Genomic DNA, 63,176 nt, shown 5'->3' with positions numbered 1-63,176 from the left:
CATGGGGTTGAAACATAAACGCTAGCTTTGGGGGGGGGGGGTTGATAATCAGATATTTGTAAGGTATTGTTTTATCCTTGATAAATAAAAGTTTTGTTTCCAAAGTTCTGATTAGTTTGGCGACCTGGACAATCAATTATATTTAGGATAACAAACATAAATATACAGGGTTACCCACATAACATGATCTTCGTTCATTTATAATCTTTCTTCTTTTATAAATAAATATACAGGGTTACCCACATTACATGATCTTCGTTCTTTTATAATCAATCTTCTATTCGTTCTTTGCAAGGGTCGGTACAAACGTCAAATGTAATAAAACGCCAAATTGCAAACACCCAATGCACAAAAATATTTTTTTGGCAAATTTTTTTGCCTCTGACCGTGGTGGTTGTTAAAAAACTGTGTTATTGATAGAGTAAAAGGTAAAGGTGAAAAAAATAAAAAATTTTATTTCCAGCAATGCAAATTCATGCAAAAATTGTAAAGGAAATGAGTTATAAACACAAATTTTATATTTTCTAATCCTTATATCTTTGTAACTTGAAGGTGTAAACCTTAGATAATTCTAAACTTGCTCTGGAAAGTCAAGCCAAGCATCTTCTCGTGGTTCATACCGAGTTCCCAAATCCAAATTTTAGGTAAATCGGTCATGGGGTCCATGAGATTTGATTGGACCTACAGCCAGATACAAACATCTATTCTTTACATCCACCATTCAATAATCTTTGTGAAAAAACTTTTAAACTGTTGGACTGTAAGTTCCGGTTCATTTTAAGTGCCGAACCGAATCTTAACAATATAATTATTTTTTTATTCTTAATTATTGGTTTACGTACACTATGATAAATATTGACCCCGAGAGAGAAGATATATGCAAAAATTGAACTAAAAGGCTTGTTTTGATTGTCTAAATTTTGCCCGTCCATTTTCTAACAGGAGAATTTCTTTGCTTAATTTACAATAATTTTGTAATGCCTCTAGTTCTAGAAATACGAACCAAGATATTGCATATAACTAAAAGTGTCACGTGATTTGAATATTTCAAAACATTAAATTCCTGAGACGGCGCCTCTTCAGTTTGCTATCTGACTTTCTCCCGTCTACAGGACACTATTCATATATTCGCCTGCAGGACAACATTCATATATCCGTCTACAGGACAGCATTCATATATCCGTGTACAGGACACCATTCATATATCCGTGTACAGGACACCATTCATGTATCTGTGTACAGGACACCATTCATATATCCGTCTACAGGACACCATTCATAGATCCGTCTACAGGACACCATTCATATATCCGTCTACAGGACACCATTCATATATCCGTCTACAGGACACTATTCATAATTTCGTCTACAGGACACTATTCATATAATCGTCTGCAGGACAGCTTTCATATGTCCGTCTACAGAACAGCATTCATATATTCGTCTACAGGACACCATTCATATATCCGTCTACAGGTCACTATTCATTCATTCGTCTACAGGACACTATTCATATATTCGTCTGCAGGACAGAATTCATATATTCGTCTACAGGACAGCATTAATATATCCGTCTACAGGACAGCATTCAAATATCCGTCTACAGGACATCATTCATACATTTGTCTACAGGACACCATTCATATATCCGTCTACAGGACACCATTCATATATTTGTGTACAGGACAGCATTTATATATCCGTGTACAGGACACCATTCATGTATCCGTCTACAGGACATCATTCATATAACCGTCTACAGGACACCATTCATACATTCGTCTACAGGACACTATTCATACATTCGTGTAAGGACACCATTCATATATCCGTGTACACTATTCATACATTTGTCTACAGGACACCATTCATATATCCGTCTACAGGACACCATTAATATTAAAACAGAGAGTGCAAAGGAATAAACAAAAAGTGGAATAAAGACTTCTGTATACAATGTGTTCTGTATAATAAAGCTTTTCGCCCTTATATATATATATATATATATATATATATATATAATATATATATATATTTATATATGTGTGTTAGTTATACCTGGCACAATGGCTGGAACAAATTGGCTGAAATTATTTGAGGGAACCCATGTGTAGTCAGAGGCTTAAAAAATTAGATTTTTGTTTTAATTTTAATTTCTTTAAATATTTTAAATTCCACTTTTGTATGAGTCCTACTACAGGTTATGAAGGTCTACGTTAGTTAAAATAAAGCCTGTTTTAACAGAGTTCAAGAGAATTAATAGAAAATACTTTACATTAGGTTTTGCTTTGTTTTATTTGTAAAACTTAAAAAAAACAAGAATACATAATTTTTAGATCTTTTCTATATTAAAGCTGACGTCACCAGGTTTACTGGGTAAAGCTAACGCTTCATGGAGGAACGATTAATTCGAAGGTTCAGTTGGGTTGATAGGCTTGTTGTTTGCAAGGTAAAACATTACATTGAATGTCCCATACGCATCCTTAAAACTTAAAAGTTGTTGAAGCAAAAAAAAACTGTAAATTTATCTTAAAACTGTCAGTCTGAGAAAATAATTTTAACGTTAAATGGTTGCCTAATGCTTAAAGACCAACTCTAGAAAAATCTTTGACTTAAGCAAAATTCATCCATTTTCAACAATTTTCCAGAAAACAAACCCTTTTAAAGAACCTAAAAAGTCTTTTGGAACAGCCACTTCAGCCTATTTAGTGTGTGACGCAAAATGGCGCCAATGTTTGTCAAGAATTCAAAATGGCGGAAATTTGTTAGGATTGCCGTCACGTGGCTCAGGACTTGGATCGACATCGCAGCCATTTTGTAGAAGCACGACATGTCAACTGGATAAGAAACATGGCATACAAGTAAGATTTTTCACCTTTACTTGACCAACATTAAAGAAGATATTCTCGATTTTCTATCTTAAAACATATTGAGTTCTATAAATTTCATTCTTTTTTCTGTGGTGATTAAATCCGCACTTTTGTACAGGGTGTCCCAAAAAACATGGGAATTCAGTGACGAATTCGATATCGTCTTTTAAAATAATTCTTTGAATTATTATAGTGATACCTAATGCGAAAGCTGTAATCTGTAAGAGTTTCGTCTGCTATGTTTACAATTTGTTTGTTTATGTTTTGACTGCATACGGTTGTACTTGGTATAACAAGAAAATTGCAGTATACAAACAGAGTAAACTTGTCCGTCTTCACTGTTCATCGTGCGGAGACATTATAGACACATCTTTACAGTCATTTACCGTTTTCATAAAATAAACTCTAGCAGACATAAATAATATTATTGCTTTTCAAATTAGGTATTACAATGCTATTCATAACAAAGACGATATTGAATTCGTCACTGAATTCCCATGTTTTTTGGGACACCCTGTATAACAGAGGGAGAAAATAATAATTATGATTGCGAAATTCTTTATTTACAATTTTCTGAGGAAATATGTTCAATCCTTGAACATTGGAATGCTAAAAAGCTGTCGTAATAATGTTATTTTCTGTAACATCAATGTTATTTTTAGAAAAACTGAGGATATTTATCTTGAATCTCTAAATGTTAGCCCCGTAGCCCAATTAATAAAAAAGTTATTAGCCATTTATGTTTTTTTTTGTAACAATGACCCGCCGTTTGAATGTCCTCCACCCTAAACAGACACTATGCATAACAAAATAATTTTTTTGCAAAGTAAAAAAGTTTTAGCGTTTTAATGTCAGCCGCTTTTAAGTTATTTAGAAAAACGGAGGGTAGTTGAATACACTCCCCCCCCCCACACACAATCGTGGAAGGGCCGGTTAATAAGAATATTATATAATATTTGGAATAAGACATTGTTAATCCAAGAATCAAAATAATTTCAAGGAATAGTTTCAAGGACTGAAAATTCAAATGTTTGAAATGAAAACGCTTTTTGAAAAATTTGCTTGAAGTGTGTGTTTTCAGCAGAATATTATGCACATTGCACACCTGCTAAAATCCTGTCAAAATATAATCTTTTAAACCCAGCACAGTGAGCCAATAGAGTTACAAGTTAGATTAAATGCACCTTCGCACAGCGGGATTGTATTAGATAATATTTTAATTAGAAATTTTGTGATTAAAACTCAAAAGATATTGGACTTAAAAGTAAAATAATGAGCCCCTGGAATATTGTAACAAATATATATTTTTAAATGTTGTTTATCGAGCCGCCATTTTTTTCAATGTTCTCCGAAAAACAATGATTTTTGCGGATATTTCTGTTTTATTATTTTCCAGACACAGAAAACCTTAAGAATATTTTTTTGTGTTTTTAGCAAAATCCTTGGGCCCTGGCATTTGATGAAACAGAAGAATCCCAAGGAACTTAGAAGAACATATTGCTCAATGATCCAGGGCCTAGCTATTATCGTCGAAAGAGTACATTTAAGAGTTTTCAATGTTTTCGGAGCTCATAACTCTCATGAATTTAAGATTTAGAGCCTATCAAAACACTAGAGTTAAATGAAAAAGGAGAGATTACTAAATGTAAAAAAGTTTACGAGTGTTAAAATTTATGTTGATTATAATGTAAAAAGAATTTCCCCCAAGTGACATATTTTCCCAAGTGATATATTTTTCCCAAGTGATATATTTTTCCCAAGTGATATATTTTCCCCAAGTGACATATTTTCCCCAAGTGACATATTTTCCCAAGTGATATATTTTTCCCAAGTGATATATTTTCCCAAGTGATATATTTTTCCCAAGTGATATATTTTCCCCAAGTGACATATTTTCCCCAAGTGAAATATTTCCCCAAGTGATAGACTGTGTAAACGCTGTATCAGTGTTGATTCCGTACAATCATGTCTGCTGTCTGATCCTATGAGAGTAACTCTAGTTTAATCTGTACTTGAACTGTGTAAACGCTGTATCAGTGTTGATTCCGTACAATCATGTCTGCTGTCTAATCCTATGAGAGGGTAACTCTGTATAGTGTGGTTCAGAAACCAGTGGAATAGAGAGATGTTCAAGTTATGCAATCTTATTTAGTCCAATATGGACATAAAAATCAAGCTACTGGTTTGTACAACATAAAAAAACATAATATTGATGAAATGTCGTCTTCCTATTCAACAATCACCAGGTTTATGGGTATCGGATTTTGTTGTCATCTTTTATTTCATCAAAATTCTCAGAATTCTCAAAACATAATCTTTTTTGTTTGTTTAAACTATTCTATATGTAGTATGAACACTGTACAAGTAAAGATATTTTTTTTTAACAAAATTTTAAAAACATGCAGTTTATTTTTTCTCTGACTTTTTATCTTCTTTTTAGCTGATCATACATTTGTCTTCTGCTCCTCTCTTTTAGATCTACGCATTCTAATCCCAGTTGTAGACAAGGAATTAAAATATAAATTTGTTGTTGCGCAAGAGAATTGACTGTTTTGTGGAAACCCTACCAATATTACGCATGTTATTATTTGTTTTCCATGCAGAGGTGTCAACTTTCTCTGACAAGTTATATTGAGGAATGATGATGCAGATGCTATTGTTCATATCTATTTATTCTTAGGTTGGAAAAATAAAAATTACTGCTAAGCGTGTAATGAATATCGTTGTAATGCTATATCTATAAACCAGAACTATGCTGTACATTATTCATTATCTACGTTTGTAAATAACTATGTAAAATTTGTATCATGATGTATCTTAACTACGCTGTAAACAACTATGTAAAACCTGTATAGCTTAATTGCGTTTGTAAATAACTACGTAAACCTTGAAATTATGTTGATTAACTTAACTTGTATTATATAACCCAAATACACTTTAGTTGGAATAACACTCCGCTTTGATTATGGTGTGAAAATATGCTGTTTCCTCGTTCTTAGCAAAAATGAGAGACCTTTGATTCAAGATTAAGTTATATCTTGCAAAATAGATTCCTAAGAATACAGATAGAGTCATATCCTGATTGATATTGCCTAGTGTATTATTGCGAAACCTTGAGTTTGAGATAGAGTTGTATCTTGTGAAACAGATACCTGAGATTACAGATAGTCATATCCAGATTGATAATTGACTAAGGTATTATTGAGGAACCTTGAGTTTCAGATCTAGTTGTATCTTGTGAAACAGATACCTGAGAATACAGATAGTCATATCCAGATTGATAATTGACTAAGGTATTATTGAGGAACCTTGAGTTTGAGATTGAGTTACATCTTGTAAAACAGATATCTGAGACACTGGAAGGCTATACCTGGATTGGTACAGATCTAAAGCTATTTAGTGGAGTAGGGCATTTACTACAATAGAGGTTTGAAAAATCTGAGAATATAGATTTGTCAGAATTCTGCCTTAATAATGACAAATGGGATAAGAAAAGTTAGGAAAGTAGTGGACATTTTCGATAAAAAGAATTCTTGATTCTTGTAAGTTCATCTCAGATAGTGCTTCAGAATATGGCCTCTTCTACAGCAATCTTTTCCTTGCAGCCAGCAGAGTTTAAACCAGTATCATAGTGCATGGTGCACCAGGATTCTACTTTATATGTCTTCATTTTCCTTATTTCTGGCAAGAGGTAGGGGGAAGAGAAGCAAAGAAAACCCCCTACTTCTCTGCACTATTATTTTCTTTTTTTACCAAGTAGGGTGTTTCCACACAGGGTTCAGTTCAGCTGCAAGAAACTTGAGAGAACCTGACTGTTCTGAGCTTCCTTGATGCTTACACATAGAACCAGATTCAATAGAAGGAATTTATGTTCAGGTAATAACAGCAAACCGGGCTTAAAATTGAGGAGTATATTTACAGCTGTCAGTACCAAAATCTGGATCCAGCTAGCTAGCTAGCTAGGTCAATTTGAATTTCAACAGCCTCAGACTTTTTGAGTTATGTAAAAAAAAACTACAGGGGGGGTCAAATTGACCCCCCACAGCAGGAATAGGGTTAAGAAACGCTTATCAAGCCCTAGCTGATGTTACTTCTCTGAAAGCTGAATGTACACTGACAGGATTAGGTACAGTGTACACTGTAAGGATGGTTTATTACATCAGAAAAAGCTTAAATCAGCAATTAAGGATCATCTAAGACATCAGTGAAATGATTATCAATTATTTTCTTGTAAAATATAGCAAGATTCCAACTAATCTATAGATATATTTAAATAGATTCTAGTACAATAGATGGCAACATAGAATTTTTTGACTATTAGTATAGCTGTATTCTGACGTCACAAGTGTCAACTCAGTTTTTGTGTCTGACAAAATTATTAATAGTAGTGATAATTTTAGAATATAGTACTTATCTTACAGTAACATAAGTGCAATCTTACGAAGTTCTTTATTTTCTATTTTTACACTTTTTGATTTAATCTTGGAAAGCATGTCAACTAATGTGAGACAATTTCGTTTTTGATACTTGTGACGTCGTGTATAATTGATTTATTTCTCTGTTGCCACCTGATGTACTTGATAATCTATTTGGATATGAGTTTCCCCGAGCATGGTTTCAAAATCACAAAATTACAAAATCTTGAGAAATGTTACAATTAAAAGAAGAACCGAACCGAAGGCACCAAACTATTAATGGTTCTCAATATAGGTTTCTATTCATGTCAGTTTACTTATAAAAGACTGTAGATCAAGGTTACAATGCAAGGAGAGTTAATTGCAGTTGCGTATACTCTGTGTACAAATTGAAACCAGTTCTCTCTAAGCGGAATTTCTAAACAAGAATAGATGCATCAGTGTTCGTTCAGTATCTGAGGTGGTTAAAAGCATTAAATTTTGATAATTCACAGAACAGTTTCCTATGACCAAAATATTTCATTGATTTTTAAAGTGAAAGATGGATCCCATGTCAGGCTTCGATATCCGTCTTATGTTTTTACATTACCAACCAGAGACAGTACACTGCAATACAAAAGATGTGCATACCTATGAAATAACTTTCCTTGCATTTTAACCTTGCAGTAGACGACGTAATTTCTAGTGACCCTTTTTTTAAAGAGAGGCATTCACAAAGACCCATTGATAACCAAAAAAGGATGGATTTATCATTGTGTTTCACACTGAAAATGCATTACTTTAAATTGTAGTCTACAGTAGTCTATAATTACATAACTATGCTGGTTAGAAAATTTAATTGTTAATCCAATTTAGGTCAAATGATACCGTGAATAAGCTGGCATGAAAACTTTTAAAATTAAGTTAAGCTGGCATGACAACTTTTAAAATTAAGTTACGTTGGCATGAAAACCTTTAAAATTCAGGATCACTTAAACTTTTGTCTTGGGTTCCTGTTCAAAGTTTGAGATATAGAACAGAACCTCTTTAAATTTATAAAATGGTTGAATTTAATATCTCGGAAATAAATGCAAAAATCTTAGATTTATTGAAATAAACTTGATGTAATTTTTTACAGTTTATTTTGCAGCTTTTCTCCATTCAAATAGGGCTCATTAAATGCAGCTCCATACTTACAGCTGAAAGAAATGTTCAGGAATTTCCTTGCTTCAATACACGTTCAAAGCTAGATGTTTATAAACGACTCCATTCTTAGAAATGTTCACAACCGTCTGAATGTTTAATAATGCCCAACTTTCTTAAGAAACTGTCCAATATCCCTTATGTATTACTTCCTAAAGAAAATGTTTATAAATCTCCTGTTTATAAAGTACGTATAATGGAGATGTTCAATGTTCATAACTTCTCCATTTCTCTGAAGGATTTGTGCGTCAATAAAATTCATTTCTCAGGAAAATATATCATTCCTAATTCAAAACCATCCAACAATGTAATTGTTCTTTTAATTTAATAGGATAGATCATGATTTCCAAAAAGTGGATTTGCATTACATTTTTTCTGCTATCTAGTCATATATATATATATGTATATATAGAGGCTATATATAGAGTGATAAATGTACGCTTTAATTTACTAATTTAAAGATACAAAACCGCCCCATACACTTGTCCTCTTAACATCCTTTATCAGTAAACTATCCCAAGTGTACACTCAGGCCAATGCACACGGAGAGGTAGCTAAGATCCAGCCCCCCTGTCTCTAGTCCACAATTTAATCTTATAAACTTTATAGAAGTATTAAGTAGATCGCACTAATTAACGAACTAACGGTAATTACACTCAAAATTAATTTCATTAAAAATATCAAATCTATTTTATGCCTACCAAAATTTACAGAAACGTAAATAAGAATCAAAAAACATTTACAGAATTTAAATACGGATAGTTTAAACTCATTTAGCATATAGTGAATATTGAATTACTTCCTGAAAAGTTAACAGCCTGCCTGATCAAGAATACATGAAATCTAATGAATAATAAATCTGTAATAAAGAAACTATATTCAGTATTAGTTTAGCTTTTATTTGATACTTCAGCTTTTTAACAAAATGATAATATCTACATTAAATTTTACCTATAGAATATGTTATTTACACTGAATTTTATCTAAAGATGTTATCTACATTAAATTTTACCTATAGAAGATCTTATCTACACTAAATTTTACCTATAGAATATGTTATCTACACTAAATTTTACCTATAGAATATGTTATTTACACTAAATTTTATCTATAGATGTTATCTACATTAAATTTTACCTATAGAATATGTTATCTACATTAAATTTTATCTATAGAATATGTTATTTACACTAAATTTTACCTATAGAATATGTTATCTACATTAAATTTTACCTATAGAATATGTTATTTACACTAAATTTTATCTATAGATGTTATCTACATTAAATTTTACCTATAGAAGATGTTATCTACACTAAATTTTACCTATAGAATATGTTATCTACACTAAATTTTATCTTATAGAATATGTTATCTACACTAAATTTTATCTATAGTAGATGTTATCTACAGGGTGTCCCAAAAACATAGGAATTCAGTGACAAATTGGATTTAGTCTTTGTTATGAATTAGTATTGTAATACCTAATTTCAAAAGCCATAATATCATTGTCTACTAGTTTTTTTTTTATGAAAATGGTAAAAGATGTGTCTATAACATGTCCGAAAGATGAACAGTGATGACTGACAAGTTTACTCTGTTTGTTTACTGGAATTTTCTTGTTTTACTTAGTACAACCATATGCAGTCAAAACAAAAATAAACAAAATGTGAACATAGCAGCAAACGAAACTCTTACAGATTACAGCTTTCTCAGCAGGTATCACTATACTGAATCAAAGAATTATTTAAAAATTCATTTATTTATTTATCGGGACACCCTGTATACTAAATTTTACCTATAGTAGATGTTATCTACACTAAATTTTACCTATGAAATATGTTATCTACAAAAAATTTTACCTTTAGATGTGATATACACTAAATTTTACCTGAAGAATATGTTATCTCTACTAAATTTTACCTATAGAAGTTGTTATCTACACTAAATTTTACCTATAGAATATGTTATCTACACTAAATTTTACCTTTAAAATATGTTATTTACAATAAATTTTACCTATAGAAGATGTTATATACACTAAATTTTACCTGAAGAATATATTATCTGTACTAAATTTTACCTATATAAGATGTTATCTACACTAAATTTTACCTATAGAAGATGCTATCTTCACAAAATGTCACCTAGAAAAAATGTTACCTGTACACAGTATACTAAACGAAAATTAACCTAAACAATATATTTACTATACAGTATACATAACGTTACTGATCCATACAAAACCTAAATCATAACTTGTGCTGAAGAATTTTTATTCATATTTAACAATTTATTTATTCCTTTTTTGAAATTTTACAAATTTACAGTGAAAACATTTAACTATGTTTACATAAAATACAACAAAAAGACAATTTGCTTTCTTGTACAAAAAAGGGTAAAACAATAACAACAGAGTAAAGGTACAGTTACACTAAGCATAGTAAATACAGTGTATGTACACTGTATCATTGTTGTGCATAAGTAAGATGTTAGGTTCTTTACTGGCCGCCTAAGTGACAACTTCCCCGCAGCGCTCGGCCCATAGCCAATATTAGTTGCAGCGCTCGGCCCCCTAGCCCATCCCAGCTACAGCGCTCGGGCCTCCCCCCTCATTGCAGACTACGGCGCCTCAGAAGTGTGACTTGGAAGTTGCATATTTAGGGAAATTGATTTTGGGAAACTACCGAACACCCATAAGTAATATAATAATAGTATGTTGGTCTACGCAATAGATGTGACCAAACATCTATTATTATTATAAATATTATCATTTTCATCATAATTATTACTATCATTATCATCATTATTATATTTTTATCATTATTATCATTATTATCATGCCACAATTGTGCACAACATTGGTATTTTGACAACAGAGTTGGCTAACGTGTTAAGACCTTAGGCCAGTGATGTATATTTGCTTCCTTATATCCCAGTTTTTGGTATTAAGTGTCCCAAATAATCAAAACTTATCTTTCTTGTAACTGATGAATCCCAATGATATCATAATTCCTCTAATGTTTCAAATATCTTGTAGCTGATGTGTCCCGATGTTATTCTCTAATGTCCCAGTATCTAGTATCTCATGTATCCCAAACTATTTAACTCCTCTAATGTCCCAGTATCTGGTATCTGATTTGTCTCAAACTACCAAAACTTATCTAATGTCCAAGTATCTGGTATCTGATGTGTCCAAATGATATCAAAACTCCTATATTGTCCAAGTATCTGGTATCTGATGTGTCCAAATGATATTAAAACTCCTCTAATGTCCCAGTACCTGGTATCTAATGTATCTCAATGAATCAAAACTCCTCTAATGTTCCAGTATCTGGTATCTGATGTGTCCCAATGATATCAAAACTCCTCTAATGGTCCAGTATCTGGTATCTGATGTGTCCCTATGATAACATAATTCATCTCTTGTCCCAATATCTGGTTGCTGATGTGCCACAATGGTATCAAAACTCCTCTAATGTCCCAGTATCTAGTATCTCATATGTCCCAAACTATCAAAACTCCTCTAATGTCCCAGTATCTGGTATTGGAAGTATCCCAGAGATATCAGAACTTCTCTAATGCCCCAGTATCTAGTATCTAATGTGTCCCTATGATATCTTAATTCCTCTTTTGTCCCATAACTGGTTGCTGTTGTGTCCCAAACTATCAAAACTCATCAATGTCCCAGTAGCATATGTGTCCCAAACTATCAAAACTCCTCTTTTGTCTCAGTATCTGGTATCTCTTGTGTTTCAAACTATCAAAACTCCTCTAACGTCACAGTACCTGGTATCTGATGTGTCCCAATGATATCAAAACTACTCTAATGTCCCAATGTCTAGCATTTAATGTGTCCCAATGATATCAAAATTAATCTAATGTCCCAGTAGCTGGTATCTGAAGTATCCCAATGATATCAAAACTCCTCCAATGTCCCAATATCTGGTATCTCAAGTATCCCAATGATATCAATACTCCTCTAATGTCCCAGTAATTGTTATCTGACGTGTCCAAATGATATCAAAACTCCTCTAATGTCCCGGTATCTGGAAGCTGATGTGTCCCAAAAATAATATATTCTTCTCTTGACATCCAGAAAGGAGTACCCGGAGTGTGAAGCTGAAGAATATCTTCATATGGCGGGGGAACCTAAATGTAAAACAAAATAGAAATATTTTTTTTTAATTTTAACTCAACCGTAAATGATTTTTGGTTTCAGATTCTAAATAAAAATACATGCGAAATAACTTTGGTTGGTTTCGCTACTCTTTGGTTGACAAAACCTTTTCTATTTATTGTAAAGCAAATAAATAAAAAATAATAACACAATCGACCATCGTCCCATAGAAGTAGATATATAAAAATTTGAAAACTTAAAAGCGGGGAAAAGGTTGGATGAAAGTTAAAAATTAAAAATATCATTTAAACGCATGCACATTCGACGCAACAAATAGAATTATCTATATATACTTTCTCAAAATTCTCATTAAAGAATGAATTAAAAGTTTATGCCAACAAATAATCCAACTGCATAGATTTAAACTTTTAAATGCTTTACTCAGACAAAACTATACCTTAATCATATGAGCTCCCATTCCAGTATTCCAGGAGTGGTTTCCTGAACAGGGATCAATAATAATAGTTACTCCCGCCGTTTACCCGCGCTTGGTATAAACTATGATTCAAGCTTTGACCGTGAAATTTTAAAAATTTCAAAAAAAATGTTATCCTTTGTCACCACTTTGGCCCTGGGTTCCCTTTAAAAAGTGTCAGCCAATTTGGTCCAGCCGTTTAGCCAGCTATAACGAACATTGTTCTGCAGAAACATTGTGGGATAAAAGGTATACTTTCTGTGTAATGTGTTTTCACAGAGGTTTATTTATTTTACGACGAAAGTGGTTGGGGGTTCCGGGGGAACACAAAATTGTTTATTTTCACCGTATAATGATAATTTTTACCCAATTTTTTGCCTAAAAATCATTTATTTTTGCAAATCACAAAATAAAACCCAAAAGCAATGATGTTCCAAAATATGTTTTAGAAAAATTATATTACCTTGCCTATGTTATTGTAAGTTTATTCTGTACGAGTACAACATGCAATGAAATGTGTAATCCATCTATTAATAACTGATAATCTTGGATACACAGAAACAGGAAACAGTAAGGACAAGATCACGTGGCACTAGCACAGGGGTTTATCTTGAGATTGTGTATCCAGTGTTGACTTCAGTTTGTGGATTTGGATACTAATGTGGCAGATTTTATGGAGTAAGACCAAGGAGTATGAAATAGAAGGGAGATACAACTGCCGTGGCCCGCCCTACCATATGATTATACATGCTTTGCAGACGGGTACTCCATTTGTATAAGAAATATTCAGAATAGGTTATTGTATACGCAGTAATTGTACATCAGACAAATATTTCTTATATAAATTGAGTATTATCTGCAAAGCATGTAATAATCATATGGTCGGGCGGGCCGTGTCAGTTATATCTTCTTTACATTCCATACTCTTTGAGAAAGACAGTTTGTATGGGCTTCAGACAGGTTTTATGGACCTATGATACAATGTATGGCAGATACCAGTGCTTAGGATCCATTTAATTTTGATGCAGATCCGGACCCGGATCCTGGATCCGCACTGAAAAAAAATTTGATCCGGATCCAGGTCACTTTCTTAAGATTTACTGATTTTTTTTAACAAAAAAAGTTTTTCAAATTTTGTTTTATTTTTTTCCGGATATTTTTATACCAACACTTTATGAACCATGAAATTTTTATAATCTCTCTTTTTTCAAAAGTTCAGATTTTGGTTTTAGGAGTAAAAAAGTTTTTTTCTGCAGTTTTTGGTTGAAATTTTACCCCTTGGATCCGAATCAGTGGATCCGCATATATTTGCGGATCCGGATCCAGGAAGCCAAAATCTTGCGGATCCAACGGATCCGGATCCTAAGCACTGGCAGATACACAATTATGCTAAACAAGTTCAATTCCTTTACCAGCTGGAAATGTTGAAACATTGATGAGCGCTGAATGTTCCGGAATTCTCTCTCTAAGATCACTGGACAGTCGGGGGAGGAATCCCTGCAAATCACTATTCCCACCTGGGAGTAGTAAATAAATTAAAGAGACTGTGGACGTACTTTCAAGAAACGCTTCAGTTAAAGAGTTGCGCATTTTATTAAAAACAGTAGTGCTCTTTGGCCTTTAAAGGGAGTGCTTGCGAAAAATGAAAGTGGGTACAGGCTTACGTCTAAAATATTCGATGGTGATTGCTACAAATCTTACTTCTATCTGTTGCATCTATAAGGAGAAATTTAAAAAAATGACTTATACTAAAGAACGCAACAGATAGAAGTACGATTAGTAGCCACCAACATCGATTACCTTTGACGTAAGCTTAAACCCCTTTCTCATTTTTCGCGAACACTCCCTTTAAATCAAAGAAGATTCTTGTATTTCTTTCTGAAATCTAACTTTATTCAATGGATTCTTAAATTTTTCCTCCTGTTTTTTTTTGGTTAAACAAGCTTCTAAATTTATCCGTTGATTTTTCAGCCAAAGAATAATAAAGACTGTATTTCATTAAACGTTTACTATTTTTATTCTTTTGTTAGGCTAACCTTACACCTTTTTTAATGTATATGGTATCTTACGCTATTCTTGGCGGATTTTAAATGAGATTTTAAAGTATGTCTGCAAATAATCCGAAAGACAGAATTCTCTTCGTTCATGTAGTTAGTTTTACGTGATGTAGAGGAATGTAGTTAGTTTTACGTGATATAGAGGAATGTAGTTAGTTTTACGTGATGTAGAGGGATGTAGTTAGTTTTACGTGATGTAGAGGAATATAGTTAAATTTACGTGATGTAGAGGAATGTAGTTAATTTACGTGATGTAGAGGAGTGTAGTTAGTTTACGTGATGTAGAGGAATGTAGTTAGTTTACGTGATGTAGAGGAATGTAGTTAGTTTGCGTGATGTAGAGGAATGTAGTTAGTTTACGGGATGTAGAGGAATGCAGTAAGTTTCACGTGATGTAGAGGAACCTAGTTAGTTTTACTTGATGTAGAGGAATGTATTTAGTTTTACGTGATGTAGAGGAATGTAGTTAGTTTACGTGATGTAGAGGAATGTAGTTAGTTTCACGTGATGTAGAGGAATGTAGTTAGTTTCACGTGATGTAGAAGAATGTAGTTGGTTAACGTTATGTAGAGAGATGTATAGTTAGTTTCACATGATGTAGAGGAATGTAGTTAGTTTTACGTGATGTATAGGAATGTAGTTAGTTTAGGTGATGTACACAAATGCAGTTAGTTTACATGATGTAGAGGAATGCTTATTGATTTACCTGTTATCAGTATATTAGAGAAACAATCCTTGATGAATTTTTGTGGAAGATCTCTTGTTGCCTCCACAACCATGTTTGGAAGATCTAAATACATGGGTATTAAAGGGAATGTATGAAGATCTAAATAGATGAGTAATACAGGGAATGTTGGAAGATCTAAATAAATGAGTATTAGAGGGAATGTTGGAAGATCTAAATAGATGAGTAGTAAAGGGAATGTTGGAAGATCTAAATAGACGAGTATTAAAGGGAATGTTGGAAGATCTAAATAGATGAGTATTAAAGCCCGAAAGGTTTCAGAAGAAATTCACTGGCAGTACAAACTTCGGATCGTACATTGAATTAACATGTAGATTTCTTTCAACAATAAACATTATTTTGTTCTTGAGAGATTTAAATCTTAAGTTTAATTGTTCTGCAATTTAGAACAATGTCATTAATTATTGATAATAAACCCCAAATGCGGACAGAAAGAAGTACTCGAAACATTTAGTAGGAAAACGAAACATCCCAGGAAACACAACTGGATGATACAACTAGATGATAACTAGTTGTCCTAAACTCCACTTCAAAACTCCACTTCAACTCGACTTAAACTCCACTTTTGAATTCCAGTCACCAACTGGATGAAATCTGGGTGAAAAAGCTCGACTTAAACTAGACTTTTTGAATCCCAATTTTAACCAAGTCAGGGTAAAAACCTGAATTTCAAAACTAAACTTCAACTCGACTTTAACTCTACTTTTGAACTTCAGTCACCAACTTTTATGTGACGAATATGAAATTTCTTATGTTAAGAATTAGCACTGTATTACCTAATATAATGGTCATAATAAAGTTGCGTCTGCTAGAGCAGACTTAATGTAAACGGTAAAAGGTTCTGTAACATTTCTGAACAACTGTACTATGTTAGCACACGGGAGTTTCTCAAAATATAAACAATTAACTCTAGCAGACGAAACATCTACGGATTACAGGATTCCTAACAGGAATCACCATACTAAATAAAAACTCATGGGCTTGGACAATTTACCCCAATACTTCAAATTTCATTTTTCCAAGTTTGTGTGGTGGAAATCAAGCGATATCTTATATAAAAGTTTCGCGATTTTTAAGATTTAAGGATACTTAAAAACCATGGGTATGTAAATTCAAAATGTTCAATATTCCATAATTGACTCTCAGGGGTGTATATTTTCTCAACCAATAATTACCCCCCCCCCATTTTAAAAATGATTTTTTTACCCCCTGAAAGTTAAGTATGATATTGCTTAACTTCTATTTTTTTAGGGTTTTATTCGCTGCATTGTGGGGAAAAAATGATATTTAGAGGAACATCAATGAATTTTTGGGGTAGAGTATAAGAAGGAAAAAAAGAGTTGTCTTTTGATGTTCAATTTTTCCTCCCCTCCCCCCGCCCAAAATCATCAAAAATGATTTTCCCCCCCCAAGAAGGGGTGAAAAATCCTTGTGAATATGCGCGTATAGGCAGGCTCTCTGCTGTTCCAGTCGGATCCCTTAGCGTACAAGGATGCAAGAGCGTCGGGAAACCTGTCAGTCGCGGGGTGCAATTTAAAGTGACTCTTCGTTTTGAAGAATAAAACGCCATCTTAAAAAGGATAAATTCCTTTCTATTTCTTTTCTTGTTTCTGTTAAATAAATCATCTATTAGTCACAGAGAAAATCGCTTTAAATCACATATATATGTATGATAGATATGGATTCAATAGCAAAAATTAAAGTTTTAACTGGTTTTTATGATACCATAAAACCTGTTTTAATGCATTACAACACAATTGGATTACAATGCTTTAGCATCCTATAATGGTCGTAAAAATAAAATACACAATAATATAAAATAGAATTGTTCATACATTATAATTTTTGATTTCTCACAGATCTTTACTTTATAATTATAAACAAATTTAATCAACTCAAATTTTTTAATTAAAAATAAACATTTCCTCCTTTTTTAGTGGCCAAAAATTGTTTTAATAAGATTTGATAAATCTTTAACATCATTGTAATCTGAAATGACTATTTTTTTTAGAAAGGGGCCTTGTTTACAACAGTAACCTTTCAACCTTTAGATGGTCAATATGGTAGTTTTTATAGATTTAGTGTTTTATTCTTACAACTTCCTCCATTGTTTTGAAGCAGAATTCACTCTTACAGAAAAATCATAATTGATAATAATCAATTTTCCAAGTTAAAACAATGGATAATCTCATTTATTCTTGACCTGACATAAGGTTGAGGGTGAACATGTGAAAAGGAAATGAATATTTATATTATGTCTGCAGTCCCTTCATATTTACCTAGAGACGCATACATCATCTCTGGAGCCATATACAGCTCAGAGGTCAGAGTTATTTCAGAGAATTCACCTCGACTACAAGCCTAGATTTATATACTGTAATAATGATTCATGATATGTCCTATATGGACTACCAGCCTGGATTTATATACTGTGATAATGATACATGATATGTCCTATATGGACTACCAGCCTAGATTTATATACTGTAATAATGATACATGATATGTCCTACATGGACTACCAGCCTAGATGTATATACTGTAATAATCATTTATGATATGTCCTACATGGACTACCAGCCTAGATTTATATACTGTGATAATGATACATGATATGTCCTATATATACTTCTAACCTAGATTTATATACTGTAATAATTTTACATGTAATGNTAGATTTTTATACTGTAATAATGATACATGACATGTCCTTAATCAACTTGAGCTATGTGATATGAATCAAGTGCTATGTGATTGGTGCTATGTGCTATGTGTAATCAATTGTTTGCCATGCACTATGTGAAATGTGCTTCACATAGTTTGCAAAAAATGTACTAAGAATTCAATACTTGCTTTTTTCTGTATTTTAAGTATTTGAACTATGCAGATTGAAAATGTCTATGTCTATGTCCATTGTCCAAGGTCATAGTCATTCTATGTTATGCAGATCTAAAATTGGTTTAATAAAAAGACAAAATGGATATAATGTGTCCGCACAATAAAAAATTTAACTACAAATCTGGTAAATAAGTTCGAAAAAGCTTACTGCTGGTATATGATGATGGGCTCCGCCCCCTCTCAAGCCACGCCCCTGGGACCTGATACTTAGGGTTTCTGTTCTGTAGGCGTTCCTTTGTTCCTCTCTGCATAGATTCAGGGATAACCGACATTTTTCCTTCACATCTAAAGAATAAGAATTAAAAAATAGCAAAACCAACTTGGCATATTATTTTAGCAGGGTTTCCAATTTAATGATCTTATTGTTAGGTTTTTTATTATATTTACTTGTTGTGTCTAGACTCGATACAGTTGCCGTTCCAGATTCAGTTGTTTCCTGCCAGGACATTGCTTGCTTTAGATATTCAGATACATTCCATCCTCCCACCCCGATACTCCGGGTCCTAGGGAGCATACTATATAGATACATTCCATTCTTCCACCCCGATACTCCGGGTCCTAGAGAGTATACTATATTGTTACATTCCATTCTTCCACCCCAATACTCCGGGTCCTAGGGAGTATACTATATAGATACATTCCATTCTTACACCCCGATACTCCGGGTTCTAAGGAGTATACTATACAGATACATTCCATCCTCCCACCCCGATCCTCCAGGTCCTAGTGGTATATTATACAGTAGTTTTGCTAGCTCACGCTGCGAGTCAAGTCTATGAAGCACCCATGTTAAACCAGTATTCATCTCTGAACTTTAGTTGTATGTTTCCGAGGGAAAGAATTTGAATGCAGAACCAGTTTTACCGACATATAGTTTTACTATCTGCTCATGCACAGAAAACCATGTGTTTACTTAGTATATCGGTATTTATAGTGATAGACGGATCTATATTATCGTTTATCTTTTTGATTAGCGTGCAAGTGTCGGAGGACTAATGTGGTAATTATAAACTAATTAAGATTATTGAATTGTAAATTGTATTCATGTATGCTTGAATTCCTATCTTTTTAGCTTCAAACTACAGTTTAACGCCTGGGTAATATGATGTTATGATTCGCTGGATGAATGTATATTGATAAATTATGTTATCTAAAGCCTTTTCTGTAGCCTAAGACATGTTTATTTATCAGATTGAAGCATCTTGATTTATCATTAAGATATCTGATAAAAGAGGAGCTTACGATCAGGCCCAACGAAACACTTCACGGTATTAGCTGGTTTATCTCAAGGGCAACGCCATAGTTGCAAAACAACAGATACATTCCATCCACCCACCTCTATACTCCAGGTCCTAGGGAGTATACTAATAAGATACATTTCATTCTACCACCCCAATACTATATATGGGTCATAGGTAACATACTAATTTGTGAACGGAAACAATAATAAAAAATATATTTGGTTTTCCATTAAAAATGCTCTTACCTTGCTGGGTCAACTCTACTTCTCAACACAACCCATACAGACGTATTGGTGGCTCCAGAGTCAATAACAACACAGGTATCACACTGTAATAATAACACAGATATCACACTGTAATAATTCCAGAGTCAATAACAACATAGGTATCACACTGTAAAAAACACATGTAGCTCACTGTAATAGTTCTTGAGTCAATAACAAACACATATAGGGTGTACATAATTCCTTGATTTTTTTATTCTTCCCCTCCCCCCTCAAAACTTGTTTTTGATTTCCTTTCCCTAATATGACAACAAAGAAGAAATCATTTTTTAAAATTTATTCTGTATAGCATGATAATTCCCAAAAGGATGTATTTTTAAAAACACAGTTTGCGCTGCAGGGAACTTTTATTCAGTGTTGAATATGCACATTGTACATTGTAGTAACTCCAGAGTTAATAAGATCACATGTACCACATTGTAATAGTTCAAAAGTCAATAAAAACACATGAATCACACTGTAAAAAAAAACTGCATTTAGTTTAAACACATTTTTCACATTGTAATAATTATAGAGGCAATAACAACAAATGTATAACACTGTAATAATTCTCGAGTCAAAAACCACACATGAATCACACTGTAAAAATTCTTTAGTTTGTACATATGATCTGAGGGAGAACTGAACTTACTTCAAACAAAATGGAGATTGCTAAAGGTTTAGGCAGGAGACATAGTCGAGAGATCTGAAGCTCTTCAAAAAGGTACCTAATCAATCAATTAACCAATCAATCAATCGATTTACCAATCAATAAATCATTTTACCAATCAACCTATCAAACAATCAAGAAACCAACCAACCAATTAAAGGTATAAAAAATTAATGGGTGTGAAAAAGAAATGTAAAAAGCCAATAGAGTATCAAGTACAATAGGTGGCAACAGAGAAATGGACCTACTTTACACGACGTCATAAGTGTCAAAGATACCAAGAAAAACGAAATTTTCTCACATTACTTGACATGTTTTCTAAGATTAAATAAAAAATGTTAAAACAGAAAATAAAGGTTACATAAAACTGCACTTATTTCACTGTTATACGGGCCTAAATTTTGTGTGGGACCTCACAACATTTTATTCTAAAATTATCACTATTATTAATAATTTTGTCGGACACAAAAACTGAGTTGACAATTGTGACGTGAGAATACAACTGTACTGAGAGTATACAAATTCTACGTTGCCATCTATTGTACTAGAATCTATTTGTGAAAAAGTAATTAAGTTTAATCTTTTAGGCAAGAAACATACACACTACACAGTACAAACCTGATGCACAGTGACACAACCATACATGTACACTTATACAACAGATACATCTAAGTAATCTTTAATTTATTATTTAGGATGAAAAAGCTACCTAATAAGTTTGTGCTTTACATGTGAAGAAATATTTGAAGGTTCAGTCAAAACCAGATAACTGTTTGGTCTCTGTAGGTCATCCATCTAAAGTATTCACCTTTATTACACAGAGGTGTACTGTATAGTAGTATACAGGAGTATACTGTATAATACATATGTAAATGAAAATTAACCTTCCCCCCCCCCTCATTAAATAAAAATCTATCTTGTGTTATTTTTTTTTATTATTATCTTTGATTATTCTTCGGGGAAAGAAAAACGACATGAAAAAATAGTAACAATTTTGCATGTCCCAATTTTCAAGGGGACCCCTGTATCCACATTACCAAGTTTTATGGGAACCCCAAAATGTATTTAGGGGAAATTATCTTACCATTTTGAAAGTTTCCACAAGATGATTAATGTAAGCTTTTACAAGTGGAAACGCTTCATTATGCTCTAAAAAATCACGAGTTAAAGGGACTGGTGACAAATTTCATTTCAAGTGCTTATCCGTTTATTGAGTGAGAATTCAACACGTTCTGAAAACGATAACGGTGCTATTGAGGATCGGACATGCCACTCTGTAAATGCAGATATAACCAGGGGTGTGCATTTTTAAGAATTACTCACCATGGAAAAACAAGATTTTTGAAGTTTTGGAGGGAGATAATGAAAAATTAAACATGAAAAGGCAAGTTTTTTCATCCTTTTTAGTACTTATTGCCCAGCATTTTCTCTCCCTTAAATTTTTTTTGTCGTGACATCACCTCAGACAAACATTCTTTTAAATATTAGTTTACCAGGAGCAGAAACTAGAGAAAGGTAGGTTTCAGGATGTATCTGAGCTTGATTGATTGATTAATTTCTATTGAAACGTGAAGCTCTTGAATTTTAAATACCTAATGCTATCAGTGGCGAGAGAAGATCGATATTCTCAGCTCCTAGGAATGTGGCAGCTTCCTTCAAATAATAATCAATGAAACAATCAACCAATCAACTAACCAATCAACTAACCAACCAACTAATCAACCAACTAATCAACCAACTAATCAACCAACTAATCAACCAACTAATCAACCAACTAATCAACCAACTAATCAACCAACTAATCAATCAACTAATCAAACGCAATTTTTATAATAACAATATTGTAACTTTCTCAACAACAATAATGAAATTTTTTAACAACAATATTGTAATTCTATACCAAAAATATCGTAATTTTTATAACAACAATATTGTAACTTTTTCAACAACAATATTGTAACTTTTTCAACAACAATATTGTAACTTTTTCAACAACAATATTGTAACTTTTTCAACAACAATATTGTAATTTTTAAAACAACAATATTGTAACTTTTTCATCAACAATATTGTAATTTTTAAAACAATAATATTGTAACTTTTTCAACAACAATATTGTAATGTTTTCAACAACAGTATTGTAATTTTTTAACAACAATATCGTAATTTTTATAACAACAATATTTTAATTTTTATAGCAACAATATAGTAATTTTTATACTAACAGTATTGTAACTTTTTTACCAACATTATTGTGAATTTTATAATAAAATATTGTAAATTTATAAAAAACAATATTTTAATTTTTAAAACAACATTAAACTCTTTTCCATTGAAATGAATGTTGAGGTCACTAAAAACCCTAAAATGTTTACTGGAAAATAAACCACCTAGTGTACTGGAGACCAGTATGTGAACTAACTGATCTATATCTGCAGGACACCCCCAACCAAGAGTCAATAAACCAACTTACAGATTAACTTATCCTTACGTCACACCAATTAGAAATCAACTGAATTGATCAAATCTTGCAATCATTCATCGCTTTGTCAAAAAATAATTCTTTGATTGAGAAAACTATATTAAATCCTGAAATTATTTAAAGTCTGACCAAACCTATAAAATCCTCCAACAAACTATTAGAGACTGATTAATGAATGAATGAATGATTGATTGATTGCTGATACCTGACAGTACCCGTTACTAAGGAATAAATGTGATTGTGTAGGTTTAAAAGTATCATCAAGGGAGTAGGGTTGACCGAAGGCAGATAGCTTGTCCTAAAATATAACAAGTTCAGAAATGTTTTTTAATATTTCAATTTTCTTTTTTAAATAGGCTATCGCTCTTATTTATAAGGCTACATATCCAATTCACAACGGTGCCCATTAAATATTGTGTCTGAGCAAAAATGCCAGAAACATCCTTGGCTTTCTCTCTTAAATTTTCAATTGTGGTTTCTCCGTCTTATTGACTTATGAACCAGCGACAAATGAACAAAATAAATGTCAATTCGTGAAAGAAAAACGTCAAAATCTTCCTTATTAGTAACGTTGTCAATCGAACATTCAATGATTATGTTGTAGCCATAGAGCCATAGTAGCGTATATGGACATGGAAATTGGCTGTGAAGTTATAATGGCCACCAACTGAGTGGGGTAAGTTTCGCGCACCAGAGCAGTGTGTTAAAACTGTCTCATTCATCTCATGGACTCGTATACTTCATGATTTCTACTCAATTATTACATTACCCTGGCCTATTTGAGTGTAGGCAGGATTGCGTGTTGGTGTCATTCAACGTAATGACCTCCAATAACGACTGTAATTTAATACCGCCGGTTGAAATGCTAGGAGCAAGCACGGTGTTCAGTGCTACATTGCGGTTTTAGTTGCAATCTCAGGACAAAGGTTAGAACCCCCACCCTCAGTTCCGTGACTAATGAGACTACACATTACGGCACATAGCTCCTCAAACAACAACAGGTAATAGGTAGAGGTCAGAATGGTTTTGGGACAGTGCTTTGGATACATTTTATTTTGATCGGATCCGGAACCGGATCCGGATCCTAGATCCACACTGGAAAAAATTAAAAGGTATCCAGATTTTTTTAACAGAAGAAGAATTTTCAAATATTTTTTCACTATTTTTATGCTAAAACTTCATGAACCTTTCAGAGATAAGGATTTTTTGATGGTCACTTTTTTCAACATTTCATATTTGGGATTTGAGAGAAAAAGATTTTCCTTTGCCGTTTTTGTTGATATTTGCACTTGGATCGGGATCCTGATTAGCATAGTTTTGCGGATCCGAATCCAGGGAGCCAAAATAATGCGGATCCATCAAATCCGGATCCTAAGCACTGCTTGGAGGTCATGAAAGCACCCCCTACCTTAGTTCTAAGGACCATGTCCTTTTCACATAGTAACCTTGACATCCTTCCCTCTTCACAGAACAGACAGAGAGGACGGTCTTGTTGCTGCTGGTAGCCTAATCCTCGTAGTTGCTGGCTAAATAATAATAATAATGAATATCAAAGTTTTTTTAACAACAATATTGAAATTCTATACCAACAATATTGAAATTTTTTAACAACAATAATGTAATTTTATACCAACTTGAACAATATCGTAATTTGTATAACAACAATATTGTAACTTTTTCAACAACAATATTTAAATTTTTTAACAACAATATTGTAATTCTATACCAACAATATCGTAATTTTTATAACAACAATATTGTAACTTTTTCAACAACAATATTGAAATTTTTTAACAACAATATTGTAATTTTTTAACAACAATATTGTAATTCTATACCAACAATTTCGTAATTTTTATAACCACAATATTGTAACTTTTTCAACAACAATAATGAAATTTTTTAACAACAATATTGTAATTCTATACCAAAAAATTCGTAATTTTTTTAACAACAATATTGTAAATTTTTCAACAACAATATTGTAACTTTTTCAACAACAATATTGTAATTTTTAAAACAACAATATTGTAACTTTTTCTCCAACAATATTGTAATTTTTAAAACAACAGTATTGTAACTTTTTCAACAACAATATTGTAACTTTTTCAATAACAATATTGTAACTTTTTCAACAACAATATTGTAATTTTTAAAACAACAATATTGTAATTTTTCAACAACAATATTATAATTTTTTTAACAATATTGTAATTTTTAGATAACAATATTGCAATTTTTAAAACAACAATATTGTAATTTTTCAACAACAATATTGTAATGTTTTCAACAACAGTATTGTAATGTTTTCAACAACAATATTGTTATGTTTTCAACAACAATATTGTAATTTTTTAACATCAGTATTGTAATTCTATACCAACAATATCGTAATTTTTATAACAACAATATCGTAATTTTTATACTAACAGTATTTTAACTTTTTTACCAACATTATTGTAAATTTTATAATAAAATATTGTAATTTTATAAAAAACAATATTTTAATTTTTAAAACAACTTTAAACTCTTTTCCATGGAAATCAATGTTGAGGTCACTAAAAACCCTAAAATGTTTACTGGAAAATAAACCACCTAGTGTACTGGAGACCAGTATGTGAACTAACTGATCTATATCTGCAGGAGGGAAGATTCCATTTTAATGAATCATCGTCACGACAATCACAGCTTCGTTCACCACGGTCTGAAATAGATAGATATATAGATATAAAAATCTAAAATATAAAAATATATTCACAAAAATATGCTGATGCTCGGAACCGAATCCAATGAGCAAAATATCAAACAAAAACTGTAAAAAGCAAAATTTTAACTTTAGAAAAAAAGAGAAATTATTAAAAATTTTCCTGATCGAATTGAAAAAACGAGATCATTCTTTTTGATAAATACTTCTTTACTAAATCTAGTATATTTCTTAATGAATTATAGATGATTCGGATCCATTTATTCAGTGCCGATTCAGGATCCGAATCGTCATGATGTAATAGTTTTGGGTCGGCATTATAGTCACATTTTTGTGGGTAACCCTGTATATTGACACATTTGGATCAGATCTTTCATAAATGTTTAGAAGAAATTCATAAAACATTTCTCTTTAAAAACACCATTTATTCAGGGCGGATTCAGGATCCGAATACGCATCAATATAAAATGGATCCAAAGCACTACTAAAAAATTATTCAATATGAGATTATAAAGAAATTTTAGAAACGTGAACTCTAGTCAGATTATCCTGGGATCTACAGGGTTACCCACACAGTTTGTTCCACCCTGGTTCTTATATTCATGGTTTTCTACAGATCAAAACTTTTTTCTTTTCTAATGTAATTCATATCCAACGTGAATGCCAAATTGAAGGGAAGAAACCAAAATCCTGGTTCAAATCGTCATGATGTAATAGTTGTGGGTCGGCATTATAGTCACATTTTTGTGGGTAACCCTGTATATTGACACATTTGGATCAGATCTTTCATAAATGTTTAGGAGAAATTTTTTGTAAAACCTTACATTTTTTTATAAAAGATATCTTGTATAGATGTTTAACTTAAAGATATGATTTAAAAAAAATTATTCCAACCCCCTCCCCCCCTTCCTATCCAAATCACCTATAGTTGCATCACAATCAAAGCATTTAAGAAGTTTAGGAACAGCAATCATAGACAGATGCTTCTTCAAACTAATAACAAGAATTAATTATTATGTTAGGGAATAAAAAGAAATTGTTATGACTTTTGTGTTAATCTATTTTCATTTTTATTTTCATCTTTTTATTTGCGTGCATTGTCTGTTGTTTGTTTGTTAGAACCCCATAAATGTAAAAATTACTGAATCGTCAAAATTCTTTTTTAGGATCTCACATGACTTGATCCACCATGGGAGGGTTTTTGGGTAGTCAAAGTATGACCTGACCGACTCTGGGAGGGTTTATGGGTAGTCAAAAAAATGTCTCTTTTGAAATCCGTTAGTAAATCAAAAATATCCAGTCTTTGTATCTTTGAGTTAAAACATGGGAGTGAGAAAAAAGAAAGAAAATAACCTCAGAAATAATTTGGTTTAACCCAGATAGTTAGGCATTTGGAGAATTTTCCCGATTTCCAGGCATTTTCTCAAATGAAAAATAAACTTAAAATTCGGTGATGGACCAAACCTCTGTAGAGTAAAAAAGTAGAGGTTAGTTCCTCATATTTATTGAAAATATATTTCGGTCTGGGTTGACCCTCGTCAGTTCTTGAGATTGTTTCTTCACAAAGATAAAAACAAACTATATCCTCAGATTCGCTACAGAATTTCTGGAATTCCCCAGATTCCAAGCATTTTCCAGATTTCCAGGTATTTTGTAAATTTCCCAGATTCCCAGTTATTTGGCATATTTTCAAGATTTTGGAAATTTCCCAAATGCCTGGGAATCTGCGAAATTTTCCAAATACCTGGAAATCTAGATAATTCCCCAAATGCCTGGGAATCTGGGGAATTTCCAAAATAGCTAGGCATTTGAGAAATTTTTTTGAATTGAAAAAAAACTACCCTCAGATTTGAGGAATTCTCCAGAATCCCCGGTATTTGGGGAATTCTCCAGATTCTCATGTATATGGGAATTCCCCATATTCCCTGGCATTTGGAAAACTCCCCAGATTCCCAGATAATTGGGGAATCTCCAGATTCCTTGATAATCTGAGGGTATTTTATTTATTTATTATAAGAAATTTCTCAAAAAGTTAGCTATTATAAAAATTTCCCAAATAATCAAAGAATTTCCCAGATTCCCAGGCTTTTGGGGAATTCCCAAGATTACCGGATATTTGGGAATTTGTCAAATTCCCAGGTATTTGGGGAATTTGTCAATTTCCCAGGTATTTGGAGAATTTCCAATTTTGACAATTTTTAATTGCTGTCACTCCCTTGTTTAAAAACACTCCCAAAGAATTTGATAAAAAATTGAAATTTTAGGTTTCAACATTATCATGATTACTGATTTTCAAAATTCAATAAGAAAAGAAAAACGTTTAGTTTTTATTAGTCCCTGAAGTCAGCTGCTATTATCCAGGTGATTTTCCCGCCAATATCTAAAACTATCTGAACAAAAATATTCGTGTAAAAGGTACCGTGGACGTAAATTCAAGTAACCCCATTTATAAAGAGTGTCATGTCCGATTCACAATGGTTGCCCTAACACCTCTGTCTGAAAAACACTGAGGGAGATATCATGGCTTGTCTTTCTAAAAAGTGTTGAAACTGTAAATTTACAACAGTATAAATCCGCTAGTCATTTTTGTACAGAAACTGCAAATAAAAATGATAAATTTAAAATACAAAAACAAGGTTTAAACATTAAATTTTGATCACGCAAAGGTTAAAGGATATAGTTGTGAAACAGGCATGACTCAGACACCCTCAACTAAACTTTAAGTGCGTTCTGCAGTAATTTGCATTTAACTGACTGAAGATAAAACAGCGTTTAGTGGAGAGTGATGTACTTCAAATTAAGCTTACAGATTAAATAAATCATAGATATAAAAGTATACTTTGAGCATAAAAAGAATAGCAGCAAACAATAAGATTAGAAGAAGAAATATTTTTCTTATTAATTTATTATATCATTATTTGGATACAATTGTTTTTATTTATTTTTATGTTTTAGTAAACATTTTCAACATACTACATGAAGAGAAATATTTTGTTCAATAATCAAAATTCTTTCCAAATATTAACTCTATAACTTCGAATACAACAATATTATAATTATTATTAATAGATTGGCAGAAAACACAACATTCCATGAAATAGGGCTCGATGCTTCCGGCCATCGAAATGTATTATTGGACAAAACGGCCTGCTTTAAATGTTCCTATTTGCATTATAACAACTTCAAATGCGAATAATATTGTAAAGTTTCGTCTTGAATTTCAAGAATTTTAATAATCCCACTGTTTTTAAGATTCGATAGCTTTTTAGGTAAGAAAGGTTAGGAAACACTTCGGCCTGTTTCCCGTAGATCGGATCAAAGGGTAGGTTGGTCTAACCTTATTTGCTCTTTGTACAGTACATGAGGAATCACAGGTATACTCCTGAAATAGAAAATCTATAAATTTATGCATTAATTAATCAATCAATCAATCACTCAATCAATCAATCAATCAATCAGAAATATTTCCATCAATTAACTTACGACATTAAATCAATCAAAGGAACATGCTGTCAATGAATCACACGACGATAATTCAATCAATCAATTATAGAACCGTCATAAATTCCATAATTTTATCAATCAATCAAACAACCGACAATAATTCAAGACACAATAAATTCTAATCAGCAATTATTCCTTCACAGTTCTAAAACCATTCACTAACTCTTGGGACTCTTGAAATGTGGCCAGGCCTTGGCACTTAGTTTAACTTAACAACACTTTTTCTTAGCAGCCCTGGATTTGAAGATTCCAGAGCATATTCCCCATCATAATTTTTAGAGTAGTTGGCAAAATCCTTATAGTTGCTCCCCAGAAGGTAAATATTTTAGTTCCCAGTTTCCCAGTTTCCCAGTTTCTCAGTTTTCCAGTTTCTCAGTTTTCCAGTTTCTCAGTTTCCCAGTTTCTCAGTTTCTCAGTTTCTCAGTTTCCCAGTTTCTCAGTTCTCAGTTTCCCAGTTTCCTAGTTTCTCAGTTTCAAGTTCCGAGTACCGAGCACCGAGAACCGAGTACCCAGTACCCACTATCCAGTTCCTAGTTTCCCAGTTTCTCAGTTTCAAGTTCCGAGTACCGAGTACCCAGTATCCAGTTCCTAGTTTCCCAGTTTCTCAGTTTCCCAGTTTCCTAGTTTCTCAGTTTCCTAGTTTCTCAGTTTCAAGTTTCGAGTACTGAGTACCGAGTACCCAGAACCCAGTTCCTAGTTCCTAGATCCTATTTCCTGGTTCCTAGATCCTAGTTTCTGGTTCCTAATTACTTTCTAGTTCCTAGTTCCTACCTTACAGTGAATACATTTAGGAAAATGTGTTCCTCCGTTCCAAATTATTGAACAGAGTCGTTTGCAGGCATCTTGAAAACATACTCCTAGATCCTAAAATATAAATATTCTTTTAATAAAAAGATTGTATACGTAATTTCCCAATTCACAAGGCTTTATCTCACAAATAATTCGGAAAATATCGTCCTTTACAAGCTTGACACAGAGGAATGTATTTTCAAGAATGGTTTTAGATTTTTTTAGGGAAAAAATTAAAATATGAAACATTGGACACAAAAAGTTTTATTTACCCTTTCTGATACTTTTTATCCAAAAATTCATCGATTTTTTAAGATAAACTTTAGCCCTAGAAACCCAAAATGAAAATAAAATTTTTAAATGGAAAAACTGAATAACTGTTTATATTCTTCATCAGAAACCGTCACCAATGTGAATCGAACCCGTCCATACACTCATACGTAAACAGTCTTAATATAAATCCTTACATGGTCTTTAAGTTAAAGAAATGTAAACATGTGTAATGTGTATGCGTAATTTTGGAGAAAAAAAAACATATTTGATATAGAAATATTTGGATGATTTGTGGGAAGGCTTAGGTATGCCGTGTAAATATAGGGGTGTATATTTTTTCTTGAAAAATCATTCCCTCTTTTTAAACTAATGTTATTTCCCAGAAGTTGTGCGGTGCGAGCGGTAAAGGGTTTAATTCGCTGAAATAGGGAAAATAAATGATATTTTGGGGGAAACGAATAATTTATTGGGGAAAAGTAGAAGAAGGATTAAAAGCCTTTTAGTGTCCAATTTTTTTCCTTTTTTGCCCCAGATATTCTAAAATTATTTTCAATCAAATTCTCAAAAATTTCTGACACCATTGCGAACACACTGTTCAAATATACCTGTAAGGTTTGTGTTGTTGGAAACTGAAATGGAGTTTCTTCAATTACTCGATTCCACTCATGCTTCCTAAAAATCAAAAGTTTTCAATGCACATGGGATATGTGCGTGTTTTTATTAGGGGCGTATACAGGGGGGGGGGCAGTGTTCAAGAGAGACTTGAGAAGAGGGAGGGATATCTCAAATTAATAATTGTTAAAACTAAAGAACATAACATGAGACTTGAAATCAGAGGTAGTATAGCCGAATAATATACTTGAGAATACCCCTGCATAAGATAAGATACAAACATTTTTTAATGTTCTAACTTTCTGACCTTTTCCCCCTCGAAATATGGACATTCAAGACCGCCATGCCATCGGATATACATGCTCGATTACAAATTTGCAATCATCTTCACAAGGGATAGGCAATAGGCAAATTCCTTTTTTAACAATCTAGGTTAATTTTAATACAGTTTAGAGGCTTAACATAAATCCATCGCAAGATTGTATGCTCTGTAAATTGGTTTTCATTTTATAATAATCTTTAAGCGCATTTTAAAGCCAAAAATCTTGAATATTTATTTGCACATTACACTTACCATAATGATTCACAGGTGGCCGCAGTTGCTAAATATTTGCAGACCCTAGCAGTTGACCAGATATCGAATGGGTTGAGAGAATGAAATATTTTGATTATTATTTCCTCAGGGAGATCCAGCAAACATACACCACCCTGACAGTTCTCCATCAATATAATAATACAGTAGAGTCCAAAAAAACTATGGAAAAGACAGACCACAGTTATCAAATCTTTTCTGTTAATATTGTCTCAAGGGTGTAAACTGTATTTTTTATTCCCCAAGAATGTGTGTATGTGTTTTATTCGCTGAATTAGAAAAATAAATGATTTTTCGGAGAAAAAACGAGTTTTTGGATAAAAGTGTCAAAAATAATGTTTTTTTACTTGTACATGCAGTGTTGGGACAAAGATTGATTCATCTTTTCAAACTTTCAAGGTTTTGAAAGGGAAGTATTACCAATTTCAAAATTGTTTGCTATAGAAATTTGCTTTTCTTACATTTTGAACCCGAAATAAAATATCCGAAAAAATTTAACCCAAAACGATCGTTTTGGTTTGTTTTTACCTCTTAATTTCTACGAGTATACAAATATTGCATTGTTTAATAAATGAAAACTTTAACAGACTACAGTTTTGAAATGTTTAAAGTTTAGAATTTGTGTTGTGTCTATTAGTCCAAAATCCATAAAAATAAACGAAAAAACGAACCAAGCTTTGCCACATTACCACGTGCAAATTTCGAAAAATGATAAAAAAAATCATCATACATTCTCGTTCATACGAATGCACTTTTTTTAGTTTAAAAAAAATAGATTTTAAATAAATAAAAAGTAAAACTATGTTTTACAGTTATATCTCAACTCAGCGAGAGGAAATTTGCAAAGTCACAAAATTCAAGCGTGATGGAGGTTACATTCCTTAACATTGTGAACATCCCCTGCTCCTTCTCCTCCTCCATCCCCTTCCACCTCACCATCCATTTTTCATAATTTCATTTTCTGAAACATTTTATTTTAACTTTACTTCGAAACTTTCTTAAAGCAAAAGAGGGAAAATATTTTACAATTTCACAAAAAACGAAAAATAAACATTCTTTTTAAAAAAATACTTTTTTCAAAAGCTTTATCAAAACAACAAAATTCAGAACAATCCTGTTCTGATAATTTTCATTAATGAAGTTGTCCCAATATAGATGAGATTTAGTGACAGTTTTATAGAAAAGATAAAAAATTCGCGTTGTTATAGTTTCTGCGTAATTTAAGGTTTTCAAAGAACTATAATCGTAATTTCAAGTGACCCATTATGTAAAGATGGTAATGCTCGATTCACAAAGGTACCCTTAGTCGGATTAAAAAGATTATTTCTGTGAGCATCTTCTTAGCTTCTTACAAGCAAGAAATGCAGATGCAAAAAAACGGTTTAAAGAAACAAAAACATTGATTTCTAATTCATACTTGATCAAACAAACCTTTCAGGTGAACCATTAAAAATCGGACAATGTCATCTTTACACACAGGGACAATTGAAACTAAAGCTTGTTCTTGTAAACACGTGTTCATGTTCATGTTCATGTTCATGTTCATGTTCATGTTCATGTTAATTTTTCAGTATTTCGGAATACTGTGGAATGAAAAGACGATAAATGGTCTTAAATAGTCCAATAAATAGTTGGTTTTTAAGATACTGGTAAAACCATTAGCTTTAAAACATAAAATAAATCAGATTTCTTAAATGTTCTAATATTCGTTTAATGGGTTTAACAATAGATGTTTTACGACATTTTCAACATTCCCTTACATAGTAATTTTATTGAGTTAAACTAATCTACAGTACAATACAAATATTAGATTCACCCAAAACCATTTATATATTAAAATATGATCATTTAAACCGAAATCAGTTTAGATTTATACAAAATACAAAATCGGAAAATTTTGAAAACTTAAAACATAAAAATAAAAGCTCCGCTCTTAACCGATGAGCTTACACAAATTATATTAAAGAAAATTACAAAGTTTCTTAGAACAGTTTTCAAAATCAGAAATAAGCTTCAATTCATAGTTGATATTTAAAGCGATAAAAAAATCATTTGTTTTTTGACAATTTGATCATTTGTTACGCATGTTGATTTTTGATCCCTGCGTTGTAGTGCTCGCCTTGTACATTTTGAAATCACATGGAACAAGTTGATAGCCGGATACACACTTTAAACGCAATCCGGAGCACTTTCACATGGAGCACGTAGATACCCGGATGCATACTGCATAGGTAATACGAAGCACGTTAGTCCGGATTCACACTGCACAGGAAATCCAGAGACCGTTAAAGTCCGGATTCACAGTGCACAGAAAAGCCGGAGCATGCTAAAACCTAGATGAACTTTACAAAGGAAATCTGAAGCACGTTACAATCCACATGAACACTGCAAAGGAAATCCGGAACACGTTACAGTCCACATGAACACTGCACAGCAAATTCGGAGCACGTTACAGTCCACATTAACACTGCAGAGGAAATCCGGACGCGTTAAAGTCCGGATTTACAGTGCACAGGAAATTCGGCGCAATTTGAAGCCCAGATTACACTGGTCAGAAAAATCCCGCAACATGTCGTAACCCAGCGCACGTCAAAGCTCTGATTACAATGCACAGGAAATCCGGAACATAACGAATCCCGGCTACACACTACACAGAAAATCCGGATACACATTTTGGAAATCTGTAGCATACTTTATTCATCCCATTTTCGTTTGTTTCCAGACGGCTGAATCTGAAACAGTTGAATTAGATTAGGGACTTCATTCGGCAGACTTGGATAAATTTCCAAAATTTCACTTTTGCAATAAAAAAAATAAAAGGTCGAAATTAACGACCTGAAAAAAACAAGATCGCATATTTTTTTTTAAATGAATGACGCACTCTTTTTTATTTTAAAAAAAGTTAATGAACCCAGGTTGTCCCTTTCGTTACAAACCACTTTTTCGTTCAACTCTTCATGTGGTACTCCTTTGAATGATACAAAAACCAACCTGGATATTGAATTGAGGTGTAGAGACGCCATTAGTTTTCCCTCCTCTAGCAGTTTGACCGGCTCCTCCTCTAGCTGACCTCAATCTAGATTATATCAAATTATTTTTTAGGAAATATTTTCCCCTGACAAAGCTTTACCTGTAGTTGGTATTAGTCAGACAATGTCTATCCGGGGGTAGGCGCAGTCCTACACCAGGTTTCACGAGCGGAAGCTGGGTATTGTTCCGACTCTGGGCTAGGTCTGCAGTACGTAATAATTAAAAACAAACAAGTAAGCAGTGCTTAAAATTGAAAACAAACAAATGATCACAATTGCAGGTCTTTTTGTTGAAAAAGTCCGGCTTATTTCTTCCGTTTCTTTTTTTATTTGTATTTTTTCTCAAAAATAAACAAGTTTTCACGATACATCAACAAAGGGTATTTAAATGATTGTATAATTTGCTTTTAAAAATCCAGACTTCCACGACGATTTTTAAATTTTATTTATTATACAATAATATCATTATTTTATCTGATTCTAAACCCACTACTTTTTGGAATTACAATATCGGAATTTCAAAAAAATTTAACCCTACATTTTATAAAGTTTAAAGTAAAAATAATTATCAAAAGATTTTTCAATATTTTCCTAGCAGCACTTCACGTGTAGGAGGACCGGTCACAGTTTGTTCAGTATTCACCTTCATAAATACAAAATATACAGTGGTAACAAGAAACCTGTGGAATTGTCGTCCTTCTTACATCGCAAATTTTGCAAAATTGCTTTGACGGAACTTAGTAATAAAATGATCAGAGCTGAAAACTTTAGAATGGGATATCCTTAATCCCGATCGGATAATTAATCTGGAGGGGAGAACAAGCATTATTTAATCTGGAGATTAAGAAAAAGAGGAGATTGTAGAGGATATGAAATCCCCGAAAGAGGATTAGGAAATCCGCAAATCAGTTGTGTCGGACCCTGGAACCGGAGAAGACCTTCTCAACTTCCTCTCCTTTTATACACTCTTTATTTATCATGTATTTACAACTAGAAGCAATAAATGTACTTCTAAAAGATCAAGCATTAATCTCGATATCCACCATTCTAAAGAAAATACAAATATAGATAAATTCCTATCAAAAAGATAGAAATAGGAATACGACATTCATTTCACAGTTTTTGTCATCCATCAGTTTAAATTAAGTAGACATTTTGATTGGGGGACTCCATAAAGCCAATGAAATGTTCTTAAAATGTTTTTAAAATAGGGGAAGGTTGACATTTATAACGAAAGTTTAGTTTCCAGGCAAAGTGGATTCCCACGCTAGTTGAAAAATAAAGAATGAGAAAATAAAGAAGGAATGTAGAACTTAAAAATGTCGATAAAAGGATAAATCAAAATTATGACGGCAAAAAATTAAATTTTTTGGAAGAAAGTCGAAAAAAGTCGTCAAGACTAGAAATAAAAGGACTAAAAAATGTCACTGTCAAAAATCAAAGATTATAAGGAATCTTTATTTTTAAAGGAATCAGTAATTTTTTTACCTGGACCGCTAACTTGACGTCCTCGAGGTCAACCATTCTCTTCCTGCAAAAATTAATTAAAAATTAAAATTCTAAACTTAGAAGAAAAAGCTTATTTTAAGTAAAAACAAAAACGAGAAAAATGATAAATCTTCGGTCTTACATAAAAGAAGTTTTTATTTTCATGAAGACAATGGGAGGGGAGGATGTGGTTAAGTAAAAATAATTAATAAGGGGAATGTTTTAAGAAAGGGAGGGGGGGTTGATAACAGGTTTACCTGGCATGATTGGAGTAAACCCGTGCATCCTCTAGTATGTTACTGATATACCTATACAAATATTAATATAAAACTAAAAATATTAAAATAAATAAAAAGAATTTCTCTCCCTAATTTCAAAGCAGGAACTGTTTGTGTGTTTTGAAAGTGAAATGTAATTTTTTAATAATTTTTGATGATAATTTGCAACTTTTTGGATCAGCGGATATTAGAGACAGGGAACTAAAATATAACGGATCCAGATACAGGGAGCTAGAGGTGTTGAGTACTCACCTAAAAGTACTCCACTAACCTATTTCTTGAGTACTTACCTAAAAGTACTCCAATAACCTATGTAGTAAGTAATCCCTAGTGCTTAGGGTCCATTTAATTTTTAAGCGGATCAGGATCCGGATCCGCACTGGAAAAAAATGGATCCGGATCCAAATCATTTCTTTAAGATTTACTGAATGTTTTTAACAAAAAATAATTTTCAAATTTTTTTTAAAATTTTTTTTTTTGCTTATTTTTATCCATTCATAAATGAGGCAACATTATAATCATTATTTTTTCAAAAGTTCAGATTTGGATTTTAGGAGTATAAGAGTTTTTTTTCAGTTTTCGGTTGATATTTTACCCCTTGGATCTGCAAATTTTTAACAGATCCGGATCCTAAGCACTGGTATTTCCCTATAAGTAATACACTAACCTATGTATTAAGTACTCCCCTAAAAATACTCCATTTTCCAATGTATTGAGTACTCCGTTAAAAGCTTTCTACTAACCAATGTACTAAGTACTCCTCCTTAAAGTACTCCACAAACCTGTATGAGAACTCCAGCATCTGTGTAAGGACTCCAGGATCATAATCTTGAATTCCAAGATCACGAAGTATAGAAATCATGACCTAAGGATTCATAAATCAACTTTATTTAAAATCAAAATCATTCAATTCTCCAACCCCCCCCCCCTTAAAAAAACCGTGGTTAGATTAATCTTGAGAATGCAAAACTATTACAACCAATTAAACCAAACAACCAACCAATCTTAAAATCAATTAAATGTGAAAAGATAACTCTCACCCAAAATACCCCCTCCACCCCCCTCAAAGAAGAAAAACAGTATCATTGATAATCGTACATACCCAACTATTAAAAGCAAGTCACTTGAAATTACGTCTTTAGTCCCTTTAGTACACGATATCATCCTCCCAATTTAGAACCATACCTGCGCCTCCTTTGGAATTGCTGGGATAGGTTTCCTCTCAACCTCTGACATTTTGCTATCAGATATATTTATAAATTGAATACTTTAAATACCAGATTTTATGATCAAATCACGTTAATCAATTTTTAACTCGAAATGATTCACTAACGTCACTCTAAAATCCTTTATTTGTCTCTTCGTGGATTTTCGTCGGAACTTCTTCTTTTTAGTGGATTTCCTTGCTGGCCATATGGCGCATTAGATTATTGACAAACTTTTCCATTTTCTTCATATCCTGAAATAAAATCATTTTACATTTTATGAAAGACTTCATAATAATTTGGACAAATACTGTAAAAATGTAAAGATCTTTTTAGAATGGGTAATATTTTTTTCACAGCTTTGGCGAGAAAAAAAATTGGACAAAATAAGGTCAGTTTTTCCGCCATTTATATATTTCATATCCAAAAATTAATTATTTCCCCAAATTAGGGATTGAATTCTTTACAAAATGCGATCATCAAAACATCTGTGAAAAACATCAAGCATTAATCTCGATATCCACCATTCTAAAGTAATGCTAGGAACAATTCCAAACATTAAATTGAGCAATTGAGTTTATTATACGTAAAATTTCCTAGTATTTATGGATCACCCCTATCGCCCCCCCCCTCTGCCTCCTATAAATTTTGTACATGGAGCAACTTATATTTTAGGCGAAACTGAGTAGTTAAAAATCCATTGTGTCATCCAGGATTTAAAAGGAAGAGGCAATTTACACCTGATAGTTTAACATGAAATTTCATCGACAGAATTTTAAAATATTAAATTCATAGATATTGAAAAAGTTCCAAAGCAGAAAATGACCACTCAACGGCCAACCAATCAAACTGAGGTTTGGGGAAAATGCCGCATGGCGCTGATAACAATTTGATTGAAAGTAAGTCGTCTTTGTTTTAAGATTCTTTCAATCAATACAATTTTCTGCAGATGAGAGAAAAATTATTAATAGACTTTTCAAAAAACTTTAAGTTTAAGAATTGTTCAATTGAAGTCAAAGTCAAAGTTGACAACTAAATTTGCTGCTATTAACATCCCTGATATACAGCAGAAATATTTAAATAAAATTTAACTCAATTATACAAAAGATTTTCAGGTTGTTAAAGTCTCATCCTTTAAGTGCGTAACCCTGTATATTTGAGATTTAACACCAAACACTTACAAATCTGAAAATAGAAATGCAGAAAATCACTGATAACAATTTCTTATATCAGTTTTCATACATACTATTTTTAAAATAATATATTAAATTATAAATGTTTTCCTGATATTATTTGCTAGTTTACCTTATCTATATTAATTAACATGAAAATGAAAAATCGATTTTTATCCAACGAAAATTCAACGAAGTTTTCGCAAAAGTGCAGAGGTAGAAAGTTTAAAATAAAGAACATCGAAGTTCGAAAAAAAAATTTGATCGAAAATGGACGAATTACGTTAGATCATTTTCGCAAATTTCGTTCAACGAAAATTCGATGGAAACCCTAGAATAATTCCGCGTTTTTTACCCGTGCCTTACACTGGGGATCGTGAAAAGTAGCATACAACGAGTATAACACAAGAAGGGGCAGTGACTTATTCACGTGAATTATTAACCAGCTCTTCACCATGATAATCTCGTCATAAACCTGTGTTTTGTTTGTTGGGAACCTGACCAAATCAGACTCAGGTCTGATTTGGTCGGGGTTAGGGTTTCCATGAAACAGTAGATTCTCTTGTTTCGAGTTGCGAATGAATAAATAAGTCATAATTTTTACATGATTTTGCACATGAATACGAAAATAAGTAATATAAGTTTCATGACATTATGGAAAAATTAAAAAAATATAAAAGATTTAAATATTAGGATTATGATGTGAATAAGTTTCAACAACTTCCATAGCTGCAGTATTTTATTCATGAACAATAATTACATAACTATTATTTTCTATAGTTTAGACATGGTAAAATAAATATTGGTTACTTTCTTTAACACTATTCTTTTACATAAATCCAGGGGCGGATACAGGATTTAAGTGAGGGGGGGGGGCAAGATCTTTTAGGAACCAAAAAATTAATAATTAGGAACAAAAAATCGTGCCGCAGGCGAAAATTTTTTTTGACTTGATTTTTAACTTTTAGGAACAAAAGTAATGGATTAGAACAGGAATTTAGGAACAATTAAAAGATTGTTTAGGAATTAGGAACAAAAATAAATGATTAGGACAAGAATTTAAGAACAATTAAAAGATTGTTCAGGAATTAGGAACAAAAATATAGGATTAGGACAGGGATTTAAGGTGGGTCGGACACAGTATTAGGCACAGGAACAATAATAGGAACATTAGCAATTTAAAAACAAAAAGAAATTACTAGTTATACTTAAATGCATGAAAATTAGGAACAATATTACAATTTTGATAAATGAGTATTGATTAAGGAACATTACTAGATATGAACAATATTATAACTTAAGTCTAGTTTCTTAATTCTAAATTTATCGTTAACAATAACATTTACCTGTTGTCGTTGATTTTTAAATTAATCTGAAGAAAAGAAAGTCAAGATTTCCATTAAATAAAAAAGCTTGAAATTGAAAAACGCTTACGATTTATAAAATTGGGAACATTTTTTGCCTCTCCCCGTGTATTCTGGTTTTCAAGAACCCCAGCAGGGATAGAGTTCTTTAATCAAAATTTGTTATGCTAATGTAACCCCTTCGTCCTCATACAGACCCAGAGCTAAGATGTAACCAGTGTAAATACAAAAGCTCGGAATAGGGATAGTCCCATTGATGTGACCCCTTCAGTTCTCATACAAACCCAGACCTAAACTCAGAGTGGATAGTTCTATTGATGTAAACCATTCAGTCCTTAAATGGACCCGGAGCTAAGCTTGGATTGCAAGTAGTGCGGCAAAGCTCTTTTGTATATAGCTATAGGTCGGACAGACAGTGGGACAGATGACAAGTCTCATCATCTATATCGTGTAGGGATATTTGTCCGTTAAGAAATGCCAACCTAGAGAACATGAGTTGGACGAATGGTTTTGAAAAGCAAGCTGCCATTGAGACAGGGAATTCTATAGTTAATTTATCCAATAGGCAGCAGACACGGCTTTAATAAGAGGCAAGAGGAAATAGCATGACCTGGGCTAAAACCGAAATGAGAGTCAATATTCAGGAAGAGTCTGTAGAGTTACCTTGGTCGTTCTTTGGCGAATGAAAGGTGGAGAGTCTCCCAAGAGAGCTCTGGCTTTTTATGATTCATAAGTATCATTTTATTTACTCATTTTTTACATTTTTTCTTATACTCTGTGGATTTACTCACGTCAGTTTTTAGGCTTTATATTTCCTTCATTTCATGCCACTTTTTAATGGTAACAAGAAATGTTTTGAAAAAAGGCTATAAAGGTGCCACTATAGATGTGCTGAATTTTCCGCACAAAATTCCTCAGAATTTCTCTGGAATACTTCACTGGAAATTCCTGATAAATTCTTAGGACTACCTCCATGTTTACGGATTTTAAAGAGAATTTATTAAGAGAGTTAGTTTAGAGAAATTCCTGGAATTTCTCCGGAATTTCACCCCAAGAAAATCCTGATAATTTCTCCAGATTACTTCTCCGGAAATTCCTAAGAAATTCTTGGCACTTGGTCACCATCTTTACGGATTTTAAGAGAAATTTAATAAAAGAATTATTTTTGAGAAATTCCTGGGAATTTCCGCGGATTTTTCGCAAAATTGTTACTTGGGTATAGTAGGGATTGGGCAGGTTATGTCGGATTACCTAACTGGTCAGTACATGACCAGTTAGTTAATCCGTCTATCTGGTCAATACATAACCAATAAGGTACCCTGCAGTATCCTGTACTGCAGGGTACAGGGTACAGGATACTGCAGGTACAGGTTACTGCATGATACTGGGTACAGGGTACTGCAGGGTACAGGGTACAGGTTACAGGGTACAAGATACTGGGTACAGGGTACAGGATACTAGGTACAGGGTACTGCAGGATACTGGGTGCTGGGTACTGCAGGATCACTGGGTTCAGTGCATTGAAGGATACTGGGTACATGTGTACTGAAGGATACTGGGTACAGTGTACTGAAGGATACTGGGTACAGTGTTCTGAAGGATACTAGGTACAGGGTACTGCAGGGTACAGGGTACAGGTTACAGGGTACAAGATACAGGGTACAAGGCACAGGATACTAGGTAAAGGATACTGCAGGATCCTGGGTACTGCAGGATCACTGGGTACAGTGTACTGAAGGATACTGGGTACAGCGTACTGCAGGATACTGGGAACGGTACTGCAGGATACTGGGAACAGGGTGCTGCAGGATACTGGAAACAGGGTACTGCAAGATACTAGGAACAGGGTACTGCAGGATACTGGGAACAGGGTACTGCATGATACTGGGAACAGGGTACTGCAGGGAACTGGGAACAGGGTACTGCAGGATACTTGGAATAGGGTACTGCAGGATACTTTGAACAGGGTACTGCAGAATACTTTGAACAGGGTACTGCAGGATACTGGGAACAGGGTACTGCAGGATACTGGAAACAGGATACTGCAGGATACTGGGAACAGGGTACTGCAGCATCACTGGGTACAGTACACTGAAGGATACTGGGTACAGTGTACTGCAGGATACAGGGTATTTATACAGTCCCTTTATTTGGCTGGATTTTATTGCTTATAAAAAGTTAAAATTATTATTATAAAAAATGCCAAAAATCTGCCTATAGAAGGCTAGTATTTTATCTAACTATCCATCCATATATCTATCTATCTATCTGTATATCTATCTATCTATATCTATCTATCTCAGTCCGTATCAATCTATCTGTATATGAGCCTAGCCTAGAAAGTGCCGTGTGCAAAATTCTTGATTTTGTAAAAGCCAGGATTTAAAAAATACTGTTTACAGTGCTCACAAAAAAATTCAAATAAAAAATATGAAAAAGTTAAAACCAAGCATTTTTATTTGCTTATGAAAAACTTTATTGTAAGTATAAAAAAGTTTAAGTTTTTGATAAATATTCATAGTTTTATTAAATTTCATTCTTTAAAGTTAGTCTAAATTTTTTTTATTTCAACATTTTTTTTTCACCGCACACACTCCCTTTGGCATAGAATATATTTCTGTCTGAATATCGTCGAATATATCATCGTGTTCTCAAGTATATCAGGTGAATATTAACACTATACAGCGCGTTTATTCTACTAAACATCATTTTATTGTGTTCAAAAGTGCTGTTAGTAGGTATAAACCCAGTATATGGGGGGGGGGTCGTGCATGTAGTCCTAATATACGAAAAATTAGCTCGGTCTCTTTTACAAAGATTTTCAAACTAATTTAATATAATTTATTTTTTTCGTTTTTACGACAGAATAGTAAAAATGCGCTTTTTAATGATGGAATTGAGAATTCTTTTTTGAAAATCTTAAGAACATGGACTGACTACATTTCGAGTACATTTTGAAAGTTAAAACGAGTAGATTTTAAAGTTTTATTGGGATTGTAGAGGACCATTTTTTAACACAATAAAATAGTTTTTGGTAAAGGCTAAAAAGGCCTGATTACACACTTTTTTCAGAATCACACTGAATATATATAAATGTTTAAATAAGTGAAATCCGGAAACCTCTTTCAATAAACAATTTGTCAGTAAAGTTAAAACTACTAAAGATTGGCTTTCAAGCTATGAAACATTTTTATTGTAAAAACATTGTAATGATATTGTAATAAATAAAATTTCACAATCTATTTATACGTTATTCTATATTACTCTTCTATTGTATCCTTTATTCCTTTATTGAATTGATAAAGTTTTACCTTTTTTCAATAAATGTTATACTTGCTTTTTTACTTCTATTAAATAATTATGTAATATTTATAGAGTACTAGGCTTTTAGGGCGCTTCGCGCCCATCTTCTATTTAAATTGTGAACACATTCTTTTTGTTTACATTATAAAACAAAGAAGAAAAAAATTTTGCGGATATAAAAAAAAAATTTGCGGATTTTTTTACAAAATTAAAAACCTTTAAAACACATTTTTAAAACTTTTATCATTCATAAACCTGCCCTGTGCAGTCTCGTGATGTCCCACAAAAAATTGGGCCCGATCTGTTTAATTACAAACAAACAGACACCCAAACAGACAAGCCAAATTTATATATAGATTAGTATACATATTACTGTAAAGATGTTTTACTGTATTATACTATGTAACTGTATTACTGTATAAGTGTATTATTGTATTACTTTATTACCTAATTACTGTATAACTGCATATTACTTTATTACTGTCTCAATTGGTAAAACACAGGTTTTTAATAAATCTTTTTCAATTCCTAACTGTGTAAATTGGATCTGATTGAATTTTGCATTAAGACCCAAAAACAATCTTTTGTGTATTTGATGTTGCATATAAATTGAGCTAATGGTTATACCAAACGATCGCTTGAAAATTCAATTTTTAAGTGAATTGGGGTTTTTCACACAACACAGTTACTGTGTTTTATGTTAATTCTACTATTTAAAGTCATAACTACAGTCTTCCCATTCAACAGTTGTATGGGCCCACTGTCGATTTAAAGTTCTACGACATTGGGTTGCAACGCTGTCAGGAATAGAAAATTGGAGTTGAAGACCAGTTTGCTAATTTTAGGTTCCTTTTGCTTGAATTTGAAAACTAAATACATAAATACATATGTCAATAACAGTGAAGTGAAAGAAGCGTAAGCAAAAAAAAAGATTTTTTTTCACAAGACTTTTCAAGGTAAATTAAAGATAGAAAAAGTGCGAACCGTTAATGTTTACATTTTTTATTTTACTGTCTTAACCGATATAAAGTGATTTATTTTCTGCATCTTGTTTGTTTTTCTTCTCACCAATAAAAATACTTCTGACAAACTTTCTAAAAGGTTGTTATTAACACTCGTGCACAAAACAATATTTGAAAATGTGACCGATTGTGTACACTACAGGCTCGTGAGTCGCGTGCATTTTCTTGTCTTCAGGTATCTTTATATCAAAGACGACATTGTGTTCGATTTACATTTTTTCCTATGATCTATGGGGTAACTTTGAAAATATGAGTTTTACAGAAGAAAGTAGAAAATATATAGATGAATGCATTTTAAAAAGATTTTAAACCTAGTCCACTGTTGCAATATTGATTGATACTTGTTCGGTGAGAACCAGAAAACTGTAGACTAGGAAGACGACATTAAAGTAAGTGAATTTGATGATGTTATCAAGGAAATAGTTTTAGCGTAGTTTCTTATCACATATTCCGTATAATGAACAATTGTTGTCATATCTTAAGTCTAAAAGTTGGCTTTTTGTTCCGGAGTTTTCTGATTTTAACTATACTATGCTATATTCTTTTTCTAGATCTATACTGTCTTTGTTTTACGTAAATTATATATCATTTTAAGGTGCAACATGTTTAGATGAAATTATACATACATGGATAATGGATATGCATATTTATAGAATGGTCAATGGATGTATCATAGCATAGGCAGTTTTATTCTGATATCCGCTCCAAACCTTTTTGGCAACCTAAGTCATAAAAAAATGGTTTTGCCATGCTTCGTAACTTTATATATCACAATTCTTAAGCAAAACAGCGCTAGCAAAGCGCCTACTTCTAGTCAGCGCCCACTCGATAAAGATCTTATATATATAGTTGTTACATATCGCATTTAGAATTTTGTCATGATTTCTATTTATAAATATTGACAAACTAAACTTGATTTATTTTTAAACATGAAAAAAATACTAATAAATTAGAAACCCCAAAAATCTAACTTTGCATATCCTATGAAATTAACTTTTTGCTCTCGAACTTTAATAACTTAGCAATTTGCTATAATATTATAGCAGATATATGTTTGTAAAACATTTTCGTAAACAAAAACCAATGTGAATTATACATGTAAATTCTGTTAAAACTATTATCCTAACGAAAATTAAAAATGTTTTGCCTTAAAAAAAGTTTTGATATATTTTCTTGGTGGGGTATCTTGAAATTGTAGGCTGGCCCCGAGCAGTGTAGACAGCAAGATAGCAGGTAGACAGGTAGACAGTTAGAGGGGTATCTTGAAATTGTAGGCTGGCCCCGAGCAGTGTAGACAGCAAGATAGAATCAAATCCTTAAACATGGCGTGGATATATGTCACGTTTTATTATAATTTATAGAGGAAATGACACATCCAAAATAGCGATAGAGTATTATATGAATACAATGAAGAGAAGCTTTTTAAATCCACAGCTTATCTTTGTTTACATGTTTATGTATCCATATTGCTGTTTATAAGCTTGATACAAATCAAAATTGAAATCCAAAGTCGTCTTTATTGTATTAATACATGCGACAACAACTGCAGCAAAACTTTAGTTGATGAACTTCAAGCCTGAAGTCCAATAAACTTTAAATGGAATTTTGAACGTTAAATTCTTGGCATACCTTGCATTACAAACTGTACACACCTTGCATATATCTGCTGAAAAACATTTTGCACACGAAAATTCTGCATATACCTGAAGAGATACTAAACAGTAAAAACAGATATATTTTCTGAAGAGACCTGTCATCCATTCATAAAAAAGTTTTCTGCATAATTTGATAACTCTGAAGTTTTATTTTATGAATTTAAAATACTGGACATCTTTAACAAATACTTTGCTTGTCTCCAATCAAACGTCAAGCCTTTAGTTTTTTTTGTGGCAACTTACACGACATCAAGGGAGGTTTATGGCTAGTCGAAATTACAAAAAACAAATTAGATATTAGAAATCCACCAATTTAAAATAAATATTCGCGAACTTTTAAATATACAATAACGAAAAATTGCTAGAGTTAAAGCAAGCCCAGTAAAATAAAGAAAAAAATTCCAATATAAAAATAAAAGTAAAAACTAGAATAGGAAACTAGAAAAAGATAGCAACTGTCCTTGTGAGAACATGAAGGATAAACGATGACCCAAATATTCAAAAATAGGTGATTTCTTATTTGGCACTAAATCTGTTTTAGTTCTCCAACTTTGCCTGCATTTTAATTTGCTCTTTCTAACTTCTGCTACATGGTTACCCAGACAAGATAAAACTGTAAAGACGACCTAAGACTCTTAAAATATCCCGCTTTCCTGGTTGAATTGAATCTTCTGCCTTAAACAAAATCTTGTGATGACTTATTTAATGATTAGGCAAAGAAATTAACAAGATTACAGTTGCTGAGAATCATAAATTTATATATTTGGGTTTATAATTTACCCATATATGTATGTTGTTCTTAACTTCTCTCCTTTTCTTTTCTATCCCCCCCTCCGTTTGGCCCCCTTGTCCCCCCCCCCCCCCTCCCACGTAAAACTAACTATAACAAAAAATGTTATATTTTGATCTCTTTTTTAAAATCCGTCGAAAATGGCGTATATTAGAGACTGTATGTATTTGAATAGTGAAAAAGTATAATGTAGCAAATACGAAAAATCTACATTTATTGGTTAAAAATGGGTTCTAAAATTGCCTGACTGGACTTTTAACCTCTAGTTCACCGTGCCTCAAGCAGCTGTGCCTTTATCTCCAAGAAATATGTCCATCTTAATTTTTCTTAATTAGTTTTTCAAATTTTGAGTTTCTAAATAATACTCGGGAACACTACACCCTGCAGCAGGGAAAGCTTTGTATAAACTTTAAGAAAAGGGAACCGTGTGCAAACACGCCTAGGTCCGTGTGCAGCAGGGATACCTCCGTGTGCAGACAGTGTCCGTACCTTGTCAGTTGTAAACATGTCGACGGTGAAGAAGGTTAAGAAGATCACGAAGAGCGTGAAGAAGGATGGTGGAGGGGAGACCATTACAACCGAAACATCAACTACTATCTCCTCCTCGGAGGGGGGAGAGATGGAAAGGTTGAAAGGATTCAAATTAAAAAAATATATCTTTATTAACAAAAAAAGAAAAACTCTGCACATAAAGAATTTTTTTGAGATCTAGATATTTATTAACTCCGTATCGAGATTACATAAATTGTACAACATTGTTTACATGATTAAATAAAACTAATTTACATCAATATCGTGCAGTACATATATTTAAAGAAAATTGTGAAGGAATTTACGGATACATTTTTAAGGAGAAATTGGTATTGAGGCTACATACACTATGTAAAAGTATAAAAATTAAGAATTATTCCAACGAGGAACATTGATGGTTCTTCGTTGATATCGAAGCTACATATTATTTTAATTAGGTAGTCTTGAAGCTACATAAAGAATTGATTAAGCTCTAATTGTGTAATCCCTATATCTTTGTAACCTGGAAAAAAATTCAATACAAAACAAGTAGCAGAACAACGAAGACTAAGTTGAAAAGTTACCAATTAACTGAAAATTAAAACATTAAAATACTAATGAAAAAACAATTAAGAGAGCAAACTAATATTTTAGTTTCCTTTTTACCAAGTTCACGTTCTGAGTATTAATTTCTCATTGTCTAAACTCTCAACGCTAAAAAGACATCGTTAGTAAATGGGGGGGGGAGCTAGGATAAGGGGTGGGGGGACTGAACCTATTTTTGAAACAATTTTTTGCCATACATAGCATGTGTCGTATTTATACATTGTATAAATTGTTGTGTGACTCTTGAAGTCTGTACTTCATAATAAAAGTATATTTAAAAAAAAGTTTTTTTATAAAAAATAAAATCAAAATTACAAATTATTATACTAGTATTACAGTACTCCAATATTTCCTCACTAATATTGTTGTACATATCAAATAATAATCTTTTCTTCATAATCATTTCCGAGTAATCATTATGTGAATCAGAAAACTTTCCTGTGAAAGTTTATCTTTATTTCTAATGGTTGCAACTGATACATCCTTAAAAATATTAACAAAATATGTTAACTTAGCAATATATAGAAATATTTCAATTTTAAAAGAAAAAGAAACAACCTAATTTTCCAGAACTATATTTTTGAACCCGGCACGACCACATCAGCCTGAGGCCGAATTTAAAGAATTTGAGCGGCGGCTTAAATTAAGCCGCGGCTCAAATATGGTTGGTGTCACTTAAAATTGTATTCAATGTTTCTAGATTTAAGCCGAAGTTCAATTGAAACCGGTTTTTGGCGGATTTAAGACGCGGTTCAAATTTATTAAATTATACAAGGGGAACCAGAAAAGTTGGAAAAATGTCGTCTTTGATCTTTTTTTCAATAGTTGCAACTGATATAAGATATTCAAAGCACTATGTTACAAATAGTTCAGGTTGCAAAGTATACAAAATTCTTTTTATAGGTAAAGAAAAAACTAGGGAACGAGAATTCAACTTTTTTGGTTCTCAAACTAAACACACCGACCAAAATCTCCCAAAACTAAATTTAATTTAATTTTGACAATTTTTATTTTAGTGTTCGTGAGTTGTCCAAGGAATACGAAACTGAAGTCATGTTTTGCCATCACTGTGACGATAGCTTGGCTGGACATAGGTAAGTTCATAATTCATTTTATTTTTTTTCTTGTCTAAAAAACAAACTATTTAAAAGGATAAATTAATTTTTGAAAAATAATAAAAGCACCCACGAAATTCATCTTTTAAGATACACTTATATGGTTAGAACTGAAAATAATTGTGAAAATAACGCTTCATTAAGTAAAATTCGTTTTGGAAACATTATTCAGATATCATCGTTTTCTATCTTGAAATAAATAATTTCCGTCAAATTCCTTCTTTGTTTCTGCTTCATTATTTGAAAAGTCAGTTCCATAAAGTGCCCACAAGACTTAGATACAATCTATGATTAATATTGTTTTACACAACATTAAATTTTTGTTTTCGGGGAAAATTGTAATAATCAGATTGCAAAAATTCTATTTTGAACATAGAAAAAATATCCGGTGGATTATCTATTTTTTTAATCCTTATATCTTTATCTGAAGGAAACTTTGGAACAAAAAAATAATCGTTTTGCAAACGATTTCTCAAGAGAATGTTTTTTCCAAAAAAAAATTCACATTTGGTTCCTTGTAGTTAAACTTTTTTTTCAACTAAAACATAAACCCTACAAACATTTTTAAAGTGTTTTGTGAAATAAGCAAATCCAGTTTTTTTTTACTCACCCTGTAGTCTGTAGATACATGATAATTGTAAAATACTAAAGTTTCTCACGTTTGACCCGAAGCATCTGAAAGCATATCAAACAAGATAAAGTAAATTATTAAACCAACATCTTATACTGGAATCATATATTTCCATATATATTTAAGAAATATCATGGTTAAAATCATTTTATTTATAAATAAGTATATATATATTAGTTGAAACGCAACAATCTTCTTATAACATTTTATTCATAAACAAATTGTTTCATGCTTTTTATATCTTAAAAGAGTAATTCAAAATATTTTTAAAATTAATCAACAAACTTTTCAGCTTTTTCAGAGTAATATAACCCTTTAACGATGTACTCGACCTTAAGATCTCCTTGTTTACAGATATGTACTGCAATATCCTTGTTTACAAATATGTACTGCAATCTCTTTGTTTACAGATATGTACTGCGAGAAGATCATCCGTACTGCATAAAATGCTACGAAAACGTGTTTGCAAACAATTGTGATGAATGCAACAAGATTATCGGAATTGATTCAAAGGTAAACTGCCATCATAAGTTTATTTAAAGGGACTGTAAGCATAATTTCAAGTGCCCCTTTATGCAAAGATGATAATGCCCGATTCACAAAATGGAAGATATTGTCGTTTTTTAGGTTTAAAAATATGTAATACTGATGATTTCCTGGATTAGAAATGCTCAAGTCATTTTTGTGAAGAACCTCAGATTGAAAAAACCCAGTTTTAAAAATTTAAAAATTTTAAAAACATGGGATTTAGAGGGGGGGGGGGGTCAAATTGACTCCCACCCCCCCAGCATATCCTGGTTTTCAAGTACCCCAGCAGGGATAGGGTTAAGTCGATGAGTTTTGGACGAGTCATTTATAAATCAATTAAGAAAAGTACTAATTAATTTAAATGTATCCTGTGGTTAAGATTGTCTCTTAAATAACATTAAGCAATGGTCGTTGTTTCTTAGTAAAACATTTGATTTTAAAAAAAAAATTTTTTAATTAACGAAATTAATTTCAGGATCTTTCTTATAAAGAGAAGCATTGGCATGAATCCTGCTTCCTTTGCAACAAATGTAGAACTAGTCTAGTGGACAAACAATTCGGTAGCAAGGCAGACAGGTAGGCATAGACAAGTAGATAGGTAGACAGGTAGGCAGATAGACAGGTAGACAGATAGACAGGTGGACAGGTAGACAGGTAGATAGACAGACAGGTAGACAGGTAGAAAGGTAGACAGATAGACAGGTAGACAGATAGACAGGTAGACAGGTAGACAGGTGGACAGGTAGACAGGCAGACAGTTAGACAGGTAGACAGGTAGACAGGTAAACGGGTAGACATGTAGACAGGTAGACATGTAGACAGGTAGAAAGGTAGACAGATAGACAAGTAGACAGATAGACAGGTGGACAGGTAGACAGGTAGACAGGTAGACAGTTAGACAGGTAGACAGGTAGACAGGTAGACAGGTAGACAGGTAAACGGGTAGACAGGTAAACAGGTAGACATGGAGACAGGTAGAAAGGTAGACTTATAGAAATTATACTTACTTTAACTGTAGGATCTTGTTATTAAATTGGGCTTTTTAAACAATTTCAAGAATGTCTTATATTTGACATATTATTTTCTCTCTAAAAGAATGAGTTATATTTATTTATTTGTAAAGGATTTACTGTGGGTCCTGTTATGATTCCCAGTTTGCTACCCGTTGTGACGGATGTGGAGATGTGTTCAGAGCAGGTATTACTTATTATACAGGGGATCCTACAAAAAGATGAGACTTTAGACACTACATTTGAATTTATGGATGTTTCCAAAACTAGAACGAGGATACCCGGTCTAGTCTTTACCGCACAGATCCGAAAAGTGTATCATAGTATATGGTTGACAGAACGTGTTTCAAGGAACAAAATAAGGCGGTCTGACTAGACTAGCTATGGTGCGTATTAAAGAGTTTCAGGGATTTCAGGTCCTCACTAAAGTCTTATCATTTGTATAAAAATAAATAGCGGGGCAAAAATAAAATTTACAAGAACGCGATGATTCATTTGGTGTCTATCCCGTTTTGCCTTATATGTACACCTTTCTTTAGCTGCTAAAATGTCGGCCTGGTACTGGAAATGAACCAGAGTTCCAGAGTTTACAGTAAGGAGGGATGGAAGTTATACATATTCGTGGTTTGTTAAAACAAATTCGATAAAATTATGAGAATTTATCATACTTTCGACATATTTTCCTTAAAGTGCAAAAAGTGGTTCATTTTTATATAGGTAATTGACAGTTGAGATACGACTTGAAGGTCGTCTTTACCCCTTGAATTAATTTGAGAAATAAAATCCCTAGGTTACTTATCACAAAATACTTCTAGTCCTGCATGTTCAAATGTGGTCTGTTTTTTATATTGGTTTTGAAATTACTTCTCCAGATATGGAGAATTTTATTCAGATTTCGACAATTTTCGTTTTGATTAAAACTTTTGCCGAATGTGAAGGTATGAAAAAGATGGAGTATAAGACAAGGCAATGGCATGAGAAGTGCTTTGTTTGCTGCACCTGCAAGAACCCAATAGGTGAGGAGTATTTGCTTAAAAAAAATGTTTTTTAAAATACTTCAAAATTAAATTTTAATTCAATATTACATAAAATCATCATGGATATTTTAAAGCATTAAAAGTTTTAAAATTCAATTTTTGTTTTGATTACTTTCTTCATATTACTTCCTATAAGAGTCCCCAGAAAATAACTGATGACTTGTCTACAACTCTAACTTTCTAATCTTTATTCTTTTACCTTGATCTTTCTCAATTTGAAGAAGTAAAGGAATAGTCTTTGCCACAAACTGTGATTTTCTACATCCTGTATCTTTGCAACCCAATATCGTAGACTTTAGATTATTCAAACTATGAATTCTGTTTGTAGCAAAGGTTTGGAAAACTAGAGCTTGAGGCAAGTGATCAACTTCTTCATAAAACTAATATTTCAAGTGCAAAATGATGATAATAAATGATGATTATGATAATAATAATAATTATAATGATAATAATAATAATAGCAATGATAATAATGAAAATAATGATAAAGATAATAATAATAATGATTATGATAATAATAATAATTTGAATGATAATAATGTGAATGATAATAACGTTAATAATGATAATGATATTAATGACAATGATAATAATGATTATGCTAATAATGTTTATGATAAAATGATATAAATGATAATGATAATAATGTTAATGATGATAAAGATAATAATTATAATAATGATAATGATTTAAGCTTTTTTTGTGCGACTTTTTTATATTATATAATTATATTATATAATTATAATTTTAATATGTTATAGGGACCAAATCCTTTATCCCTAAGGAGCATGATATCTACTGTGCTAAGTGTTATGAAGATAAGTTTGCCACTAAGTGCATCAAGTGCAGCAAGGTAATTTAAAGGGAGTGTTCGCGAAAAGTTAAAAGGGATATAGGCTTACGTCCAAAAATATTCGATGGTGATTGCAACTAATCTTAACTTCTATATGTCGCGTCTATAAGGAGAAAATCGTTAAAAACGACTCATACCAAAGACCGTAGCGTCCGTACAAATTCGAATTGTAAAAAAATAAATTTTGATGCCAAACAAATCATTTATATATGACAACCTATAATCATTAATTTTTTTTCGATGCATTCGATCGTATAAAGTTTATATTTCATAATATTATTTACTTGTTTTATATGCGACGTACTTTAAAGCGACGATTTTTTTCGCTAGGTGTCGTTAGAGTCTCTTCCATGTGAAATCGCACAAGCATTGGCGCAAAGACGCCTAGCGGGCAAATAATCATCCTTTAAAGTTTATTGTATATGAAACAAGTAAAAATACTATAAAAAATCAATTATTTCAACACTTAAATCATCGAAAAATTCCGAACCATCTGAAAAGCAGTGAAGCTCTCTAAAATAGTAATCTGAAAGATCATTATTTCAAAAAGAAACATTTCGCCTAAAAACAAAAATTACATCTTTGCAATCTAAAGTCCTTTTGTGTTTAAAGCTAAATGAAATATCAAAAGCATATTTAAACATCAGATTGCATGAAAATTAGAAATTAAAAATTGAGACGCAAAATCAGTTTTTTTTTTCAATTTAAAGTTACAAGTAATTAAAACCATTTTCTATGAACTTCATACAAAAAATTTTGTGTTCAGGTTATCACCCAGGGAGGAGTGACCTACCGCAATGATCCCTGGCATCGTGAATGTTTCACTTGTACTCACTGTCAGAAGTCTCTGGCCGGTCAAAGGTTTACATCCAGGTACAAAGCTAAAGATAAACTTATTTATTAACGTTTTAGGAATTTTAAGCGTATTTTTAAGTGATTCTCCATACAAAGATGGCAAGGCCTGATTTACAACGATAGCCCTTTCTTCCATAGATAAAGATAGATTCGCATAAGACGAAATTTTCATCCTGAAAGATATAAATGTACAGAGATTTTTTAAAGATATTCCTATTATATACAGGGTGTCCCACATCATATTAGACCGTCAACAGGTCTAAATTGCGATTTTCGGGACTAATAAGAAAATTTAATTAGAATAAATCAATTTGAAAAATAAAATAAGCCTTATATAAGAATTTTCTTGCGGAAAATGATAAGTTTTTCGAGTATTAAGGGTTTATTTTGTCGTTAAAGATTAGAGATAATCTAATATGATATGGGACGCTCTGTAGATTAACTAGGTCGGTTGTGAACATTGGCTGTTCTTATGTCATTGAGTACTTGTGGTGTACATGAGTTCTGTAAAGAGAAATTTATGTTATTTAGTCCTTCTATGGTCCTTCCCATGTCCTTCTTCAGTTCTCGTCAATATGATATATTGCTCTGTGAAATATTGTTGTTTAAATAGTTAAATTAAAACACCAAACCACCCCGCTTATCATTGAAGTACAATTTGACCCCTAGAAGTATGAGTTCGCGGACTGAACAATTCTTGGTGATTTTGCGTACATAAGCTATCTATGTTTATTTGTTTATCTATGCTTTAATCCCTACTCTGATAAAAATGTGGAAAATACATAATTTTTTTCTGACTTGCAAAATGTTGATTTCTGTGATTTTTTCCCTTGTTTCTTAAAGCAAGAAATGCGCAAATCACTTTCGGAGAAGGTTCCATGAAAAGGTTTTTAAAAAATATCAAAAAGTACGTTTAGTTTCTTTTTTTCAAATATATTGACAATTTGATGTGACGCATTTATGATATCCATTCTTCATCATAAATATTAGTTTAACAATTCGAATTTGATGGATAAACCTTTGATAACACTAGCAGCAGTGCGAAGTTTTCGTGAAGAAATTAGCACATTTTGTGTACAACCTCTTTTATGGAAAATTAAAAATTTTGATTTAAAAGAACGTTGGTTCCCACGACAAATATTGCGTCCCTGTAGAGTACAGTGAAACGCTTAATAACGAATACAACAATGAAGAATTTATCAAATGTCGTCTTGACAATTTTTCAATGAGTTTTATACTACAGGGTGTCCCACGAAACATGACAATAGGAAGACGACTTGAAAGTCGTCTTTGGTATTTGAATTTATTTGTGACATTTAGTCTTCTATCTACTTTAACATGTATGATTCTTGAAACAATTATCACATAATTCTCTTAGCCCTGGCATTTCCAAAAAGTGGTCTGCGTTTTTTGTGCTTTCAATATTACCTGAGATATAAAGAGTTTGGTTCAGATTTCAATTTTGTTAAATAAAAGCAAAATTGTCGAAATCTGAACGAAATTCTTCATATCTCGGGCAATATTGAAAGCACAAAAAAGGCAGACCACATTTTGGAAATGGCAGGACAAGGGAAATTTTGTGATTATTATCTCTAGAAATTTACTTCTAAAATTAGGTTGACAAATAAACGCAGCAAATTATATAAAAAATCAAGACGACATTCAAGTCGTCCTGCATACTGTCATGTTTCGTGGGACACCCTGTATATTACGTAAATTTTAGTATTTGCGAAAATAAATAAATAGCTATAAATATGCGGGAACAGTTTTAAAGAGTTCCATATAATAATTTGATTTAAAAACTAAATATCTGCAACATTCCATTATCAGAAAGTGAAGAACACGACATTTGATGAATTTTTTCGATGTATTCGTTATTAAGGGTTACACTGTAGGTTATTTCAATTATAAATTATTTTTATTATTAACAAGTATTTTGGTAAATAAGAATCCCTGGTTTAGGGATGATAAACCGTACTGTGCCGACTGTTTTGGTGAACTGTTTTCTAAACGTTGTACAGCTTGCAGCAAGCCAATTACAGGTACAAATACAGAGATTCAAAAAAGGAAATAAGTTTTTTTTTAATTCTTAACTTTGCATCTTGAATTATTCGTAATGTCTTTCTAAGCATGACTTTTTGTAATTAATCAAATTTATTTTATCATTATTTTATTATTTCTTAACAAATTATGCTTTTTTTTAAAGTGCCTAAACCTTTAAACTGATTATTTATCTAAAAGCCAATTTTTTCCTTCCTATAATCTTTGCAGCCATGATGCAACGTGATGTCTTTTAAGCATGAAGATCTAATTTATTTATATTTTTTAATTTTTGTTTACTATTTTATAACAAATTATTATGCTCTTTCGTGAATTATTTCCGAACCTTTGAACTGATTTCTCGCCAAAAACTCATATTTTCTGTAAAATTTTGAAATGTCAAATTTTAACATTCATGTTTAAAAATAATTATGTATGCGACATCAGGGTTGTAAAGATTAGGGATTATAAAAATGAGAGTTTGAGGCCAGTATTCAGTTTCATTTTTCTGTTGGACATATTGTTGCATGGATAATTTGTTTGTTTATTTACTTTATTTACTACACTAACCGGTTTCCAGGGATTGGAGGCACTAGGTTTATTTCCTTCGAAGGCCGGCACTGGCACAACGATTGCTTTGTCTGCACATCTTGCAAGGAAACTAACAATCTTTAGTTTTTTTTAATTGACTATTTTAATTTGAAGGAAAGCCGCAGGGTGTTGCAATAGATTGGGAATTTAAGTGAAGGTTTTTAAAACTGGCTTCAAATGAAACATGCTGTGTTAGTGCATCAACTTTGATAATATTTTGATATTTCATCCTGGAATTTCCAAGATGTGGTCTGTCTACTTTTTTTCAATTGATTGAAATCTTCATTTTCTCCAGTAGACCATATTTCAGAACGCTCAGTATGACAGCAATTATTTTTTTTTTCCATTTTAATTTTGTCCTTCATCGGCCTTGACAATTTACCTCACGTTGCTTGATTCGCTTCTTTACTACGACGACATCGGCGTCTACCCCCCCNCCCATAATCATTAAGCATGCTAGATGCATTTAAAACAATTTGTAAGTATTTTCCCTATTTTTCTATCCCTATATCTTTGCCTTTAAATGTCTTGGACCTTAGATATTTCAAACCATAAATTAAAATTTGCGGCAAAAACTCAATTCCTTACCTGAGATCCCTTATTTATTCGCTTAACTATTGATTGATTGATTGTGTGTTGTGAAGACGACAATGGTTGGGAAAGGATTTATAACTGATGGCGAGGATATTGTTTGCCCGGAATGCGCGAAAAAGAAGCTAATGGCCGACACTGTGGAACAGTAAACAATAACCGGTCTACAAGAAATAAGAAGAAATAACCCTAAAAAAAAGAAACTAATTATTGCTCAAAACCTGTTTGCTCAAATTTAAGAGATTTTAAGAGATTAGCAAGGAGTCTGCTAGTTATTTCACTGCACTAATATTAGTTTTGCATGTGGGTCGAATCCATGCATGCTTTATTTTTTTATTTCTTATTCTAAATAAAGATTTAACACATCTCTATTTTATATTTATTGTTCACTTAAAAGTTTGCATGAGGTTTGTTAATTATGAAATTATGTATGTAAAGCTTCACAGATATTTTTTACCACGTGGACATCAGAGTCCGAAATTTAAATGTCGAGTATCGTTGAACGAAACTCCCAAATTTTCTTTTCGAGGCCTTTACATTTGTGTAAATTTTGATATATGAGATTTGAAAAAAATAGAGAATATTAAGAAACTAAATAAAATAATATTTAAAAAAAAGTATTGATATCTACAAAACTGCCTAACCCCATTCAAGAAACCCAGGTTCCAAAACTGGTTTTTATAACGATACCCTGTCTTAAGTTTTGGGCTCTGATAATTAGATGAACCCAACATATTGTCCGTCCAAAGAGAATCATGTATATGCAGTTTGATGTCAATAATAGAATCTTGTAAATGCAGTTTTGTCCGTCTAAAGAGAATCTTGTACATGCAGTAGGGTGCCCGTCTAAAGAATATCTTCTTTATATAAAGTATCTTCCGTCCTAAAAGCATCTTCTGTAAGCAGTATCTTCCGTCCCAAGAGTATCTTATATATATACAGTATCGTCCGTCTAAAGAGAATCATCTGTATACAGTATCTTCCCTCCCAAGAGTATCTTCTGTATACACAGTATCGTCCGTCTAAAGAGAATCCTGTACATGCAGTAGGGTGCCCGTCTAAAGAGAATCTTCTGTATATACAGTATCTTCCGTTCTAAAAGCATTTTCTGTAAGCAGTATCATCCGTCTCAAGAGTATCTTATATATATACAGTATCGTCCGTCTAAAGATAATCTTCTGTATAAGTATCTTCCGTCCTAAAAGCATCTTCTGTAAACAGTATCTTCCGTCCCAAGAGTATCTTCTGTATATACAGTATCGTCCGTCTAAAGAGAATCTTCTGTATAAGTATCTTCCGTCCCAAGAGTATCTTCTGTATATACAGCATCTTCCGTCCTAAAAGCGTCTTCTGTATATACAGTATCGTCCGTCTAAAGAAAATCTTGTTCATGCAGTAGGATGCCCGTCTAAAGAGAATCTTCTGTATTTACAGTATCTTCCGTCCTAAAAGCATCTTCTGTAAGCAGTATCTTCCGTCCCAAGAGTATCTTCTGTATATACAGTATCGTCCGTCTAAAGAGAATCTTCTGTATAAGTATCTTCCGTCCTAAAAGCATCTTCTGTAAACAGTATCTTCCGTCCCAAGAGTATCTTCTTAATATACAGTATCGTCCGTCTAAAGAGAATCTTCTGTATAAGTATCTTCCGTCCTAAAAGCATCTTCTGTATACAGTATCTTCCGTTCCAAGAGAATCTTCTATATATACAGTATCATTTGTCTAAAGAGAATCTTCTGTATACAGTATCTTCCATGAGTATCTTCTGTATATACAGTATCTTCCGTCCTAAGAGAATCTTCTGTACATACAGTATCGTCCGTCTAAAGAGAATCTTCTGTATATATACAGTATCTTCCGTCCTAAAAGCATCTTCTGTAAACAGTATCTTCCGTTCCAAGAGTATCTTCTGTATATACAGTATCGTCCGTCTAAAGAGAATCTTCTGTATATTCAGTATCTTCCGTTCCAAGAGTATCTTCTGTATTTACAGTATCTTCCGTCCGAAGAGTATCTTCTGTAAACAGTATCTTCCGTCCCAAGAGTGTCTTCTGTATACAGTATCTTCCGTCCCAAGAGAATCTTCTGTATATACAGTATCTTCCGTCCCAAGAGAATCTTCTGTATATACAGTATCTTCCGTCCCAAGAGTATCTTCTGTATATATAGTATCTTCCCTCCCAAGAGAATCTTCTATATGCAAGTCGTCTGTCTAAAGAGAATCTTCTATATGCAAGTCGTCTGTCTAAAGAGAATCTTCTGTATATACAGTTTCGTCTATCCCAAGAGAATCTTCTGTATATACAATTTCGTCCATCCCAAGAGAATCTTCTGTATATACAGTATCTTCCGTCCCAAGAGAATCTTCTATATGCAAGTCGTCTGTCTAAAGAGAATCTTTTATATGCAAGTCGTCTGTCTAAAGAGAATCTTCTATATATACAGTTTCGTCCATCCCAAGAGAATCTTCTGTATATACAGTATCTTCCGTCCCAAGAGAATCTTCTAAATGCAAGTCGTCTGTCTAAAGAGAATCTTCTATATGTAAGTCGTCTGTCTAAAGAGAATCTTCTATATGCAAGTCGTCTGTCTAAAGAGAATCTTCTATATGTAAGTCGTCTGTCTAAAGTGAATCTTCTATATAAATAGAATCTTCTAAACATAAACTTTCCTAAGAAATTTGTAATTTGTCACCCCTTTATTCTGAAAGCATTTGTATAGTATATAAATCATATAGATATTAAACGCTGTTTTCTTAAACTTACCTGCTTATGACGATTAATCCAGAAAATATTATGATTTCTAAGTAAATAATTATATGTATAGCTCTTTAAAACTGTCCCCTTTTTATTAGTAGTATTTATTTATTTTATAGTTACTGAGACTTAGGTATAATTTAGTATAGGGTGTCCCACGAAACATGACAGTTGGTAAAGAGTTATGAAAGTCGTCTTTCATATACTTTATTAGATTTTAAAGACTTTTTGCAGTTTATTTCGTTAAATAATCTTTTTCTGAAACATATTTTACTTTGAAACCAATTTTACTAGAACATGACTCCCACGCAATATTTGTATTATTGTCTAATTGATATCAAACAACTTAACAAATTCTGGAAGAAGACATTCTAAACTATTCACCAACTGTCATGTTTCGTGGGACACCCTGTATAAAACCCATTGAAAAATTCTCAAAACGACATTTTATGAATGTTTATACAATATCTTCCTAGTTCTGGGTTAAACTTATATAATTCAAATATCAAAATCTTTAGATCTTTAATATTAAAATTAAAACAAAATTTACTTGAAATCTTCATTTCATTGGTTTTGAGTAACTTATGCTTCTTTGTAAAATTTTTACTTTCAATTTAATGGAAGGACATGTTTTTAGAATGTGATTGTGAGGTTAAACTATAGAACCAGAAAGATTTGTTAACTATATCCGTTAAAGGGAATGTACATATAATTTCAAGTGACCCCTTCATGCAAAGATGCCAATGTCCGATTCACAACTGTACTCTTTCAAAGCTTTGCTTGATCAAGTATGAATTATATATCAATCTTTAACATTTTTTAAACTGATTATTTTCTCTGCAAAAGTGACATGTGCATTTCCACTGCAGAAATGCGTAACGAATTATCAGAATTTAACAGTTTCAAACCTATAGAAAAAAGACAGTATTTTCAAAATTTTTGATCATATAAAAGTTCTGAAGGTTACCGTTGTAAATCGGGGACTGCAACCTTTGCATGGATGGTCACTTGAAATTACGTATACAGCCTGATTACCAATGGAGGAGCGCGCACACCGCAAAACACGTTTGGGTGGCGGTGATTACCAATTTAGGACTTCTGCACTCCCCCCCTCTCAAGAAAGGTCACTTGAAATGACTTATAAATGCCCCTCTTTAAAGATATTTTTCACGTAACTATTTTTACCTGTAGGAAAGGGTGGGTTAGGGAGCACCAAGTTTGTTGCTTTTGAGACCCTGGCCTGGCACAACGAGTGCTTCTTCTGCAACATCTGCAATGAGAGCATGGTTGGCAAGGGGTTCATCCAGGTAAGATAATTGACGTAATACAGGAGCCGTCTTATATGTTGATAAAATGAAGACGACTTTCAATTTCAATTTTGATGTCTACCAAGCTGTCAAACAGCATGGAAAAACACTAACACGTAAACAAAGAGAAGCTGTGAATTAACAGCTTCTCTAGGAGAAGCTGTTAATTAACAGCTTCTCTTTGTTTCCTTGTTAAGTTGTAAATTGAAAAAAGCTTGTTAGAAATCTAAATTTAATTAGAAAAGTCGTCTTCATTATACTGATTTTATTCGGGTAAATAAATTCACGTGATGCAGTGATAAACAGAAAACTCTTTTCAAAGACAACTGTGGCCTGAGAAAAGACGATTTATCATTCATAATTCCAGTGGAAAGGTCAAGGAACGCGGCACCTTTGTAGACACAAATTGATGCTTTTAGAAATAGTCATGGAGAAAGTCGTCTTTGTAACGTGTTAATTTGTTAAATCATGTTTGAACACGAAAAACGTTAATATCTTGCTAGTTCTAAAAGCAAAAGTTTTTATATTTTATCAAATAATTGCTGATGTTGTCATTGAAGTATGATGATTTTAGATTTTTGGTTGTTATTAGTGCTTCTCAAAAAAACGTGTAAATAGTGTCTATGTAAAGGTATCATACCTTTCCACTGGAATACTAAACAATAAATCGGCCTTTTCTCCGGTAATAGATATCTTTGAAAAGTAAGACTAATAATATTATTGAATAGCTAATTGGCTAATTAGTTTACCATGAAATTTCCAAAATAAGTGAACGGTCCCTTTAACGGGTGAAATATGTTAATGGTCATTAACTTTTAAGCATGAGCCCACTAATTTATCTTAGAATATCCTAAATCTCCAGTATCAAAATAGATTTTAGATTTCAATATAAAAACAAAGTGAGTAATATAAGTCAAAAGTTAAAAAAGCAAAAACACATGTTCACAATTTTGTAGCTAAATTGTTAATTGCAGTCTAAACATCAAATTTCAAGTAATTAATTTTAAAATTACATTATACAATTTTAAAATATGAAATTTTGCCTTCCCACTAATTTGACATGTTCTACAGCACAATTATTTAATTGTGGTCAATGTCTCCGATTTTCTCAAAATTAGAGGATACCGTTATTTAAGATATGTCAATTTTAGGATACCTTTAATTAGGATATGTCAATTTCAGGATATTTTTATTTAGGATATCTTGATTTAGGATATGTCCATTTTAGGATACCTTTATTTAGGAATGATATATCAATTTTAGGATACCTTTATTTAGGATACTTTCATTAGAATACCTTTTTTTTCTTTATTTAGGATACCTTTATTTAGAATATCTTTATTTAGGATACCTTTATTTAGGATAACTTTATTCAGGATACCTTTATTTATAATACCTTTATGCAGGATACCTTTATGCAGGATACCTTTATTCAGGATACCTTTATTCAGGATACCTTTATTTAGAATACCTTTATTCAGGATACCTTTATTCAGGATACCTTTATTCAGGATACCTTTATTCAGGATACCTTTATTCAGGATACCTTT

General features: G+C 32.3%; 3 protein-coding genes and 1 long non-coding RNA gene across 6 annotated transcripts in view; 2 read left to right on the top strand and 2 right to left on the bottom strand.

Moving 5' to 3' along the window:
* Positions 1-956: 956 nt before the first annotated feature.
* On the top strand, positions 957-2,907 carry LOC111697358 (uncharacterized). Its single transcript, XR_002764271.1, has 3 exons — positions 957-1,184; positions 2,053-2,449; positions 2,770-2,907. It is a non-coding gene; the product is annotated as an uncharacterized LOC111697358 (long non-coding RNA).
* An 8,344-nt stretch (positions 2,908-11,251) lies between these two features.
* Positions 11,252-32,855, bottom strand: LOC111697341 (uncharacterized). Of its 2 annotated transcripts, XM_023467309.1 has the most exons (22): positions 32,773-32,855; positions 31,875-32,008; positions 31,294-31,360; positions 30,398-30,490; positions 29,460-29,504; positions 28,460-28,512; positions 27,045-27,115; positions 26,014-26,122; positions 24,827-24,944; positions 23,624-23,716; positions 22,529-22,589; positions 22,021-22,085; positions 21,646-21,731; positions 20,919-20,994; positions 20,249-20,331; positions 19,150-19,265; positions 18,911-19,047; positions 18,144-18,225; positions 15,826-15,909; positions 14,475-14,579; positions 13,045-13,088; positions 11,252-12,619 (listed from the first exon to the last, which is right to left on the bottom strand). In XM_023467309.1, the coding sequence occupies exons 1-22, from the start codon at positions 32,833-32,835 to the stop codon at positions 12,491-12,493; spliced, it is 1,914 nt and encodes a 637-aa protein (XP_023323077.1). In that variant the 5' UTR covers positions 32,836-32,855; the 3' UTR covers positions 11,252-12,490. The 2 variants fall into 2 exon arrangements, with proteins under 2 accessions (XP_023323077.1, XP_023323078.1); XM_023467310.1 differs by lacking the exons at positions 11,252-12,619; positions 13,045-13,088 and adding an exon at positions 14,011-14,033.
* A 788-nt stretch (positions 32,856-33,643) lies between these two features.
* Positions 33,644-38,157, bottom strand: LOC111697342 (transcription initiation factor TFIID subunit 9). The gene is made up of 8 exons (XM_023467311.1): positions 37,873-38,157; positions 37,470-37,552; positions 36,667-36,717; positions 36,410-36,452; positions 35,513-35,564; positions 35,023-35,125; positions 34,884-34,968; positions 33,644-34,624 (listed from the first exon to the last, which is right to left on the bottom strand). Exons 1-8 carry the CDS (start codon positions 37,921-37,923, stop codon positions 34,586-34,588), a joined length of 507 nt encoding a protein of 168 aa, XP_023323079.1. The 5' UTR covers positions 37,924-38,157; the 3' UTR covers positions 33,644-34,585.
* Positions 38,158-47,686: 9,529 nt separating this feature from the next.
* LOC111697348 (four and a half LIM domains protein 2) overlaps positions 47,687-63,176 on the top strand; it is a 17,933-nt gene continuing 2,443 nt past the window's right edge. The window contains exons 1-11 of one of the 2 annotated variants that reach the window (XM_023467327.1): positions 47,687-47,825; positions 49,331-49,408; positions 50,471-50,573; positions 51,064-51,164; positions 51,712-51,785; positions 52,537-52,614; positions 53,397-53,488; positions 54,255-54,361; positions 56,306-56,385; positions 56,964-57,040; positions 57,619-57,936. In XM_023467327.1, coding sequence (XP_023323095.1) covers positions 47,704-47,825; positions 49,331-49,408; positions 50,471-50,573; positions 51,064-51,164; positions 51,712-51,785; positions 52,537-52,614; positions 53,397-53,488; positions 54,255-54,361; positions 56,306-56,385; positions 56,964-57,040; positions 57,619-57,717 — 1,011 coding nt within the window. In that variant the 5' untranslated portion in view covers positions 47,687-47,703 and the 3' untranslated portion in view covers positions 57,718-57,936. Of the gene's footprint in view, positions 47,826-49,330; positions 49,409-50,470; positions 50,574-51,063; positions 51,165-51,711; positions 51,786-52,536; positions 52,615-53,396; positions 53,489-54,254; positions 54,362-56,305; positions 56,386-56,963; positions 57,041-57,618; positions 57,937-61,510; positions 61,627-63,176 lie in introns of those variants that run through there. The other variant, XM_023467326.1, reaches the window with a different exon arrangement.

The sequence above is a fragment of the Eurytemora carolleeae genome, unplaced genomic scaffold (assembly GCF_000591075.1).
Source record: "Eurytemora carolleeae unplaced genomic scaffold, Eaff_2.0 scaffold10, whole genome shotgun sequence".
Lineage (NCBI taxonomy): Eukaryota > Metazoa > Arthropoda > Copepoda > Calanoida > Temoridae > Eurytemora > Eurytemora carolleeae.
This window is presented reverse-complemented; position numbering and strand designations above follow the sequence as displayed.

Coding starts and splice junctions, on each gene's coding strand:
- LOC111697342 (XM_023467311.1), bottom strand. CDS start 37,923: ATGTCAGAGGTTGAGAGGAAACCTATCCCAGCAATTCCAAAGGAGGCG. Junction 37,553..37,872: donor CAATTCCAAAGGAGGCGCAG/GTATGGTTCTAA, acceptor ATGAATCCTTAG/GTCATGATTTCTATACTTCG. Junction 36,718..37,469: donor ATGCTGGAGTTCTCATACAG/GTTTGTGGAGTA, acceptor ATATTTGTATAG/GTATATCAGTAACATACTAG.
- LOC111697341 (XM_023467309.1), bottom strand. CDS start 32,835: ATGGATGGTGAGGTGGAAGGGGATGGAGGAGGAGAAGGAGCAGGGGAT. Junction 30,491..31,293: donor CAACAACACAAACCTTACAG/GTATATTTGAAC, acceptor TTTATATTTTAG/GATCTAGGAGTATGTTTTCA. Junction 21,732..22,020: donor TTGTGGAAACTTTCAAAATG/GTAAGATAATTT, acceptor TGAATACTTTAG/ATGGATGACCTACAGAGACC.